This window comes from Lonchura striata, chromosome 4 (genome assembly GCF_050655825.1).
Source record: "Lonchura striata isolate lonStrDom1 chromosome 4, ASM5065582v1, whole genome shotgun sequence".
NCBI lineage: Eukaryota > Metazoa > Chordata > Aves > Passeriformes > Estrildidae > Lonchura > Lonchura striata.
The window spans coordinates 73,538,808-73,610,896 of record NC_140706.1 but is presented as its reverse complement, the minus strand read 5'-3'; the positions used below and the strand labels follow the sequence as shown (position 1 = coordinate 73,610,896).

At 36.2% G+C, this 72,089-nt stretch overlaps 1 long non-coding RNA gene across 1 annotated transcript; it reads left to right on the top strand.

The window, feature by feature from the left end:
• The first annotated feature begins 13,824 nt into the window (after positions 1–13,824).
• LOC144246142 (uncharacterized) lies at positions 13,825–62,814 on the top strand. Its single transcript, XR_013339827.2, has 3 exons — positions 13,825–22,671; positions 26,581–26,698; positions 59,495–62,814. It is a non-coding gene; the product is annotated as an uncharacterized LOC144246142 (long non-coding RNA).
• Positions 62,815–72,089: the final 9,275 nt, after the last annotated feature.

Here is a 72,089-nt window from a genome sequence, read left to right as displayed (position 1 = left end):
CATGGCTGCTTGATAATGATTTGGCTTTAAACATAAGTTCTTCATTTTAAATAAAACTTAGCAGGGGTAGACTCTGAAAATCAAAGTATGTTATAATTAAATAATGTGCTATGCTGCAGAAAAAAATTGTTTTCTAAAAAATAAAATACCTGAAACAAAATGGTCAGTTCTAAAAAAAAAAAAAAAAAACCCAAGCAACTGGTGTCAGCTACAGAATGAGTGAAGAGATAGAATCCAATTTCCTGAAAAATCATAATTTTTCCAGGATACAAAGTTGAACAGCCTAATAAGGAGATCATACAAAAAGAAATATTAAACATTTCACAGGAAGGCATTTTTCAGACCTTGGTTGGAAGACTTTCAACTCAACAGTTCCTTTAATCAGTTTAGTCAATTATATGCAGGGGAATCACTTCAAAAGCACAAGAAAATTTCATGTTATGCCTTGTAAGTGATGAATAACTTCTAGACTCTGTTCCCTTCTTAAACCCATACAAAAAAGATGAAAAGATTAGCACTTTTCATAGCACCCTTACTTTCCAAGATTGCTTTGAAAGCAGTAAGCAAAGCACAGTAGATTTGAAAACTAAAGAAGCTATTGTGCAGAAATTAATTGATGGCCTTGTTTTGACTGTGTTATAGCAGCAGAAGTAATGAGTATAGACCTTGCTTCAGCGTTTTGCTTTCCAGCACATGGCAGAAAAGCCAGTGAGCTGAATTCTAGCAGGTGAATTCTTTTTATGGAAGCAGTCAGGCTTTTTGAAGTAAGTGGGTAAGCTCCTCTCTCAGGCAATGGTTATTTTCTTTCTAATAGGCACTTTTACTTTCAGGCAATCAAATCTTTTCCTGCTCTGTACATAAGCTCCTTCCTTTCAGGCAGGTAAACTTTTTTCTCCCCCTTATTTCCCCCTAGTAACCAAACATAACCTAAAAGAAAAGGACAGATAAAGTTGTTTGCCCATAAAACTCTGCCACCTTCCTATCCTAGGAAGTTGTCTCATGACCTACTTCTTTACCACTGTTTGCTATTGAGCAAGGACAAAACCCAAATGTCATTTCACGACATAATCCACTGTCAAAATTGGCACTAGCCAGCAGGCCTGCTGGTGGTCACTCACAGATAACAACGGTGGAGCAGGCAGAGCAAATTAATTCTTTCCACAGAATATGGCAAGTCAGGCCTGAAGAGTATTGGGAAAGAAGGGTGGGAGAACTCATGCTGCCTCTGTCATGTCTCATATACTCTTGAGACTTAAGTTTCCAGTACTTGTCAATGACTTGTCAAGTTGACACTCTTCAAAAACACGCTGTTAATTGGTGCCACATAAACGTGGTATCTCTGTTTTTTACAGTACCATTAGTGGGTTGCTTACTCACCTACTTCTCTATTAATGGTATTAACATGCATATTCTAGATTTGTAATGTGATGATCTTAAATTCAGTTAAGGTTCTGAGTAGTAACTAATGCTTTGGAATCCTCATATTTAAAAGATTGTGATAGCTAAGCGTTACTTTTTGAAATCTTGAAAATACTACTTCTTTTATAGAATAATATCCATCTTTTGCTAAGATCAAAGTGTGCAAGATTATCCTTTGAAGAGTCCTAAATACATTCATCCCTGTGTTTATAAAATACATTGCACAGTAACAGTAAATCAAAGTCCCTCCAAATACTGAGCCAAGGAAGAAGTCCTTGCAATAACAAATGCTTTGCAAAACTTCATTTGCAAGACTTAATTCTAAATCAAGCCAGAGTAGTAAGGAAAGGTGACTGTGTGTTTAGGGACATTGGAAGTAGCTTGCTTTAGGATACTTCAGTTTACATCCACTGGAGGAGTTTAAAAATTAAATGCAGATCTCAATTTTGAAATTTCATATCATGCAGTAAAATGCTTGATTCATTAGATTTTTGTATTTCGAAGCCAGGGTCCTCATAAGGCAGGAAAGCTGGACAGGACAAACTCATGTCAAACCAATATGGTTAATTAAACCTTCTCCCTTTATTAGTGAGAACATAGCAGTTTATATACACTTCTATATAGTTTACAGTTTACAAAGGCAAGCTAACATTGTTTATCTTTGTCTTAATGTGGACTATAAACCTGTGCTACTTCACACCCAGACAGCCCAGTGCTTCACATCACACCTTAATACAATTTCTAACTGCGCCACAAACTCTTAATTTCTAATTGTGTCAGAGGCTGGAAGGCCTCACAAGACCCAGATCTGAGGCCCAAACTGGAGTAGCTCAAATCTCATTCGAAATATAAATCACGTCCTCTCTCTCTCAGAAATGCTGCAACAATATTTTAATGGAAGACAGAAGAAAACTTTTCTAATGAAAATCATCAACTTTATTTTTTCTGCATTTGAAGCACTCTTTAGGCCATTTACTAGCATTTGTTCCAGAAAGCTCCTCTTTCTACAGATTATATAAATGCTTTTGATTGTATAGGATCAGCCAGCAGAATCCTATTCTCTGACAGGAGACACATGCCCTATGTCATCTGCAGACTCTGATAGGTGTCACTTTAACATTTGCACAAAGACAGGACAAAACTTCATTGACTTCGTGGCTTTCTTGACTGGCATTTCCTTTGCAGCTCCACACCTCAACAAATGGATCTATATTAAAAATCAGGCAGCATCAAGGGGTCTGTCTGTGGGGTACGTGCCAGACCGATGGGCATGGCTGGCTGTGTGCAGGATGTCAGGATTACCATCACTGCAGAGCTCCAGAGGACAGCTGGGCGGCTCTGTAAAGGCCCTGGGTATCTTGTTGGTTGTCAGCAGCACAGCAGAATATGTTCACTGTACCTGTGAAGGCACAGGAGATGCAGCACACCTACTGAAGAACACCATGCTTGTTTAATTGACCTCCTCACCCACTGAGTCTGCTGTGTCATATTGGCTCTTATCCAGAGCCCTTAACACAAATCTCAGACATTAGTTCTGTTTTGTCCTTAACATTTCATTCATGTGAAGTAGCTGCCTATTGCTTTTAGTTGCTTGCTGCAATATTTCCTATGGATGCAACAGGTGAAAATTAACAATCTGCTGCCTTTTGCAGGTGTTAGATAATGTCTCATGTGGACCTGGTACCTGGAGATAATTATACTCTTTAGTAGATTTACATTGCCCATTTTACTTATGTCACCTGGGGAATAATTATATGCTACCTAGCTGCCTTTTCATACTGTTTTATCAACAATTTCATTTATTTATGTGTAATGGAACTGTGGGGACCAGGAACTTTTATTTCTTCCATTTATCAAAATATTTAACTAGCATACTCCAAGGTGAGTCATCATTAAATAATGGCTCAGGGCACTACTGAGGTTAAACCTAAATCATCATAGTTGTTTCTCTTGCTGCAAACACCCAAGATCTCCCTTCTGGCAGTGCAAAAACCTTGACAGCTATGGGCTTAGGTCACACCATTTAGTATGAAGGAACTGTCAGATCTTGTTTTCTTTTTGCTACTCTCCTCATTAGTTGAAGCAGATTCTTTCCTGCAACAGGTCTGCATGGTGCATCCTAGCCCAGCACATCCTCAGGAGTGTGATCCCAGGATGATCCAGCAGAGTGAAAATATCAGTGCTCTGTCACAGTAAGCCAACTGTAACATCTTCCTGCATCCACTTACACAGCCTGGCAGTTCTGCAAGGAGCCCTGTTAAAACAACAGCTCTCAAATTCTCTTTTAGACTCTCTTCTGTTGGTGGTGGACTTTGAGGAATTTGGACTTTTCCCCAGCCCAAATATGCATTTCTCTCAATGTAGGCAGGTATGTGACAGTACATTCTTTGTGGGTGACTTAAACAAATCAAAGACCCATCCTTAATTAACAGGTAAATAGAGAGAATTTCAGCTATAGGAAAAAAAATTTATACTGCCTTCATAATCTATTGTTAAAAAAAAAGTGGAATTGAACTGCAGTATTTTTAGAATATTTTACAATATTATCCATTAAAAATCCTTCCAGAAATGTGTAATTCTTCCACAGAGAAGAGTGCACATATTTATAATTTTGGGTTTGTTTTATTAAAAACCGAACAGATTTTTGGGGTGTAGCTAGGTAGATAGATTTTACATATAGAAATATGGTTAAAAGAACACTGCAGCACAAAGTAAAACACAGAGATGCTAGAAAATATCAGAACTAAAATCTACTATTCAAAGTATACCTAAGATGCGTCCTACTTGTAGGGGTGTGAATGCAACATGGTTTATTCTCTTGATCCTTGATTCATTCGGAATGCTGAGTAGACTGTAGAAAACTGTATAAAGTATTTATAAAGTATATAGCAATATATACAGCAGATGTCCATTAGTCTGCTGTGCAACCTTATGGTTTATCCCAACCCTGCTCTTCTGCATGTGCAAGCCTCTGAGTTGTCCTGGTGAGGCACTAAGACTCAGGACATGCTTATTTCAGCTTTCCATTTCCTTTTTTTCCTCTGGAACACTAGCTCCAGTGGAAAAAAAGGAAATTGAAGTGTGTTTTGGGCATGACTTAGGAGGACTTCCATGTGCTTGCCTAAAATGGTCATGGTAGTTACTTTCCTTTTTGACCCTCCTATCACAGTTTGGGTCAGAATGGCCCAAAGACATCACTCATTTTCCTTGCCATAATTCTCCTGTAATTAAGGGTTTCAGCATTTTATGAGTGAGGAAATAAGGCTAAAAACTTTATGGCAAACCAACTCATTTTAGCATTGCAAGTTGAAAGCCCATCTTCTAGTATTTTGTCATTGTTGTTGTTGTTGTTAGATAAGCTGCTATTTATACCTCCAAATGAACGTCCAGGATCAGATAAATATCCTGTTTGTGGTCATTATGAAAAGATTACTGAATATACTGAAAATTCATGGGAAAATGTAGAGATGTGCCTATAAACCTCCATTTCTCTTCTTGAAGTGCACTTAATTGTTAAACACGTTGGGGTACACATACACTGCTATGAACACTGCATTTCAGACACAGAGTTAACCTTGGCCACCCAAAAAGTGGAGGGAAATAATGCCTGAAAGTCTCACTGCCTATAAAGTTTCCCCAGGTGTATGAAGACCGACTTGGAGTGTGTCCAGAGAAGGGCAATGGAGCTGATGAAAATCTGGAATACAAGTCCTTATGAAAGCAGCTAAGGGAGTTGGGATTATTTAACCAGAAGAAAAGCAGGCTGAAGGGAAACCTTGTCTCCCTCTACAACCACTTGAAAAAGGTTGAAGCAACATGAGGGCTGAATATCAGACAAAAATTATTCACTGAAAGAGTGGTCAGACCTTGGAACAAGTTGTCCAGGGAAGTGGTACAGTCACCGTGCCAGGAAGTGCTCCAAAAACATGTAAATATGGTGCCTAGGGACACATTTTAGTAGAAATGTTATGCTAATGGTTGGACTTGATGAATGTGGATGTCTTTTCCAACTGCAGTGGTTCTGTGATTGCACATTCTGAATGCAGTGATACACTCTGGTTCCAGTCAATCTTTCCTCATTGTTTGCCAGGTGAGATTCACAGTACAATGCATTAGAGTAACCCTTAGGTTGCAGCTGAAGAACCAAAGTGTTATAACACTGTCTTGAACTGGCTCTGCTTTTTGCTGAGCAGAACTGATCTTCAGAGCAGGAAAATCTCAATCTGTGATTCTCATTGTAGTATGGAACAGGGATGCACTAGCACTATATCTTTAAATATATATTTCACATGGTTTTGTTTTTAAATCAACTGAAAATAATAGCCACATAGTTACATATAGGCTAAGTCTAATGGGGGAAAAAAGGGACTGGAAATGTATATTATAAAGAAAATCAATTTTACTGGAACACCTCAAAATTGAAACTTATTTTTTCAAAAAATAATAATCATGGAGTATTTTTTTTTTATGTTGATTTCTAATAATTTTATTAGAAAACAAATACAATGTTTTGGTTTTGCTCCATTAGCAACAAATTTGTATACTTGTTTCTCCTATTATTAAATATAATATACAAATAATGTTCTTGTTTCAATTTAAAATATCTGAGGTGGCATTCATCTCTTCAGGTTTTAGGCTGTCTGCAGAGATCCCCCAGAGCAGAAAGGCAGAGCTAAGCAGCCCCATAACATGATTTACTTTACACTGAGGAACTAAACCAGATTAAACACCTCCTCTAAGTGACTACAGCCTTAACTGCACAGGTGTCAACTTCAGCAAAGGTGTAGAGACATCCTCTCTATTGTCCTCTAAAGTCAATCAGGTAAACCCTACTCTCAGCATTGGAATTAATGTGTATTAGAATTTATTTCTTTTTTTAATTCAAATGGCATTAGCTCTGTCTGAATAATACGCAACTGGGAAGAGGAATTGCAGGGAGATGTTATGTAGGATATCAAAGTGGCCTCAAATGTCCTTTTGTACAAACAGCAGCACTACATTAAATTGCTTTGGATCACAGCATGACATATACATGAAGAAATGATATAATCCAAGCACTTACATGTTTGGGAAAAAAGGGAAGTAAGAAGGAAAAGTAGAAAAACTGCATAGCCAGGGCTTAATTTCAATGTTTTTCATGATCTGTACTAATCCATAGATGCAGGCAAACTACCTGGCCATGGAAAATTCCCATAAAAACCCACAGAACCACAAATTATCAAAGATCAGCATTAAAATGGGCTGGCAAACTGGCAATCCACTCAGCATTGGTCTACAGTCACCATATTTGATTTTTTTTTATATAAGGTAATGCCATCCCTAGCAAATACAACCTGCCTTGGCCACCTCTTCTCATAGGCTTCTGCTGAGAGACATCTATGCTTTGGAACATAATTTTCTACTGATGTCAATGAAAAAACAAATATGGAAAATAATATAGACTTGTGTGAATCAGATCTTCGACTTTAGCATGAAAATGTTGTGTATATTCTCATGTTCTCACCAGTTATTTGCCCCACATAAAACAATGATTAAATGGGATTTTTTTTCTTTTGTATTGTTTTAAGTATCTGAATTTTTATTTCTGTCACTGATAAACAAAATTGCAAAGTGTCAGTGAAATGAAAGTAGGATTAGAATCACAGCCTTCTACTGTGGTGGGTATTGTGGGTTGCTTCAGGCTAACCTATTTTGAAATGTTATTGTTGAAAGAACCACAACAACTTTTAAAATCCCTTTCTCACTAATAATCTGAAAGATCAGTGATTTTCAAAGTGACACACTCCAGATTTTATAATACAATTTTCAGGATTTCAAACAATACCAGTAGAGAAAAAACAAAACCAAACACAAATGGGGTACACATGCACTGCTACGATAAACAAAAATCAAGCCAAAACTCAAAAATATTTTCTCCCTCCCACCTGCCTCCCCCAAATCTTTCTAAGAAAAATGAGGATTTTTTTTTTTTTTTTACCTTACTATGGGCACACCAACACTTCCCATTCAAACCACCCTCTACTTTCAGCCATAAATTACATCTATGGCTTAGACAACTCTTCAGCAGCACATTTAGGATAAAACACATGGGTGTTTTAATTTAAAAAAATATTAGTATTTTCTTATGCTTTCTTTTATTGTCAAGTGTTCCTTGAAGAGTCATTTTTTGGAAATACATACTTGCATTATAGGTAACAAAAAGGACAGGTGGGTTGGTGAATGTTTTTCACCTTAACAGGTCATTCCTTCTCCTCCTAAACAAGGCAGCTCCATCACACACCTGGTGAACGTAACCTTTCTGAGATAGATGAACAATCTGCTCACTTCCAGTACTTATGACACGACTCCAAATTCACAGGGTTGTTCTTTGGAAGTTTAGTACTTTATGTAAGTTTGTAGAGGGACTACAGTGAAATCGATCATTTTTAATTACAAGAAAAGTGACTTTAAATATGAATTTTGCCTCTCTTATGCAATGTTAGACAATTCAAAATGTGTCTAGTAGGTAAATCCAGGAATTTCTTGTTAGCACAGTTGAAATAATGAGAATTTAATCATTCTTAGTCCAGACAAAGTATGATAATGCAGTTAGGAATTTGGATGCATGTTTCTTTGTGTTTAACCCTTTTGCTGGTGCTGTGATCCCTCTTCTTCCTCTCCCTGGGACAAAAAATCAGGGGATTACTGCTGGTGCTCTCAGTGAGGGTATCATGGTGAGTTTGCAGCATATGGAGTCCTTTTCAAGGAGGAATACTGAGTTCTTTATGTCATCAGCTTCTTCTTCTTCCCTCCAGGACCCATTCAGGGCCATCTTAATGTTTTTTAATGTACTTTTACAGCTTCTTCTTTCGTCATTGATTAGCAGCTCCATGCAACTTTTAAATTTGCTACACATACTGCCTTGTACTTTTGCTAGATACTAGTTCTTCATTATCTTTATTGCCCCTAAAACCAGATTTTTCCAGCTCAGGGCTGGCTACATTTCTTTAGGGAACCATGGGCAAGTTGTTTATGGATGAGAAGTGTCTATGCCTCTGCCCCATCTCCATCCTGCCTTATGGCCCATTGCTAGATACAGACATTATGTGCTGCTAGGCTGTGGTTACAGCAGCCAGGTACCTTATTTACTGCTAGCATTCTTTGTTGTGGTTTTGAAAATGGTATTTTTATTTAATTTTGCCACAGAGTAATGTCTGAGATGTTATGAAATTTATATACTGTAGGAAATAAGTAATGTGTCTCGGTGTTTTGATCATTTGATTTCAAAACAGACATGATCAAAGTAACCTCTAGATTGGAGGTGATTTTACATTTTAGTAAAGAATATGGGCATGTAAATTTAGATTTACAGTTAAACATCCTAATGAAAGTAGCATGATCTTCAGAGTCTGAATACAGGTTATTCCTGTGTTACCCTATCTCAGTGTCTTAGATTACTCTGGGATTATTTTGTGTCATGACCAATAACTCTGTTCTCAGCTGTGGGTCCTGACTTGCCCATTAATGATAGCATTCCTGTCCAGAGGTTATGCAAGCCTCAAAGTAATTGCTTTTGCAATTTGAAGGATTGAGGCTCATTTCCAAAGAGAAAAATCAAGTAATTTTGAAGTGGGCAGTGGATTCAGGGTTGAATGAGAGCAACTAATGAAAGTAATTAAGGACAATATTTTTTGTTTGCTGGTTTTAGGAGAATTTTGATATTAGAAAAACAGTGGGAAACTATGTAGAGATATTGGGAAGCAAAACTCCATTGTAGTTACCAATACAATGGAGCCAATACACTTTTTCAACCTCCTGTCATTTAAAATAGTGACACATATTTTACAAAATAATTTGCATTTTCCTGCTGAGTTACCTGTGTATCCATGGATCATTTAGCCTGCTTGCTGCAGATGGAAAAGCACTGTTTTTAACTTCAATAAGTTATCTTAAACATGGTGGTAACCTTACCTGTGCATCAGGAGGAGATGATGACCCAGCCATAGGAATTGTCTGTCTCTCCCTTTCTCTATCAAGAAACTTTTGACAGGAACATAATATTCCCTTCAAAATCAGTTTGTTCCTTTGCCTTTTTTTCAAGTATTCCATTTATTTGATTCTCCTTCTTCCAAACAGTCTTCAGCCCCACAGATTGATTAGATCCTAATTCTTTTGGCATGCTGTCAACTTGTCCTAGTCAGAATAACTATTAGGCCTTTGCTTTTGCTAGTCCTCTGCAATTTTATTTCCTTTTCTGTGCCCGCGTCTTTTCTTTGTGATTTTCACCTATTTTGCCTGAAGCTGTCTTCTGACAATATGCTACCACCTCTCTCTGTGAATTTGTTCTTTGCCTACCCAAGTAATTTATTTATGTGTTAGCTTCCTCTTCACCATTATCCAGGCTGTTTGACTTTCTGTGAATTGCTTTTCAGAGTGCCTCCAATCCCTAGTATGTTATTAACAATTTGAAACAGAAGGGCTTTTGAAGCTTCTAATGCCACAACTTAATCATGCTGATGGTGTGTTTTTTAATGACTGAAATGCCTCATGTGCTCACACTGACAGAGCACCTTGCACGTTCCTCCAGCAGCCACGGAAAAGAACACAGACTTCAGTAAGATTTAGGTTTTTTCCTTTGGCAGTTAAATGACATATTTAGATTACATGACAAATTGAATAAAAATCAACCCTTAGAATAATGTGTTCTAGTCCTGTATTTTCATTTTATGTACTGGGGCAAACGCACACAAAACAAATTAGAGGAAAAAAAAAAAGCCCCATAAGACACTGTTCAATTGAAACAACCCTTCAAAGCCTGGTATTTGGATGTGACAGAAATTTCATCCCATGGCTTGTTCCTAAAATCCAGAAACAAATGGAGAATCATCTACTATCCAGGATAGAGTTTCTGTTCTTTTTCATTAGTTCCTCTGTAGAAAGAAAGGCTGATGAAGGCAGACAGTAAAAATTCAACAGCAGCAAGATCCAAACAACCTTATATTTATTTCCCCTGCACCTCACAGAAAACTGAAATGCCAACATGTTGGATGGAATTGCTCACTCTGACATATGTAAAATGTTGATGGCATGCTAATTATGATTTCCTAGAAAACTGGTGATCCTGAATTTCTTAGGCTTTTTGTTACCAGAAATTCTAGTTACTAGGTGTCATCTGGATTTTGTTTTGCTTGAAAAGAAAAACAAACTGAGGGGAGTCTGGTTTCATCTGTGCTACCTTTCTAGTAGAAACCATCTAAGTACCCACACATGGGAACATAATTTTGAACAATATTGGTAAGTTTTGTATGGGCTTTTTCCAGCTCACCTAAAGTGATTCCTCTGGGCCAGATGCTCTCTTTGTAATCCTGGTAAAGAAAATGAACAAAAAGTAATTTTATCTCCTGTATTTTGTTTTTGCCCCTGTGGAATATGTCTGGAGAGACAGGAAAGGCTTGACCCTGTGGCAGGTGCTGGCCCAAAGCTGTAGATCATGAGACCAAACTCCTTAGAAGGCAACAGCCTGATGCAGACAAGAAATGCTTCCTTCCTGCAGCTCCTTCCTGCAGCTGCGCAAAAAAAAATTTTTTATGAATCCTGTGTGAAAATATTTCTGACACATTGATTTTACCAATCAGGTTTTGAAAGATTATGTCCATTATTGTTGCATAAAGGGATGAGAGCAATGTTTATCTCTCTCTATCTCTGTGTCTATCTGAAGAGCAGCAGTAGCAGCCAAGTGTCCAGACATTCACCGTGGAGTCTCCAGGGATCTTGGTCATTTGTCTTGAATATAGACTTCACTAAAATCAGCTGTATCTTTGTCACCTCCACACTGGGCCCTAAACTACTTTCTGCAGAGCTTATTGCATGGGGAACGTTAAATTAGAACTCTATAAACTTAATTTACTTCCAGTGCTTCATTTGCTTCCAAGTGTAATTCTTGATATTGATTTTAACTTATACTTAACTTTTATGGTGATAGTCACACGTACTTAAGAGGCTCCTACTTCTTCTCTGCTGTGAAACCTGACCTTACTATTAGATTTTAACCACTGGAAACAGGAAGATTCCTTTGCCTAGAAGACATGTAAAGTATTAATATAGTAAATAAAAGCTCCCAAGACATTCTGCATAGCCTGTCTTCTGAGGTCTGTATAGTGCAACTGAAAAACATCTGTAGAATGACACCCATTACTGGACTGATCTAACATTTATTTATTTATTCCTTTATCAAACTTAGATGTTATTATTGAGAAGTGCATTTTAATATGTATTCTTATTAATACACATGTATTTTGCAGCACACAGAAGACAGCAGGCAAAGATGCACCACTGTTTCCTATTCATGTTCAATCATTCCTCCTCCTGATTTCAGGGTCAAGAGAACAGTTGCAATGACCCTTTAATAATTTTCATCTTTGGGCTTTAAATTTTAAAGTATATTTTGGAAGTTTCTTCATGTTGGAAATGATAATGATCCTTTAATAACTTTAATCTATGGGCTATAACTCTTCAAGCATATTTTGGAAGTTTCTTCATGTTGGAAATGCTAATGCTTTGGTTTTCCTCCTATTTTTATTCCAAAATTTAGTGTTGACATGCTTCAGATATGTTTTCATTTTGATAAAAACTTTTAAAGTTACTTTATATGGATCTCACTCCATCCAATGATTATTTGTGTAATTGTCTTTCTTCAAAGTAAAATTTAATTTTCTATTTTTAGAATGCAGACCACTGTGTGACCTTTAGGTGCCATCTGCTGTTGAGCTGTAGCTCCAGAAGAGGAGTACAGTGTATAATGGGTGATTTTCTGGATCACAAAAAAGGAATTGGTGACCCTTGAGACAGGTAGAATTCATTAATGTGGTGTCCTCATGCACATATTTAAGTCAGTAAGAGAGGTCATTCTTTTTTCAGTCCCAGGTACATGCTATTCCTAAAGAAATTCTCTTTTTTCATTTGGAACATTGCTAGGGTTTTCTGAGACACATGACTCTTAGGAGAACAGTGAGACCTGCAAATTTCCCAGTAGCTGAATTTTTAAATGATATATGTACTTCAGATGAAGTTATTACCAAGTGGTAAATGTTTTACAGTTTTCCTATATTTTCATTATGAATGGTGTTAGACCTATTGTTGTCTAATACAGATTGGTTTAAAATGTCAAAAGGAATCTAAACATATAAAAAGACTGACATACAGTTGTGATTTATGATTTAAAGACAAATAAATAAATAATGAGTGAGATTTTAATGACAACATAAGTGAAAACTGTTTCTACTAGAGAAAGCAGATATTGAGTAAATGTGGGTAAATACAGAAATTATGATAATTTCTGTATGGTAATGCATGGTAAATATTATAATCTCCCAGTCTGGAGAATAATAATCAAAATATTAAAGTTAATATATTTTTCTGTAGAATGTTGTGCAATTGCTGTAGCCATAAATTATCAACAGAGAGAGTCCATGCTTTCTTCAGAGACAGCCCTTGAATCAGACAATCTTCAGGCTGCCAGGAAAAATGCAGAAAACTTCCCTCCTACACTGCCTAATATTATTAATGAAAATTAGATATTCCTCAGGCATTTTTTAAATTATTAAAAGACAGCTTTGCCTGTTTGCTTAAAAAAAAAATAAATTCTGCTGGTGTTTGCTTCTGTAGTAACAGTTGGTTTCTGGGAGGCAGGAAGATTTTCAGCTTCACAAAGCATTCTTCTTTTCCAGAAACTCATGGGGGCTGCAAAGGAGTGTCCCCATCCACTGCAGTGACCTTTCTCAATTTGTGCTAAAACTGATAAGATTTTTGGCATGTGGCTGAATGAAACATAGAAAGTAGACATGAAAAGCATATTCAATACTTAATAATGTTAAGACAGGCAATACTTCATTAGAAAAAAAATATGCAGCTCTTACAAGAAGAATCAAGCCACTATAGAAAAAGCAGCAGAGAGAAAATGTAATTAAAACTCTATAACAGCTTCTTTTCTGACATTGTTTTCAGTTTTCTGCAACTTTGACATTTTCTGTCTTTATTCTCTTCTCAGAATTACTTTTTTATTATTATGGTAAGCATTAAATACTGATAAGGAATTGAAATTTGCTAGTAATGGGAATGAATAGAGTAATGGTAAAAAAAAAAAAAAAGAAGTAATAAGAAAGCAAAAAAGTGCATAAAGTCCTGGAACATTGTTTTGCATAATGCTGAGGTGCTTTTCTTCTTGTTTCTAAAACTTTTCTGTTTAAAATGTTCTAGTGACCATTGGTTCACCCCTTTCCAAAAGACTGGACAGTCTTTCTATTGTTGCTAATCAGCCCAGTTCAGTGATGTAAATCCAGTTTATTACTGTTACAAGGGCTATCTTAAGAAGATATATCATGCATAGATTAGAAAGCCAAACTGCTAAATCTGTGCTGCAGTGGCAACATCTGTGTTGCCACCTACCCAGCAGACACAATTTTTTAAAATTGGGTTTTCTTTATAAAATGAAGTTCTGTGAGTCTTATCCAGGCAATAAAGTAAAGCAAGGAAATTTCACAAAAGCAGGAGTCCTGAAGCACACTGAGCAATTTTTTAAAAAATTTGTTTTAATTTGCCTCTCATTAACTAATTAAGAAATAGTGGGAGTACTGCAAACCCTTACATGGGCGATAAATATTTCATAAATCAAGATGACCCTTTGGGTTATTAACAGGCAAAATTTATTCAAATCTTGCCTGAAAAATTATGATTATGCTGTTTCAGAGACTGCACTTGCCAAAATATCAGCTGAAGTGAGAAGCTGCCCTTGGTGTAACTGGAGCTGCTGGATGCCTGAGAGACTCCCAAATTAAAGTGAGCTGTAAATGTTAATTTTGGTTGATGGGTGGATTTCCTCTGCTACAAGTGAGTCATGAATGGAGAGCCTCAAGCTAAGTGGAGCTTATTAGAAATCCACAAATACGAGAAAAATGTAGAAAAATTAACAGGTTTTGCTGAAAGAGGCAAGAATTCTCTGCATGTAATTGAAAATATATTTAAATTATGGTTTCTAATGAAAGAGCTTTTAAACAGGTCTGGTTAAACTCTTCCTACCAGGAGTGAGAGTATACCAAAAACTGTTCTGGGCTGAGGAGATTGTCATTTTGGGTTCTGCCTTGTTTCTACTTGCCATTACTCCTTTTACTTTTTGTGTTGTTGTTGTTGTATTCCTTAAACTGACAGTACTGTTCAAATGCCAAATGACTGAAAGGAAACATATAAATATTTCTTTTCACAAATTCCCTATTGAGGGGCAAAGTCATGCTTCAAAGCTTGAATTTCTGATTTGCTGTTTGCATTGTGGTGTGAGAGGATGGATGAAGGGCTAGCACCACTGATTTTCTTATATAACTCATCTTACCTACCTGACTTTTAATTTACATTTCTAAAAATCAGATACTGTATTATTCCTGTACCACCCAAAACTATCTTGCGTCTTGGTTAGTGCTTGCCAATAATTTATTTACCATTGGACATAAATGGTAATTTCAGAAGCACCTTCAATAAAGCAAAAGACAACATTACTTCATATTTATGGATAGCTATTATTACTTTATTTTTACTCTTAGAGCAAACAAAGTAGAAGTATGGCATAAAAATGTCTTTGTTATCATCAGTTGCATACATTAGAACTCCTTAGGTGACTTACATGACACAGACAGCTACAAATGGAAATCCTGGAAACCCCCACAGTTCCCACAGACTAATCCAAAAGATAAGCAGTAGAGGGAATGCAGAACTGCCAGGGAATGCAACACAAAGGACACAATAAGATTTCATTGTGGAAAAAAAATAACATAAGGTGCATGCAATAAGCAGAGGATTAGAAAGGGACATCGTGGACTAGACCTTAGCTATAGCAACACTTCAACAAAGGAGATATTCCACTAATATCTACTGAGAAGAGATGGTTTTAATCACCTTTTGACACCAGACCTAATTTTTAAGATCAATGCAATCTTAAGGTTTAATGCAGTCAGGTACAAGGTATGACATTATTGAAAATCAGGGAAAATGTGATTATGCTTGCTAAAATGAATCACTTTAGTTAAAGGAATTTTGGGTATTTTAAAAAGTGGTTTAAGACATTGTTTAAAGAAATGTTAAGTATTTAAAATTCTTGTTAAAGAGAATAAATTTGAGGAATGAAAATAATATTACTGATCTCCTGAAAATATCACTTCACTCATTCATAGCACTTGGTTTTAAACCAGAATCCAAACTCTATGTTCCTTAACATGATAACTTGGCTAAAAAGGTGGCTGCTAATAAAATATTAATTTGTAAGAAAATTCTTCTCCTCCTTTCCAAAATTGCATTTAAGTGGTTTTGCATGATTCATTTACTAATACTATTTGTTAGGGAAGGTGCTGAAAGCAAAGGTTGTATAAACAATTTGCTCTTGATATATTTGGATGTTCAAGTACCTCTCTAAGAGCCATTTAAATCTGCCAGCTCTGTGTGTTCCTCCATTTTCTCATTTTTCAGAAGTATGAGTGGATAATGAAACTACATAATGAAAAAAAAAAAAAATCCACGGTGTTAACAGCTAAAAATGCTTATTGAAAATACAAATAGGAAACATGTTGTCCATTTGATTTATTGTTGCAAATATATGCAATAGAAAGCATAAATGTTTCTAATACATAAATTACCTTCTTCCTTCTTCTGAGGCTTTTTTCTGTGGCACTACCCGTGATGGATCACCAAGCATTGAAGCCACCAGTTCTGTTGAAGTCCATTAGAAATTCCACTTCATATAATGCATTTCACTATTATAGCAAAAGTCTTTACTCCCAAGAGTGAGCACTGTAATACATTTTTGTTACGTGATTGTCCACAGCCTGGAGAACACCTGTTAGCTAAATCTGATTTACTACAATGTTGCTGTGACTGGTAAAACACAACGCTGTATAGTAAAGTACTTAGGAAGCAAAATTTATTTTAATTTGTGTACGTGGGTGTGAGATTTTGCAATAGTACGCTTTGATGATATTCTTTTCTCCTGTTGCAAATCTCACTCTATATGTAGCAAAGACACAAAGACTAATTTTTGGTTTGTATGCATTTTACAACACGTATTTTTCCATGGAAAGGAAATGTTAAAATAATGTCAGTTATTCTGTGAGATCCCACAGAACCCACTAACACTCTTGTGGTCATATTTTATCCAGCAATTGAATTGTTATTACATCTAGCACCTTTTATGAAACCTGCATTTTGAAAGTTTTACTGGTAAATGTTTCTCAAGATTACGATGTACAACTGGAATAATTGCATTTGCTACTTCATAACACATCCGCAGTGTAATTACTGGTGTAATTTCACAACACAGTCTAAAGGGGTTTTATATCATTCAAGATCCTTTTTGTTAAGTTCCTCTAAATTGTCATGCTTGAATGAAAAATTTAACGTCATTCATCCTGAGCTGTCACATATTTAAGACATATAAGCAGATGTCATTTGAGTGCAAAGATGTCAGAATAATTATTAGGAAGACTGGAATACCACATTTTTTTTTTTTTATAGGAAAATGTTTCTGCTGGGGAATCCTTCAAACAGCATGTTAGACAGAGGTCTTTCAGGACAGAATACAGGATTCCTGTTCATGTTTATACACAGGTAAAAAAGAGATACTCCATCTCACAGCTTGTGTTTATGGAAAAAAATGTTAACAAGCACCAAGCACCCCCTGATTTTGCAGCTAAAAAAAAATCACACCAAAAAAGGACACTTGTATGTCAGCATTTTGGAAAGCTCCTAAATGAAGAGAATTAAATTTATATATTTGAAAACTCAAATTACCATTTTTTATAAGTTTGTTGATCTTTATGACCCTGTTTGTGCTAAATATGGGACTATTTGCAAGGGATGGCATAATTTTATACTCTATGGGCTTAAATTAAATGCCAGAGAGCTTCAAAAGCCATTTTAATTGCTAAAATGAAAAGATGACACACATCAAAGCATCTTTATTTTTTTTTCACGTCAATGCCTACATAGCTTTTTTAGTATCCATTTGGAGCTGTTACTTAAGCTTCATCCTTATTATGGCATCCCTGTATTGTCTTATTTTTTAAAGGCTGCATCATCAGAGTTTCAGTAGGAAAGAGAAATTGAGAATGAAATTGGCTTTGAATCACTGCAATATCTGGGTTTACATGATGCCTTTTCCATTGCTGTTTTTCTCCTTTTGCTTCTCAGGCTGTGTATTCCTTGGACTGGAGACCCAGTGGTGTTTTCTCCTAAAGCCCTGGGTCTACCACAGGATGTGCCCCAAAAATAACGATGACACTCACCTCATGCACAGTGTCAGTGGATCCCAGCCATGCTACCACAAGTACCTTGTTTAGCAAGAGTATGTAAATGGGAATTTGTACAAAATTATTCAGATTAATAACCTCTACCTGAGCCTTTTAAAGCTCTCTTGTTAGCAGACAAAATAAAAACTATTGTCTCTGAATTCCCAGTGCACTACAGTTACAAGAGATCCTTCTGGATCAGATGGAACAATGCCCAAATTCTTAATAAATTTCAAAAATGCTGAAGATTCTTTGGAAAGCTTTTCAACATCCTTCCAAATTTAGGTTTATAATCTCTTTGTGTATGTGTGCATATGCATAAATAAAACCAAATTTTCAAAAGAGCTATATATTACTGCCAGTAATGTAATTATGAAGATTCAAATGTTATGGAAAAAGGGAAAGAGCAGACTTATTTTTATCCAGAGTTCCCACTAGTTATAAGAGGTGTGATAAGCTCTTCCTCAAAAAATTCTTTATTTTGTCAAAGTTTATTATTCCTTTAGTTTATTTGGCCCTTTTTGGCTTTTACTATGACCAAATCAGTGCTGGCAATAAGGATTTTTTAGCTGTTGCTGTACAGTATTTGCACAACATCGAGATATTTTGCTTTTTGATCTGCCTCGACAGCGAGTTCTTAGGGGTGCACAAGAAGCTGGGAGGGGACACAGCGAACACAGCTGACCCCAGAGATAAATTAAAAACTGCCAAAACCCAAAATTATCAAATTAGTATGTAATAAGAATGAGGAAAGAAACACTAAAGCCTTTGTATGACTGAGAAGGAAGTCAAAGATAATTTATGTACTGGCTGAAGCTGAAATGTTTCCAGTAGAAAATAATCCCTGTGAGTTGCTAAAGTAGTTAATAGAAACTGGTTAAATTAAAAACAGTAGGTCAACAGCATTCAGCACAATTCTAAATAATATTAAAACATCCAGACAACTATAACATAAAATTATACATGCTGTAACAGGATTTTTTTACAAAAATAACTAATTTCTTTATTTACAGGAAGGAGAAAGCATAGTCCAGTCAGAAGAAGACTTTTAAACTTAACCTCAAAAGTATGTAAAACTTTACAGCTCTTTATAGTAAAGTGAGAAAAATTCTCCAGCAGTTTATAAAAGTACACCTTTCTTTAATGGTGGCTGGTTTGCTAAGTAAGGGGCTATAGATGTCACTTATTCTGATCTTATTCTGACCTACTCTGACCTTAGCAAAGTTTCTAATTTGGTAACTATATGGTAAATTATTAGTTAACCTGGAGGAAAAGGTTGTTATGGCAATAGCTTTATTATAGGTAAAAAATTAGATACAGCATTAGCTTTTGTTGAAAGGGAAATTAGAGAAAATGGAGAGAATTAATATCATTAATTATATTCTTCCAGGAACAGCCTTAGGACTTATCTATAAAAAACCCAAAACTATCAATAATTATCCACACAGTCATTGCCATTCTCAAGTTACATGTATAATAAATACATTGTGAGACATATAATTAATCTACTCAAGGATAAGAAAGGATTTACTTTGTTGTTTATTTAGTTGGTGACCTTTACTATTTTTTCTTCTAAAGTTCAGAAAATTTGAGAGAAGAAACAAGAAAACTACAAGTAGCTGAAATGTGGAACAATCAATCCTTCCTTAGAGCCTCTCAGCTCACTAGCATGACAGTAGTTTGGTTCATGTTAAAAATATTTCTTTGCACATTTGGAAATGTATAATGAGGCAATTTCATGTGTCATGTGTCACTATCAATGATTTAATGTTCTATGTGGACTTGAAACTGAAATGTTTAAAACCTGAATGAGGTTAAGACACTTGAGATGGTATGAAGCTTTAATGTTTGGATGTTTGCACACAGCTGAGAACAGAGATAAAGAAAGAGTTGGATAATCCACATAAATGAATGCACAATATAACAGTACATCACCCTTTTCAGTTCAAGATCATTAAGAACATGGGGAAAATTTGTTTTCCATCTAAAACCAGTGGAGTGGATGAGTAGTTTGATTCTTTCCCATTTGCATTCACCATGTTTTCAGGGTCAGCTTGGCTTTTTCATTCTTCAAGCAGATGCTGCAAAGTAAATATTATGCAAGTTTTCATTGCACATGTTGCAAATTCCATTCTGATGGGAGAAGGGTGAGTTATGTGTTACAAAACAACAAGTATCAAAATTGTTTTAATTACATCTATTTCTATAATTGCCAGTGTTGCAGACACTTCCACAATCTCCACATACAAAATGGATGAAAACTGTATATGGTAAGTATATTAAGTATATTAAAACTGTATTCTGGTAAGTATATTAACTGATGAAAAAGAGAAGATATAACAATATCAAGGGAGGAGGCAGAGACATCTTCAGGTGTCAGGCTGGCTAAACACATGGTGAGCTGACTAATTGAAGGCTGATAGATTTTAGCATGTTATTGCTAATGAAGCATAAAGCGGCACTGTGGAATGCATCTTCTTTATCTCTCCCACCCTCAAAATATGAAAAGGGAAAAAAAAAAAAAAGTAACCATGACTGGAAAAAGAATCTGTAGAGGAGATTGAAATGATTAATGATATGAAGAAGGATATTAAATAGAATGAGTACAATAATAGTTGGGAATACAGGGCTGTCCCTGAGAAGGCAGGTGGAAGTTGAAGGAAACTGGCCCTAACAGCATTAAAACATATTGCCAGCAGCACTTGCATGTAACATCTGCATGAGATTTAATTCTGGGTGCAAATTTTTCACAAAAATCATGCTTTCCATTTCACCTCTAATTACAATTGCTAGACATTCACTTTCCAAAGTAATAACAAGTGAAGAGGATCCTTCTGCCAGGTGTCCTTTTGTAGTGACAAGGATTCAGATAATTAACTTAGCATTGCATTTTACTTTTTTATACACAAAGTTTCTCAATCCATTCTGCCAGTTCTTCAATACCAAGAACTTGCAGTCTTTATAAATGTATCTAATGTCCAGTGAGTCAAGAGGAAAATGCATAGGATGTTTAGCAGAGAAGTACTCACTGTCTGAGCTTTCCTGGCCAGGTGAATTGAGGAAAATAAAAACTTATGTACATTTTGTGTGGAGGAGGCAGACTGCCCCTTCCTGCAGATGTTCAGCTGGCTTCCTTTAGGATGAGGAGAGCTTTTGATGAAGAAAACACAGCACTTTTTCAATTGACTATTCTTCAAAGTTCAGCTGTGGCTTCATACGACAGCACTGTGCAGGATATAGTGCTGATTCACAAGAAAATGGTTTCTTGTGCATTCCCACAAGAAAAGCACTCAGAAATAAACTGATTCCTAAGTGCCCTTTGGGTGTACCTTGGGGTGGCAGTGACGTTGTGAGCACTCCCTGTCGCCCTGATTCTTAAGATTTTCTAAAGCCTTCTGAGTTTACATTCTGTTGGAGAACATTCCCACACAATTTCTGTCAACAACATATTGTTTACATTCTTTTATGGGGGTGGAGAAATTTGATGTACTAGTGGTTGGTCCAATGTCTTTGGAGAGGTGGCACCTTCACTCTCCAATCCACTGTCACCTTTGGGAAAGTATAAAAGTTGGAGTCAGAGAATAAACTTCCTTCTTTACCTTGCAAATAGCAGGTGGCTCGCGTCGTGCTTTCACGTGTCTTATAGCGACAACGCCCCACACAAACCATGGCCTTTCTCCTTCTTCACTGACTTGCTCCTGGGAAAAGCTGTTAGGAAACGCCTTTGTGAGGGTGTATAAAGAAGTCTATTTCTTGTTCTCACTTCAGCTGTTTGAGCACCAATACCTTGAAAGCTAAGCTAAAACACACAGAGAAAGATGCTACTTGCTTTTGCTCTCTGATGCCGAAGTTAAGTGATTTACTGACATTGAGGAAAAGGAATCACAATCTTTTAAAAGGAAAGGATAGATAACCTGTCCAGCCCCACACTGCTGGCTGGCAGGCCTGACCCCACTGTGCTGTCTGATAACACTTATTGTTATCTTACATACCTTGAAACAGACTTACATATCTTAAAATCCCCCCAAAAGTATGAGCCTATGTGGTATGTGAGCACTGTTTGAAGCAATTCTTGAGCACAGGCTGTGTTTGCATGAACGATAAAAGATTTTCATCATCAGGATGGTGACACTTTATTGTCAATTATGAATATTTCTGCTTAGATGCATTCCTGCTGAATTTTGTTTTAAACAGAAATGAGCTATAATCAATAACTTGTCAAATTATTTATTACTAATGGACTAGGAAAATCCTAGCCAAAGGATTTTGACATTACTCTCTGAATAAATTATCTGTAATACATATTTCTATTATTTGACCGGCTCTCTAGATTATTAAATAATGTTCAGTGAATAATTTATTCAACATTTTTCCTGTCAATCTCTGAATAATTTACTCATGAATACATTATTTTTATTATTTAGCCAAGTATATTTTCAGCATCTGTGGCAATGTCTTTGTTGTGTGAAAGCATGTCGATCTCTGGAAAGGGAGAAAACTTTTAACTAGCATAACTTAACTTCTTTGTAATAAGCATTTTTATATACCCTAGTGCATATTAAATGAATCCATTTTTATCTCTCTCTCTTAGTTTAATGAGCAGTTTTCTGCAAGTCTTTAACTCAATGATCCCTACTATTTTTATTGAAAACCTTACACTGCTGCTATCTTGCCCCTGTTTGTTTTATTCAAGTCCCCAGCACCATTCAGAAAACTTTGGTTACTTTAATTTGTGTGCTGAATACATATAATGAGGTAAATATTTACATTGCTTGCCTTTTTCTGTTAACCCAGGTATTTTGAACATAATATTTACATAAATACACAGTGAATAAATGCAGGTCTGTGACATACAAACACAAGTGAAAAGGAATGAGCTGTTAAAAATTCAGTCCTGACAGAGGAAGAGAAGAGAGACGATTGCAAGACTGAAGAGGCAGGCCAACTAAAGGTGTGTTTGTGGAATATCTTTATCTATTTACCAGATAGAAAAATGTTCCAATCATCCACACTGGAGCAATGATGAAATGAAACAGTTTGAAGATGAACAATCCTCCTCCTCCAGCATCCATTCTGCAGTTCCCATGCTGGGGATGGGAACACGAGGTGAATTTGGGGACTTCAGTGCAGTGACACCTATTCCTCTGCCCTCCTGAGTCACAGTGGGAAAGTAAGACCTTCTTTGATTACTCTGCAGCTCGAGCAGCATTTTATTATTTCATTACATAGCCATTTGAGGCATTTGGGACGGAAAGTAATTTTGAATATGTGACTTGTGGCTCTCAAGAATGTGTAGCATGGATAGCTATACCTAGTAAAGGCAAACTGGAGGGTAGGGGTAGTACCTAAAACCAAAATCTAGATGTTGCTTCAGTTCCAGATTAACAATTGCTTTTAATAGAATATGGTCCTGAGACCAGAGCCAGCACAGACTGTGATATCCTGGACATGAATGAGATGAGTAATAAATCTTAATTTCTAGCAGTAAATTCTAGTGAATTTGAAACTATGTCTACTGGTCAATACACAATGCATACAGAGGCATAGCAAGAATTTAAGCCTCTCCTAATTACACTTCCTTTCCTCATTTAGGAAGGCAGATCTCAGTTTTTACTTACACATTACCAAGGACCAGGAGTTTGACTAATTGCCAAAGGTACTTCTTGGAATTACCTAACCTAGTTGGTAGTTTCACTTCTGACAGCATAATTCCTTGACTTTCAGGCATGCTAAGAAGCAGCCTGGTTTTGATGTATGAGTACCTAAACTCAGAAATTTAATGGCATCTGTGGGCTGTCAGGGTGGTCACATTTGCAGCTCTGAACAGTACTGCATACTACCCTGCCACTAAAAGAGGAATATTGCCTTTGTGTCTCTTGTAAACAAAAGCTAAGGACTTAAACAAAATGTACGATTCATACCTGGACTTTAGGACCTAAATTAGGTGACTGGTGGGAAACCTGGAGATGCTGCTGTGCATTTGAAACCTGGGGGTAGGTCTGTATTTTCTTTTAACATGGAAGGGAGGTGCTGTCACCATTGCTTGGCTTAGATTGAGGGATATGTTAAAGTAAAAGCCTGGGGATCTAGGCCTGTATTACCAAGTTTGAATTGAGAATCCAGAGCTTCCCTCTGGCTGCCCTGGCAGGTCTGGGACCCTGGCAGGGGTCAGGAACCCCCTGGACAGAGCCCCCAGAGACACTGTCTGTGATCTCTGTCCATGGAAAAGTTTTCAATCTTACAGGATGAATTACCAGCTCTGAGTGTTTGATATCAGTAATAATTAAGTGTGGCACGGGTGCAAAAGTAAAATTTTAGGATTCTAGATTAGGGTCCAAAGGGGCAAGAAGGAAGAAATTGGGTGTGCCTTGTCCTTTTTCCCCTTCTTCATGCCCTCCATGTCTCACTGTGGTGTTGGCATTTTTCTGTTGGTTCAGGCTGGGGACACACTGTCCAACGTAGGTGACAGATATTGGCACGTTATTGTAAATGCAGCCCAGGGAGTTTCTGGTATTTAATGTTTGTCACATCCCACTGAGGGCAGAGCCCCACACGCTGCCCTGCAGGACAGAGCTGGGCAGGGCAGCAGAACATGTGAGAGATCAACAGAATAAACAACCTGGAAACCAGCACAGACCAATTATGGCTTCTGCTTTGGCAGCGGGGCTGACAGAGACTTTCTGCAATTTTGGAATCATCAGTACCTCAGATTCCCACATTTGAACCTTTCTACCTGCTGTTAGAGAGGCTGACATAACCATGGTGTACAGGCTGCTCTCTCCAAGGAAAGAAACACACAGGAAGTGTGTTTTAGAGAAATGGGGGAGGCTCTCACCATTATTTCCATTTTAATCCTTTGGCAGGCTAATGGCAACTGTGTAAAAATTCAGGAATCAAGACTTGCTGCAGAACAGGCTAGGACTTCAACAGGATTTTGGGAGAGGATAGCCATAGGCTCCATGAACAGGCAGAGCACCCTTATCTGTGCTATGGGGGCAACAAAAAATATGGGAAAAAAGGCCAAGGATGGATGACAGAGTGCAGCAAACAATCTCCTTATGGCCTGTGCTGGAACTAGCCACAGAAAAGCAGAGCAGAAACCAAGGACAAGCCCTGTTGTGATTTGTCTGCAAAGATGGTTCGTGGAATCATTATTAGCCTGTGGGGTGTACTGAAAAGAGCTAATTTCCATTTTTGTTCCCAGAATATGTATGTGATTCTGTAGAATGTGTCTTTCTTTCACCCACTCTCTATTCTATTGTTTGGGGTGTTTTTCACTCTTTCTTTAACTACACCCTAACTTTTGTCTGTAATACTGTAATACTTCTTATTTCTGCCTTGATTTGTTTTAATTCTTATGCCCAAAGGTCATAAGATTGATTATTTGATTATTCATGGAACCACTGGATAGGGAAGCTGCAATTTAACAATGAAGAACTGCTGTAAAGTCCAGTGAAATCAGTACCTCCCGTTTCTGTAAGACTACCTACAATATCAGCTATGGGAAAGGAGTAAAGGAGTTTTACCTAGTGGGAAAAAAGGAACTGTTCCAGAATTAAGTGTTATTTTTTTGTATTTTATTTTATTTCATTTTCCCTAGTAGTCAGTTTCTCAGAGTAGCCTCTCCGAATAATGGTAAAAACATATTAAATCAACATTCTATTTCCTACCACGTTGTTTGGCTTTAGCTACTGTGACTTTGTTCATCTTTCTTATAAGGAAAACTATAAAAGCTAATCTTAATACTAGATTTTACAATGTTTACTGAGTTCCTTTTTAAAAATTTTCTGAGCTTGTAAAAGTATAATTATCGTATCCTAATAATTATAACAGACGACATTTCTCTTCCTCTTCACAGTGTTTGATCTAAACTGAAAATTTCTGATCTTCTTGTCAAAGACAGAGCTGTTTTCTTGGGAATATTTTGAACTTTGATGAAAGTTTTATGACACTTCCAACAAAACATGCTGCTCGTTAAAGTTTTATAGTGAGAGAGCTCTATCTGCATTGTTTTGAAATTGTAAATATCACATAATTGTCATCGATGAGTAGCTGATGAAATACCTGTTCCCAGAAGCTTGTATCTGCAGATGGGAGTTTGGTCACGGACAGATAGATGCTTTTGCAGTCCCAGGGTTCCAAGATAAGGCTCTTTTCATTCTGTCATTGTGATGCTCCCAAAAGTCAAACCATGAAGAAACTGATGATTTATTTATAACATTTTGCAAGGCGTTTGCGGAGGAAACAAATTTTGTAGCCTTTAAAAATCTTATTCACTTTCTCTTTGTCCCAAGAGATAACAGGAGATTAGTGTCCCATTAGCTTCCTTCATCCAGTTTTTATGAGCCAAAACTTGCACATCTGTCTTTGGATAGTAATGGATAGCTATGGTTCCTCAGTGATAGGAACATTAGCTGCAGAACTGTTTTATTGTAGGACATATAGCTCAAAAAACTGCAGTTGACACAAACGCTAATTCCCCTTAATACTTAAACTTTGGAGAGTCTCTCAAATAAACAGACAAGATGACTTAAAATGTGTATATATATTCCTTAATATTGAAAAAACTTATTTGACACATTAGTTTCAAATCTCTTGGCATGCATTATAGTTTTTCTGATGATTGTGGAGAAAAAATACCCCATTCAATGAAAGTTTGATCCTTTTCAGAAGCACTAGAGTAATTTGACTCCCAGACAACACAAGGTTTTGTCTCATCATTATGAAAACTACATGAAAATATAAAGATGTTACTCAGACAAATTGTTTTTTTTTTTTTTTGAGACAGCCTAATTAAAATTAGAACATTATTATTTAATGTCATCTAATTAGAACAGATAACATTTTTCTTCCCTCCTAGCTGCGTGAGGAATGCCTGTTTCCCTACTAGCTCCACGGAATGTGAACACACTCAGAAGAAGGAGATCATCACTCCCGAGGGCTACGTACTCCATGCAAAGCCCAAAGCAGCCAGCCAGGTGAGTTAAATGGAAGCCAGAATATTTTACTTCACATGGGATGTACACTTCAGCTTCTGACAATTGTTATTTTTCCTGAATCACCTCCTGCAGGTGTGCTTTTTGTCTTTATTGACAACACAGGGGAGCTGGGGAAATCGTGTCTGAGCTGAGCTAAGTTGAGTGTCTAGAGCTAAGTGGTGTGAATGCCTCTTGCACTCATAAAAGTGGAACATAGATGCTCATTTAAACTGCAGTGCTGGCAGCGCTGCAAAACGATAATCACAATGTTATTGCAATCCATACAGTGTGAAAGCTGTGTGCACAAAAACATCGGAGTGATGATAAACTTGAGAAAGATAGGTTTAAGGAAATGAGAGAGCTCATAGGAAAGCCCTAAGGAAAAGTAAACTCCTTTCTTCTACTTAAGGAAACAGTAATAGTGTCTCCGGAGGTGTTGTGCTGCCAAACAAAATGAGAATAAGAAAAACTTACATAGCTAAATAGCAAATTTCAAGCAATTGAACTGAGAAGAGATCTTTCAAAAATCTAACTCACTGTAGCCAACAGATAGGAAAATAAAATAAACAACAGTAAGAGCTGTGAGAAATACAAGAAAAACATATTTTCAAAGTAACAAATGAATAGAAATAAAGCCTATCTATAAATACAGATATTAAAACAGGTAGATACATTAGAATTGATGGATAACATGGTATTTTCCTTGTAAAGGTAAACAGTTATCAGACATTGCCAGAAAAAAGGCAAAAACCAAAGAGAAGGCTGATGGTAGGCCTAGAGTTACTCTGACTGAACTCCGTTATGAAATATCTGAAGACCTAGAACTTTAAATGATAATGAAAATTTTGAGAAATCCTCAGAAGCAAGCCTACCAGAAGATATTTCCTACAAATACATATACATATATATACATATATATATATACACACATATACATATATATATATATATATACAAACACATATACACATCTATATTTATATGCATACCCTTCTGCAGTAGTAATTGACTTCAGATGTAAACAACAGAAAAAAAACCAAGGTGTGTGAGTGTTCAAGAAGAACACAGAGCACAAGACGTGAAGGGCTGGCCAGTGAAGGTACCAAGGTGAACCTTGATGTCCAGGGATGACAACTGTAATTTAATAACACAAAGGAAAAGAGGGTGTGAATGTAAAGTAATATACATAAGGTAGGAAAACTAGAGAGCAACTTCTGGGTTTGCACACTGACTCAGCTCAGTTAGCTTGCTGTTGTTGTAGAAACTTAAGAAAAAAATCCTTTGCTGAAAGCAGTTTCAGGAAGGAAACCCAAACAGTATTAGAATGCACAAAGGCAGAATGGAAGCAAATATTGAGGAAAATGGTATAATGTATGTTTGTAAATGAGTAGTGAAGGTTTATTTGAGTTATAGTGCTCGTCTCTCTAAATATTGAAAATTATTTGACTCACTGAAGCATTCTCTTTTATGACAGGATTTTGAAAAAACTGATAATACTATTTTAGAGAAGAAATAAACAGTTTCAGCAGCTGGCAGAAAGCTGGCTTTTAATTCTCTTGCTTATTTAAGTATTTAAATACTGAATTAGAATTGAAATATCTATACTACAAATATTTTGCAATAAATACTGTAAAACTCATTTTAGAAACACAAATGTGATTCCAAAATAACAAACACCTCTAGGAGTTGATAGCTTTCCTTGTAATAGCTGTAACTTAAATAAGGAAATTTTCCCCTGCTCTTTTCCTTTAATTTGGTGCACCAGAAGCCTCCACTTACTAACAAAAATGCTGAAACCTCTAAGCATTGAAAAAATCTTGCAATTACAATACCATAGCCCCTGATTGGACCATTTTGTATTTGGTAAAATTGGGCCTGGAGAAATGTGAGAGGCAGATTTTTGTTTTAACCTGGGGTTATAAGACATAAAACTATTCATGAACATCTGAATCTGCTTGAATCATGTTTAAGTTCTGGTTAGGGGATCTGGACATTGCTATTGGTAATTATGAGAGATGCCTAGTGAAGCACAAGGTTAAAAAAAGATGAGTAAATTAAAATCTAAGGATGCAGTGCACCATCATTCAAGGACAGTAATACCTAACTATTAATATATTTTCAAGTGAGCTTTCTCTTGAGTGTAGCACTGTTATGATAGAGGCACTACCACTGTTCTTGATGGACCTGACCCTTTCCAGGGCTTGGAAAAGGTTCCATCAGACACGGGGAAGGCTTCTGGCAGCAATTCACAGAAGCCACCCCTATAGCACCCTTCCAGCTAGAAAAGCCTAACCATGCAAACCCAATACAGCATTGTGTATTTTACATCATGTTTTATAATACAAGTGAAAATTGTTGACATTACTATTGTCAAATAAGAAAAAAAAAATAAATCCTGAGTTGTCTTGATAAATTTAAATGTTTTACTTTTGTGTCCTTTTTTTTATTTCATTATCTTTTTCTCTAAGACACACTAGGAGCAGCCTTCTATTCTCTCCATGCCAAGTCCCATTAATGAGAGTTAGGGCTGGTTTGCTAATTCAGGTACAGCCTTGCTGCAAGCAGTGTTGTGCTTCAGGCTTAGGAAGGCTTTTCCTCTCAGTCTGAAGGACTTGTAGAAAAAATAAATGAGGTCCTACTTAACTCTTCCACCTCACTGCTGTAATTAAAAAAATATGATGTTTCAAAAAGCCAAGTTGAAGTTTTATGAACTATGTTTGCTTGCCACATGAAGGTGAAGGTAAACACTACCTGCTTTCTTTCCGAGGCCTGACACAGCCTTTGCATTCACTCTTGGTGCCCTTTTCCAAATTCCTAATGATCATAGGTAAATGGCTCTCTTATGTGTTATTGTTCTGTATCTGCTGCTTTTGATGTGAGTGACTAAAGCACAAGGATACAAAAATACTGCTATAAAGACTCTAAATACCACACAAGGGGTGTGTCACGAATGAGAAATAATGTCATCTTCATGAAAATGCAAAATTAAAAGAGGATGAAGTGCCATGTTACTACCTCTTAGCCTAGAACATGAAGTTTTTAGAGATCTGCTCTGTAGCCCACGAGAGTGAGCTGCCAACACATGCAGGAATTAGTTGTGGATGAAGTCATACATTGACTCAGTGAAACTTGGGCATTAATGCTGCAATGCTTCCAAAGCATTCTCTGTAGGAAATCCACATAGAGATGTGGGAGTATGAAATGAAATTTGCCACTCAAAAGCTGCTCTAGTCTACATTGAGGCATCAAAATATTGATTTTATTTTCAGAAATGCTGAGCATCAGCTTGACTAAATAGAAACAACATTGTGAAACGCCACTGAAATTAAAACAGCTGGTTAAATTTGCAAGTTTAAATACAGGCAAGCAAGTACAGATATACAATTAACTCAGTTTTCTGAGGCATAAAAAGAGAAAAAAAGTAAGGATAGATGTTCAGCCTATGTTTAAAAACTTGGCATCCCCCAGTGTATTTTCCTACCTATGTCTAATGCATAATGTCTTGTGAGATACCCATTTGTAGCCATGTGATCCTCCTGTTATCCTGCCTACTTTTACACACGAAGTGTGTACATTGTACACACTTGCATGGTATATGTAAGACTTTTAACATTCTACTTCAACATAGAAATGAAGTCTATTATCATTTCAACATAATGAAATTGAAACTAGCACATGGACATTGGAATTTTTAACTCAATTCAAAGTTAAGAACTTGTGGTTATTTACTTAGGACTAAGTTCTACAGAAATCAGCTTGCGGGGTTGCTATTAAAATTTCCTTAAAGTGAACTTCTGAGGGAAACTTGAGTTAGAATTTGATTTGAAACAATTAAGTCTCTTAATTCTTGTGAGGGTTACAATGGCTGAATAATTTCATTCCTCTTCTGCTCCCTTCCTTTTTGCCCCCAGAAAAGTGATTTGTATAAAAGACAAGTGGGCACACAGTAGAATCACTCACTTCTATGCTGAGAGTCAAGAACTGCTGGATTCCTACCAAACTGCAAATGCAGAGACCATGCTGAGGGGTGTATCATGAAGAATTCAAGTAAAGTAGATATGTTTTTGTTTTTACCTCTGGAAATTAATTTATTTTTAATATCAGAACCTCTTGTCGCTGCCATGTACTTAATGTGTCGAAAAGACGAGTATTGGTGAGTTTAAAACTAGCTGACTTGTGACAGATCCATGGATGTTAGAATTGCAGTTGTAACTAATAACATTTTTTAAAAAATTTACTTGAATGTGCATGTATATATAATATAGAATTTTGATTTTGGACATAGGTCAGACCACTTAGTGTAGTATAGACATCTGATGGTAATGAAATAACCCAAACTGTCTATGCTAGAACATGCACAGTTCCCACTTGAAACACATGCCTAATTTCCCTTTCAGCTGCAGACAAAAAATGAGAGTTGGGCATTATACATGCCCCAAACCTATCTCATTATAAAGTCAGAGTAGGATCAGAAGATGGGACCAGCCTTTGGGAGAAATGAATTGTCCAGTAACATAGGTTTTGTCTCTGTGTACCTTCTGTTTGTAAAATTTACTTCTGGGGATAGCTGCTACTGTTGGTAGATATCTAGGGTGTTTTTTTGTTTGTTTGTTTGTTTGTTTGTTTGTTTTTTCAAAAGATAGCATAATTTCATACAAAACCAGCACCTTGTGCTGGGAAAATCATGAGCCAGTGAATATTTGAAATTAATACCACCACAATGTTATCTGGTTATGCACAGGGGTGCTTTTTGTTGAAAATTCCAAACCTTTTTGTTGTTGGGAAGGAGACTACTGAGCTAGAAGTTCATTCAGAGGAGCCCAGGAGAGTAGTTTTAAATGTCATGATCTTACAGCAAAGAGGTTTTGATCAGAGCATGATATCCAAGACTGAAAATTTAGACATGTGTTTCTTCACTTTTGATGTTCTGAGTTTTCCTATGGAACTGGATACCTAAGCCCTTCAGGAGTCATGGTCAAATTAGTTTTTGAACAGTTATCTCTGTGAATGTTACCTAAAAAATAATCAGAAGGTTAAAAGGATATAACTTATTTTCTTCATTATAATGTTACTTCAAGCAAAAGCATACATATTCCACAATATAGAATGCTTTGCAATTTCCAAGGATCTCTTATTCTGCTTGTCATCATCTTAACCTTAAATTTCAAGAGACCATCAGTCTCTTAATCATGTTAGTCTTTCTTCCTGATTTTAAAATTTGGATAGTCTAATGGCAGAACAAGAGTACACTGGAAACTGTATAGGCAATCTTTTAACTAACTGAGACACTTGTGATCTTAAAATCTGAGCACTAAACATTCCATCATTTTTTCACTGACCATTAAAAAGGATTTTTGAGAGGCTTCAAGCAAAATGCTGTTCTAGAAATTAGTTCATATTCAGAAAAAAAAGAGTAGTCAATGTGCTGTATAATAATGTGTTCCAGACATTCCTAAATTTAGCCTTTGGTTCTTTGAGTGCTTTCTGGTATATTGTGGATGTACAAATACATCTATCTATCTATCTATCTATCTATCTATCTATCTATCTATCTATCTATCTATATGTCTTATGCTTCAGCGATGAGGATGATTAGCACAATACAATAATGGCTGCTCTTGCACAAGTAGTAAATGTCTTTCCTCTCACAGAATAATCTTGTAATTTAGTGTTTGGCCATGTCACAGTAGCTTAAAAGCAGTATAGATGCACTCAGGATGACAGTACCATCTGTATTCTTGGAAGAGTATCACTATGATGCATTTATTATTATTTCTGTAATCAGAGTAATCTATGTACTTCAGCAAATTTGCATCCTGACAAATTTGAACTTAATTATCAGTTTGCCTCCATGACTTATAATATGGATCATATTTGCTGCATAATAAAGCTTTAGTGAGTGAAGATAATAAATCAGAAAATGTATGGGTTTTGCAATTTTGTGTTTTGTCTTATGCATTCTCCTGATTACTGTTGGTCAATTTTTTACTATTTCTGTATATACTGTATGTTCAGTGCCACTCAACTATCAATGCACTCAATGGAAAGACATTTACACTTAGCTGTAAAAGGAAACTAAAATGTGTTTCATAGAGTTGTGGGGGGCAGAGAGCAAGGTTAAAGTTTGTTGCTCTGCCAATTGTAGTGATTTTGAACAGCAGAAAGACACAGCTTTGGGAAAAAAAATGTGCAGGAAGGCATGAGACTTCATAGAAAGAAATTGTTTCTGCCATTTCCCTGAAAAAGAACATGGATTAAAGATGCTCTGCTGCAGGATCAGGTAGAAGACAGAGAACAGTACAAAATATTGTGGAAGGTGGAAAAACTTCTTGTGGTGTCTGAAAAGATACATGATATATTAATTGGTTTAATTGCAGTGGAATTAAATGAGATTTCTATTTTGAGTTATTATCTTTCATGAGACAGTATCTGAGAGTGATTTATAGATCTCAATGAGTTAAGCATGAAGCTGAGAAAGATCATTAGCACATCATTTACAAAGGCACATTTCTTTTAAGCCAGGGAAACTATGGCTTGCTTCTCAGTGAACTATCCAGTTCAAAAAAAAAAAAAAAAAAAAAAAGATAAAACAAGCTAAAATAAAATCATGGACTCCAAGACCTGATGTTACTGAGAAGAGCAATAACCCTTGAAGAAGGATTTAGGAGAACTGGAATTTTAGAGACTTGTTTGGCAGCAGTTTCCATTTTGTTGCTACTTTGTTCTGCATCTCAGACCTACAAAATATGGGGAACACTTAGAGAGTGTGTGAATGTTTCTTAGTTGCCCTTCTCCTTCCCAACTACAGCATAATAACTCCTCCTGGAAGTAGGTAACACACATTTAATCTCTACAGAAGGGTATAATTGGATCTGAAAGGATTGTTTGATGACTTATATAATAAGTTTCATAGGTGGGAATTATATTAATTATTTTTCATTCTGTTTCATTGTATTTTCTTTGCCTGACTGGATATTGAGAGTACTAAAGGTGTGACCTGATGTGCTGCTACTCTTCAGCTTATGTCTGAAGAGCTCAGCACTGGACTCTTCTGTCTAGACTGCTGTGAAACCAAGCCAAAGGGAACAGAAAACCCTGCTTTAGCTTGAGAGTTTCCAATTTTGTTTCTAAATGGTAAAAACTAACTGTGTTCCCAAGCCTTTATATCCCCTTTACGCTGACTGGAGGGACTCAGCTTCATTTTATTAGTTAATCCATGCTGGTTGATGGAATTTGGGCTTGTCTGTTTTTTTGGTTTTTTTTTTTTCGTTTGTTTGGTTTGGTTTTGTTGTTTTGGTTTTTTTTGGTGTTTTAGTTTTTGTTGCTTTGGTTTTTTGGTTTTGGTTTTGGTTTTGGTTTTGGTTTGGTTTTGTTTGGGTTTTTTTGCTACTCTGTGTGTAGGAAGCACAACCCGTATGTTTTTCTTAGATTCAACAAGAACCTCACAAAATATGTTCTACCAAACCTAACCATAGATAATTTGTTGGGAGCTCTAACTCCTGCTGCCTATGTGCAACAATAACCTACAGCACTGGAGCCTTGCCTTAATTTGAAGTGGTTATAAAGTGTGACAAAATTAAAGAGAAAACAAAGGAACACTTAGCTGAACTAGAAGAGAGGAAATTGCTGATAGATGAAGTACTGAAATGAAATCATTGACAGCAGAATATGGGAAACTGAGTAGATGTTTATTAAAATGATCATGTTGCAGACATACCTGGAACATGAAGTGTACTTTTGAGTCAGGTAAAGGCAGTCATTGTCAGCAAAGCATGTAAAATTTGAAATATAGGTGTGCAGTAAATCTTAATCTTCTATCTGGAAGGATTATCTTGGAAAGAGAAGGTTGGTTTGTCTCTGAAACTATTTAAGTAGCACACACTAATTTGGCTTTCCTTTTCATACAGTTTCTAGTCCATAAACTCTATAATTCACAGAATAAAATGTCAGGAATCCCTTTTAAGTTTTTTTCCATTGAGTTTGTTTATACTAATGAATTTCAGATGCTGACTGCTTTTTAAAAATTATTCAAACAAGCTCTGTTAAGTGCAACTTGCCAGTGAGGGAGGCACAGAGAACAATTTTCTAATGGCTCTGGTGATTGCATTATCTTGTATCTGGAATGTACCTCTGGAGCATACCTGAACTGGTCAGGCAGGAAGCCTTGCAGCTTTTTTTGTAATCCAAGGAATTAGATAGAGCTTTTACTATTCTGAGATCCTGGCACAATATTTCTGAACAAAAGAGGTGTTCTGATTTATTTTGGGATAAAACATAAAGTGCCAATTTTATATAAAGTTATGAAAGCTGATGTTAAAATTCCCTGAGCTGTACTATTTCAGTTTGCCTCTATTTGCTGAAAGTGAGCAGTTGTGATTATATACTGAAGATTAAAAATCCACACCTTGAAATCTTCAGTACAGCATGCCTTTTTCTCATGTACTTATAATATACAAAGGAATTTTGTGTCCTTATAACCAGGAAGTACTTTGAGGACAGTCTCTAGGATTTGGAATATAATAGTAAATTCAGTTTTACTTTGATATTTCATTTCATGACAGCCACAAGATGTAGCCTAAAGTAGCTCTCCTCTTTGAGGAGGAGAGTGGATCCCCAACACAGTTTTGCAGTGTTCCTGCCAGGTATGATTTGGATAACACTGTCATTAGCCTTTTTTTCTGCCAGTTTATGAATTGTCTCTGGCATTGTGTTCTATAATCTTATTGTAGCTCAGCATGGCTTTGGCTAAAACTTATGCTGGAGTCTCTTCTTCTTGATTAGAGTTGCTATTATTATTTTAATGTCTAATTACTGACAGAGGAACTTAGTTCCCTTGTTATTCCCTCCTATGGTTAAGTCTTTTTTGATGAAATTCAGACTCCCATCTGGCATGGACTAGAGTAACTCCATAAAAGTCAGTGTTGATTTACACCAGGGAGAGGAACCTTGCTCACAAAAATATTGGGAATTCTTATAATCTTGAGTCAGTTTTCTATATTTTCATGGGGCCCACTCAGTTTTGTTGCTGTTGTTTTTTGATGGAACAGAAATAATACAAAAAATTAATGTGAACCTCATTGTCCTTGTGTCCTCGTGGGATAAGTGCCAGTGTGACATTCTGTGCATGCACATGGGAGTTTTAGCAGAACACAATTGTGGTGGTTTCATGGCTAAATCATGGAATTATTTTGTGCAACAGGCACAACTTGCAGTTGCTTATCTTCATGATTTAGAGTCACATTCCTATGTTCCATTTTACCCGTCTGAAACTGGTGCCCCCCCTTGTCACCACCAGGGCAAGAGAGGAATTTTATAAGCTCAGGGGTTTTCTACAGATAAAAGATGTTCAAAATGTCATTTCATGGAAAGTCTCTAAATTTCAGTGGTTCAACTATCTTGACAAAATGTGAATGATTACCCTAGAAGTAAGTACCATTTTAAAGCAATTTGAATAAATGCTAACTAGTACAGTCAATCATTTTTTATTCAAGAGGACTCATATTTGCTTAGAAACCTTCACATTTGAGTCTGGCTGTTAGTAAAAAGATGGGTGGTTCTGTTCTTTTTCCATTTTCACTTTTCATGTATTTTGAAAGCGGAACACTATTCAAGCTTTCATTTTTTTTCAATATTTTCCAAGCTTTGCCTGATATTATAGAATCAGATTTTTTTAAGACAGATAAGCATTTATTTATTAAAATTTGATTTTATGTTTTTTACACATTGCAAAATGTGCGTTTGTTCTATTCATTGCCCTTTTCCTTCTTTGTCTACTCCACAATTCAGTATTTTCTATGTGTACTGTACCAACATGTTGAAAGACTTAGCTAATGCAATATGAAATGTAACAGTATTATTGTGAGAGAGAAAATAGGACTTCAATACAACATTAACTCTGTTAATATTTTACTTGCTAAAGCATATGTCAGCAGAAGTGAGTTTACCTTCTAGAAATTCTATCAGAACGGCAGGGTTTGCATGGATATGTGAGTAAATTTTTGTAATTAACTGGCACATCATTAAAACTAAATTGTATTAATATCTAGACACACTTAACACTAACCATTACAGAAATTCAGCAATTATCACTGGAAAAATCAGTCACATTTTGATGATAAATAGTAAATAGAAATATCATTTCTCCCTTTGATTAAAACTCAATGAAGCATCTTAATGTAGCCTCTTGCACTTTATTTTACACTTCAGCAAATGACTTTAAGAAGTGTAATCAAAGTTTATGTGCTTGCAGTAATGGCAGCATCCTTCTTATCTAAGCAATGGAACACTGGAGCATCAAATACTTATTCATGATCTTGCTTTCTCTGCAGGGCTTCTATGATATCATTAGAAGCATTCAACCTAGACTGAAAGTAAGATTTGCAAAAAAAAGATTTTCAGCTTGTAAATTTTTTGGTTTTTTTTCTTCTCTTTAAGTGGCTTAACCTTCAGGTAACCCAGTAATTCATAGATGTCACTTTTGAATTGGCTTTATTTCAAAGGGGAAAAGAAAATATGACTGTTGGGCAGTGCCTATCAATCAGACACAGATGCTTCTAACGTATTGCAGATTAGACCACAATCCCTTTCTTTAGGCAATTCATTTGTGTGCAAGTTGAGATGTAATTCAGCTTTAAAAAGCTTTTAAGAATAGAAGTCATTAGCATTAATGCAGAATAGTTTTCTTTATATTCAGGTACTGTTTGGAAAACATCCCCTCATTCTAATTGTTTCCATTTTTGTGAAGTATTTTGATGATGAAACTGAGTACAGCTAGTTACAGTGAGGAAAATCAATAAATTGAAGTCTGATTTCAGTATGATTTATGTTAGAAATCTGTGTTAGAAATGCAATACAATACTGCTTGGCTTGGAAATCTTATAAATTCAGAATTCTGAAGTTCAGTGAGAGAAAATAAAAAAAGTAAAATCTCTATTGGCCAGCACAAAAATGTGCAGAGTGCAATCTCTGCAGATTCTATGGCTGCCAAAAGTTTCATTCCCCAGCTGACTTGATTTCACCTGAAGATATTTATTGGCACAAAAACAGTATATCCGGCATATATCTTTGAAAATACCAAGGCAGATAAGAAGAAATGAGAGACAAAATGGCTTATTGATGTTTTGGGATATTTTAGGAAATGGTTGCAGAGAAGGAAGGGCCTCCTTTGTGATCTATTAATTTTTTTCCAAAAGTTCACTGCTCGAGGCATAATTAAAATATTCCATTTACATTAGACCTGGGCTGGAATTTATTCCCCCACCTCCAGCAGAGATATGTGGCTGTAATTAGACTGGTGATGCAGTAATGGTTGGCAGCAGTTTGCAAAGCCTCTGCAAGGTCTTTTAGTGATGCTCTATCACAATTGAAATATTCTTTCTATTATCACTTTGCTTAGAAAAGTAGAAAACAAGAGGAATGGACTTCAATGCACACTAAGTTAACAATTTTATGTCCTCTATCTGCTCCTCTTATCTGTTCTGACATGGTGCTATTTCCACTAGGCTGAGTAAGAAAATATGAACCTAAAAATCACATCTGAGTGGTAAGTACTGAGGAGGAAGAGGAACTACTTATAGTAAGGGATAAAGCATGCTGAAAGGTTTCTGTTAGTTATCTAGTGATGAAAATGAAAGGGAAAAATAAATATGTACCTACCACATGCTGATTTATAATTTGCTCACAACGTTTTATGTGTTTATTTCATTGTTCCTTGTTAGAATTTGACTGTAGAGGCATTCAGTCTGTTGCCATGTCACCTTGCACAGACCCAGCATATTGACCTAAATCTGAGCCAGGAATGTTTGCCTGCACTCTTAGGTAATCACAGTGATTTCAGTGATTCTGCCTCTCTTTGGGTGTTTGTCATGTTTTGCAATTAGAGATATATTTTGTTTTCTAGAGACAGTGGAGAAGTTAAATATGGGAGATTGTTTTGGTTGTTTTTTCCCCAGTACTACAGGACCCTCAGACAACACTGTTACCCTTGATATTTACTGCTTAACTGCTTGTTGCATATTATCTGCAAATTCTAGATCTTGGGCTTTCCTTCTGTGCTCCTTGTGTAAGTAGTTTGATAAGCCACAATGAACAGAGACTGCAGTAAACTTCCTTCTTGGAAATTCAATAGCTAGAAAATAATATTATATTTAGAAAATAAAGACAGAAATTACTTCCTATTAAAATAATATCAGTATTAAAGAATTTCCAAAGATTTTTGTTTTATTTCCTGCACGTGACTAAACCACAATGTAAATTAAGTCATCTACACTGTAGTCAAAACAGTATCTGCATTAATTCAGAGGCAAAAACCAAACCTTTAAGCTCTCTGAAAAAAAAAACCAACAATTTTGTGTAAGAGATGCACCTGTTGCAAATAGATTATTAGCAGAAAAGGTGTTGAAAACAGGAAAGGCCACAGACCTCTTTAAAAGGTGGGAAAACTATTGGATGATGGAAGCTGGCTCTTGAACCAAGGTTGGAGAGAAACCTGCACAGAAAAGCACCAACCTACAAAGAACAATTAAAATGAGAATCTGAACAAAAGGTACTCTAAAAATCCCCTTAAAATCAAGGGCAGCTACATGTGAAGCAATGAATGTGATGAACATTATAATTTTTGGCTTGCTCACAGTTTGCTCTACATCCTAGGATTGCAATTTTGGAGCTGTAGGCTGCAGTACCAGAACAGGACTGCCCCTGATACCTCTCTGCAGGTGACTTTTATAATTTGTGCAATATCTGAACTTTGCAAGCTCTCCTGATTGAGCTTTGGGAAAACACAAACTTCCAGGGGTGGAGTTTGCCTTGCATTTTTAGCATTTTATTTGAACCAGTGCCAACTGATTTTTAAATCACATCCTCAGGGTGGTTTAGAATTCTTTCAGTTTTTGTGAACACAAGTGACCATTTCACTAAGGCTCTTCAAGAATCTTCTGTGCTTTTTTTTTCATACCATGTCACAAGTACACTGTATTTTGACTTGGCTTTGTAATAGCATCAGCAGGAATTCTTTTGCCAGCTTCTAGAAAGTTATGTAGGAGCAGTGAAAATTTTTATTTAAACATTTTAATTTTGTGGATAAATATTCTTTGAAACAAGCTTTCTTTGACATGTCAGTTTTGAGTGATAAGAGTTTTATGATACATTTTCATGTTAAATGGAAAGATTTTGACAACTCCCCTTTTCTAAGAAAAACAAACAGGGTGGACTTGGCATGAAGCTAGACTGGCAGAGACTCAAGTCCAATTATCCATGTCTGACTATCTGCCTAAGGTCTTCCAACTACCACACAAACATTTTAGCCATTTTTCTGCTCTGGTATAGTGTTGTTTTGCTCTCCTTTGCTTTGTTTCCATTTTCTTCTAGAAATATGTCCTTTCCCTGATGCATTGAGAAAAATAAATAAAGGGAAACAACAGTAACTGGTGTGAGATGGAAATCATGCTTATCTGTACATCTAAGTGTGGCAGTATATATATACACCTGTAGTAAGTGGAAAAACATCTCCTCTCATTTTCACATAGCTTTTAGTTCTTTATTGGGGAATGAAGTGAAAAAGGGAGAATGGAGAAGGAGCAATAAAAATAACACCAAGCTAAAACCTGATAGAGTTCTTCTTGTATAAGCCTTGAAGAACTTCATACAATTCATTTGGTAGCGTTAGTGCACTTTTAAATTATAAAATGGAAAAAAAAATTTCCAAAATGCACTTTGCTTTCTTATGAACATATCAGGCCGGTGTGGTCTGTTGTACCATGTCACATTATGAATTTTCCTCTAGTTTATTTAATGTTGCAGGGTGCTCTCTGCTGTCACCTCACTGCAAGAAATACTTTGAGATACTGAAAAATGTGTGGGGAAATAAAGCTGGTAAAGGATCTGGAGCACAAGATTTGTGTGGAATGGCTGAAGTGGTGAGGGTGCTCATCCTGCAGAAAAAGAAGCTGACAGGGGGACCTTATTGCTCCCTAGAACTATCTGAAAAGAGGTTGTAGCCATATGGGGGCTGGCCTGTTATCTCAGGTAACTAGTGACAAGACCAGAGGAAATGGGCTCAAGTTGCACCAAGGGAATTTTAGATTGGACATCAGAAAGACTTTCCTCCCCAAAAGGATTGTCAGGTATTGGAAGAGGCTGGTTGAGTCACTTTCCATGGAGATATTTAAATGACATGTAGATGTGGCACTTAGAGATATGGTTTAGTGGTGGGTTTGGTAGTGTTGGATTAATGGCTGGACTCAATCTTAGAAGTCTTTTTCAACCAAGCCCAATGTGGAATTCTATATTAATTCTTACAGTATAAATTAATGCACCTGAATCCTGTTTGAATTTTCTTTTTTAAAGACTGACTCGACTGCTATAGGCAATATGTAGATAAAGCTAAAGGTACTTCTCATTCAATAGCAAAATGCTTTCAAAGAGAATTAAATTATTGTTCTCTGTGGTAGTGTACAGGCACCATGAGTCTAAGCAGGCACAGTGTCAGTTTTGATTTCACTGTTCTTCATTATTTTTCAGCATTAAAGTCAAGATCTTATTGCTGATGAAAGTGAGCATCAAGCAGTGAAATGTCAGGTTTCTAAACTGCTACCTCCCGATGAAGTTTCCTTCCTTTTTGTCTGTCTTGAAGAAAAGAGAGTAAGTGGGTAGAAAGCTGTTGTGCTGTCAGATACAAGAGGAGGCTGAGCTCCATGCAGGGTTTCCAGTAGTGTTGCTGCTGTTAGGAAGTTTTGCTAGTCAGGAAGGAAGGTAGACTTGACATCAAGAAAAGACTTGATGGCTTTAAAAAATGGAAGATTATTAAAACTTTGAAAGCTACTTGGATGTGCTGTTCTTTAGGGGCAGGAAATGTGTCCAGCATCCGATAGAAAATATTTAAAAAAGTTTAGGACAAAAAATGTGCTAAAGAAAAGAATACTCCTGCTTGTTAATTTACTGTGAGGCCTCTGTGGAATATCTTGCTTCCTAATTGCCATCAGATTTGTTATTCTTCCTACCCACGTGCTGAAGTAAAGAACCTCACAGTAAATTTGTTGGACCCTTGTTAATATGTTTTCTACACCATAGAATATACTTGGCTGAAATAAAGATGCTTTCTAGATAGTAAAATTCTGCCTTCTATTGTGATTATCTTTGTGTTTCTTGGGAAGAAGAGTAAGGATTTTTTCCTCTAGTCGAAAAGCTTCTAAATAATCAGAATTATATACTTTAAATGTTAACCACCCTGTGTTGATAATGACTGTGTGGCATTGGAACCATTTCATGCTGACTCTGTGTCCTGCTGGTCAACCTACCCTGCCTGGTAGGTGAAGATGTCTGACTTAGGTTTCCAGTATTTGAAGAGGAAACCCTAGCTATATATACGTAATACATCAAAGGTTAATAATGAAAGACATTTAGAAATGAATGGTATTTCATAGATTTATCAATGTCAGACAGATAAGTCAGAAACAAATGTCTTTCAGAGACTGAAAAAATTTTCATTTGCCTTGCATGATGGTGGGTTTTGGAAACAAAGTGCAATATTTAGATAGAAGTTTAAGCTTAAAAAATGAACCTGAGGTCTCCAGTATGCTGTTGAATGTTTATGCTATTTTTTAATATTACTTAATTTTTGTGGCCTACGGTGGGTCATCTATGCCTACTTAAAAATCTTGCTTAAAAATGCTTAAAGATCTCCACAAATGCCCACCCCTGTTCCAAGTTCCCATCTATGCAGTTGTTTAAATATAAATGGTAGAGAGTGAGGGGAGGGGAAAATAAGGGAATAATAGCTCATTTTTCCATGTGAATCCAAATAAAAGGGCAACCACATATGCAGTCTCTTCTTAACAAGTTTTGTTTACTTAGAAAATTTGGGCCTCAGTTTCTCTTGCACAGTTAACTGGTTCATTTTCCTTTTTTGTTCCTTTCCTAAACATATGCACTTTCTGTACTTTAGCAACTGTTGTTGAATCTTTGATAATCTTCTTCTGTCTGTTATGACCAGAGCCCGAATAATCAATGAATGAATTTGATAAATTCTTCTATACACATTGAAGCAGTAGATATGAATCAAAATATAATTTCTGATTCTAGTATATATATATTTCTGATATTCTAATATAATATAATCAGAATAAATAATATTAATATTCTGTCAGTCATTTAATGTTCCATGCATTTAGAATTTCATATCAAAAGAGAAAATAGCCATCTTAAAAGCAGGATAATTCTTGTTAAAAATCACAAAAGAAGGGATTTAAAGGTTGAAGTTATTGTGAATCTTTTTCATTAAATCTAATAATATGATTATATGTAATGAATAGATAACTTTCTATAACCTTCCAGCAATTTTGTTTAAATGTTAAAGAAAAACTGCACATTTGGTCAGGTTAGTTTCTCCACTGTTAATTTGTATTAAAACATAATTCCTTTTAGGAATTCCTTCTAGTTCTTGTTTGCTTATAAGCTTTATTTTGTTTTCCATTCAAAATTCTGCATTTGAATCTGAAATTGTGCAAGACAGACAGATTGAGCTCTTTTGGAAATACTCGATGGTGCTGATTTTTGATCTCAGTGACACATTGTCTTTTCACTAAGCTATGAATGCAATAATCACATTATTCTTAAGTGAGGCACATATTTTAAGTGCAGATGTTCTCATGAAACGTATCAGCATAATAGACAGAAATTACCTATGGAATTCTGTTTCTAAGAAAGTAAATTATAAATGTCAAGTACGCACTGTTTCAAGAAACTGATAATACATTAAAAAAAGTTTCTTATATAAATGTTAATTAAGTGCCTCTTTTAATATCTTTAAAATGTAATACAGATGTGTGCTATAAGCATATATATTTATATATATGGCATATGAGCATACATATATATGTGATACTTTGTTAAACTAAGAACATTATGAAATTGCAGTACACAGGTGTTGGTATTGACAGAGCTCTGGTACTGTATTTGAAAGCTGAATTTACTGAAATAAATATGAAAGGGAAAGCTGGTTAACAAATAAACATATTCAGAAAGAATTTTTTTTCAGAAAAGTATGCTTTGTTGGTCCAGCAGGATATGGATTGAATAGAATATGATCAAGAGGGGATGAAATGACCTATCCACAGCAGGATTAAATCTTTTTGCTACAGATAAGTCAATTCCACTAGCACAGGGAAATAGTAAGTAGACTGAGCTGGACATTAGACTCTAACATTAGAAAAACTGATTTGTAGCAATCATTTGATAGATATTGTCTGTTTGACAGACAATGATTTTTGTAACCTCAAGATGTTTGTGAATATTAGGTAGACTTCATGCAATACCATGTAATTGAGAGTCCAACTTCTCTTCTGCAGAGGTGGAGTATGAAATTATTAAGATAGAAATATTCTTTCTTGTATTTTGTTCCTAGCATAGTGTGTTGCTTGGCTGCTTGAGCAAATTGTAGATAATGATTGGAAGATAATCTAAAAAAAGGAGAGGCTTAAATATTTTGGCTAGATCTTTCTTGCAATAGATGCTGCCTTGTAGTGTGTTTTTTGTAAGAGTTTATGCATCCTAACTAATTGTCAAAGATTTATCAAAGATTTATTTGTGTTGGTGGTAAATATATTCTGTGGAGCATGAATGAATATTGTCACCCTTTACCAGGCAAGGAAGACAGCTTAGAAGATAACTACTTGCAGTTGTATTCCACTAAGACAAAAATGTTCAAAAAAATCTATGTTGTTTCTAAACTATACACACATGCCCAACCTGTTTCACTTTTTTCCCAGTACTGATTCCATTGTTTTATGTGTATTTTCCCATCCTGAAAATTTTATATATATTTGTCTATACTTGAACTCTGTTAAACAGTGTATGTTTCAAGGGGTGCTAAGAGAGTTCTGACCTTTTCCAGCTCTTCCATATGCTGAAATTTGAGCAGTGGAAATGTCATTTGTGATATAGACTTATGTGGATTAAAGTTATCTATAATGAAATTCAGTTCTTGTAGAAAAGTACTCTTACCTAAAAATCCTTGCCTCTGTCTTTGTGAGGAAATCTGATATTATATTATTACTTATATGAAAACATGTAGTTAGGTCAACTGATATGGCATAGCTGAGTTCTGAGGCCCTAACACCAGGGAGTCTTCAGCTTTTCTTGCCAAGATATAGATGTAATTTTGTGATTACTCTCATCTGATTCTGGAAATATTCAGTACACAACAGTACTGATGGGCTGCAAACTCAAATGTACCTTAGTCTAGAGGTATTGTAGAAGAGGCAAAAACAAACAAAAGGGTGAAAGTGGAGTATAGGAGAGGAAAATAATGGTTGATCTCACAACTCAGAAATGGTTATAATTATCTTTACTGTGAGAGCAAGCAAAAAGCAACACACAGAATCCTAGAGATTCACAAGAGCTCCCAAAGAAGACTTCATACAGGTTTTTCCTCACTTCTGCATTCAATAGATGCAGCAGATTAGTAGAGCACGTTCCCAAATCACAGCTGCAATTGCCATGAAGATTTTGTCAATGAGATTCCATGAACTGCCGAGCTGCACAGCGTCTCAGAAGAAAGGGAGATAAACCCGTGTCAGAAGTTGCAGCAGGAATTGGCACAGATTTTCCTCCCTTTAGTCATGGATCCACATGTGCCAAAATGACAATTTGGCTTTTGGTAAATGGCATTTTCTCAGTATGTCTCCAAAGTGCTTTAATTTGGAACTCTGCCCTTTAACCACTTGGATGACAAAGCCTTTGTTATCTTTTCAGGGAGAGTTATATATGTCACTACCTTGCTCTTTTTAAAGCCCTGCTGGGCATTTTTTCAAAAACACAGAGGCAAAAAAAAAAAAAAAACAACTGTGTTATAACACAGTAATCATAATAACTATTAACATAACTATTATTCATTGCAGCAAATATTTTACAACAGCAGAGGTATGTTTTAATATCAGGTTGCCAGCAAGTTCCTAATCCCAGACCAATACTAAATACAGAGCAAAGTGCTGAACATGCTTGTAGGGATTATCCAAAATAACTAAAGAGTATCTAATTCCATTTTTCCTGCTAACTGATGGAAGAAACTATTGTGTCTGAAAACATTTCAAAAGTAGATGGTCTGCAGTAACAGCCTTATTTTCAAGAATACATCCATTATAAACCTCTTTTGCTGAAGAGCTCTGACTTAAGCCCATTAAACTGCCTTCAGATTGCCTAGGTATCTTAGTTTTGTGGATTTGTTTCTTAAAGGCTTTGTCCTGTATTTTAAGCACTTCAAGATGTAGCATAGGTGAAGACTGTGGTCCAGCACTCAAAGCCAGACTTTAATTTTAAAGGAGCCTGCCAACTTGAATTGATGTGTTTTTATTTGCATTCCACATAAAAAGAAGATATCTGGTAGGAATATACCAATGCACGATAAAGATGCTTGTTCATTTAATTATTTTGTTGTGCTCTTTCTTTCCAAATAGCAGCTTGACTGACTGAGGAAAGCTCTGCAGTAAGATTTTTTTCTGTTTATGTAATTGCATCTCAAGATTTAGCAGGTGTAATGCAGGTGACATTCCCCCAGATTGTGTTTAAGATTTAGAAAAACATTCACTACTTTTTTAGGATAGAATATCAGTGATGCCTTCCAGGAATCAGTCCTTTGCTGTTACCACTGCTCAGACTTATTTCCTCTCTATCACAAATAGTTTTTCCAAGCAATGAAATGCATGAGGTGGGAGATAGTTTGCAGTAAAAGCATCTTTGTTCCCTTTCTTTGTGATCCTTGTCTCCATGAGCAGTGAATTGCAGTGTTATCGCTTTTTGTTTTACACAGGGACTCCGTGGATTTCTTAAGCATATGGATGAATCCCATTTTTTTTTTTTTTTTTTACAGTAAGGATAAGTAAGGAATGAACATTAGCAGAGGAATCATCCTTATCCTGCCTCATTACAGAGTCTCTGTTCTGTGCTGGAGAGATCACCTCTTCAGAACCTCTCAGGCTCAAAAGGTACTTCATTAGTCTCTGCTCTGAGATTGACAACGAGTGCCAATTAGTTCCAGGAGGCATTTGTTGCTGGAACAGAGAGAAATTCCTTCTCAGATAGAAAGAGTAATGGTAGCAGATGAGTGCTGGGCTCTCGGGTGTTGTGTATAATAATGGCTTTACCTTGGCTGAATGTTTAGATCTGCTTTAAGCTGTGCTAAATTGCACTGTTTGGGCTCCATGTATGATGTGTCTGAGTCAGTTTTTTGTAATTGATATGTACTTCTAGATCAAGGTTAGTATCTTGATTTCTGTCAATGTTTGACTGTTATGTCATTGTAAATGTACTGAACATACTTTGGCTTTAGCTAGTCTTGGATTTATGCAATTTATTGCTCTGCTTCTATTAAGGAAAAGAGGCTACTTATTAAATATGTCCTTATTTGCTTTATATTTAATCTTGCTGCATTTTATATATACCTGTTTAGTGGTCCTTAGTTTTCATTTCTTATTTCTAACAGATAAATATTCCTCTAGAATTTATTCAAGTTAGCAAAGTTGTTTTGCAACTTTGCCTTCTTTTTAGAAAAGGTATTTCTCAAATTTGGGCCCATTCCAATCATTGTTGCCATTAGTCCGTTAGAAGAAGTAGTTTATTCCTTTTTTAAAGGGGATTTTTTTTCCTAATGCTCTAAAACTTCTACCAGTTCGAAGTGTGCTCTGTTTCTTTTCGAGTTTTTTTCTGGTAAGGAGTATTTATTACACTCTGCTAAAGTCATGGGAATATGTGAATTATCATGGGGTAAACTTGCTCCTGTCTCTTACTAGTATATTTATTTATACTTATAAGACTTATAAGAAGAAGAAGCTAATTCTTCAGTCACAGAGCTAGAACAGAGAGTTGAGGCATATTATCCAAGCAATTTCACATGTCAATTCTCATCCTTAGCAGGGACACTTATGCAAGAAGCACCACTGGAGGTGTCCTGTACCCTGCTGTTTCACAGGATGGGGCCAGTTTTCTTATGCTTCAGGCTTGTTTTACTATTTTGATAAAGCTCATCTTGCTGCAAACAGCTATCTTATGAAGCCAAAGTCTGATAATTCAAAATAATTCAGTGAGCTCTGAACAAGCCAGTTAGTGTAAACAGAAAATATAGTTGAACTTGAAAGTTTGTGTAGGGGGGAGTTGGGTTGCTGCAGGAGAACAATGTTGACTAACAGTGCCTTACCATGTTGGCTTCTGGAAAGGTCTTAATGTATGTTTTTAATCTGTCCAGACTGTGAAGGAAAGTATCCTGTGCACAAATTTTAAGGAGCATATTTTATCCTCCAAAAATCTGCCTGGGAGCACATGGTGGATGCATATTTGGGATTTATCATAGTTGTGATTTATTATGTTGCCGGAGCTAACCCTAGGTCAGGGGTGGCTCCGTGTGGTGGAAAAGTCTCTCCTCCAACCCGAGCTTCCCAAAAAAGGCTCAGCAGCCTCTGTTGTTGGGTCTCAAGGCAGTTTATTGCAAGTTATCTAAAAGATTTTCTCCTGGGGCTGCTGTGGTTTTCTCAGAGCTCAGGCAGAGGCACACACACACCCTGACATCCTCTCTGACCCCGACTGCTTCTTCTCTCCCCACCAGGGCTGCTGCTCTCTTTTATATGGGACATTACGTGTGACATGGTTACAGTTTTCCCCAATGCCTATTACCTATATTAAATGGTGATTTTCTATCTTTTATATGGTACATTACATGTTACATGTTTACAGTTTTTCCCCAATGCCTATTGCCTATATTAAATGGTGCTTTTCTACTCTAAACCAATCTGTGAGTGCCAACATCACCAAGAACATGGAGGTGAGGAAGAAGAAAGAGGGAGGACAGGGCAGGCCCAAATCCCAAATCCATCTTAAAACTTCTGACCCCCATGTACAAAACCAAAACCCCCCTGTACACCACTCAAAAATTCTTCCCTTTACTTTGTGACTACTTCTACTATAATATCTAAAATTTGTGATTTCTTGTTCTTCCTTCAAGGTTGGTAAATCATTCCATGGCTCAAACACAAAATCACAGTTGTTTCCAGCTGCCTGCCAGGGTCTCAAATGCTTCTGACCGGGGCCTGGAACCTCCAAAATTGTCTGAGGGACATTTTGAGTTCCGACATTACAGAATCATAGAATGGCTAGAGTGATCTTAAAGGTCACCTAGTTCCAATCCCCCCACCATGGCCAGTGACACCTTCCACTTGACCAGTTTACTCAGGCCCCCTTTATCCTACAGAATCTTTGTCACCTTTTGCTCCACACTGTGACCACACCTGAACTCTCTTCATCTGTGCTCAGGCACAAGATTTGATTTACTGCCACTGGCAGGTGACATTGAAGTCTTCTCATTTTGCTGATGAAACCTATCATAGCACCTGCTTAACAAAGGACCAGAATTTGGGAGCACAAATGTTGTGAGGAAAGAAATGAAAGGCAGCCATGAGCTGCTCTCCAGAATTGTAACAACAAAGGAAACAGATCAAAGGTGTGGAAATGTCATCTTTGTCCTGCAAGATGCTCAGAAATCTGCTGGGCAGACTATCTGTGCAGTCAGACCCATGGCATGGGGAAAGGTTGGATGGGATGTCCTCCTGGAGTGCCATCCAACCTGTATTCAGACAGTTCTGCCAGATGGATTAATTCTCCTTTAGTAAAATGTGTTTTCAATGTGCATTGTCTTCTAAAAAAGAGAAGAAAACGAAAAATACTCTCTTAAATTTCAACTGCCAACCCAAAAATCATCCCTTTGATCATCTGAATACACTATTTGGACCTAGAATTTCTCTTAGTGAGTTCTTAAAACACTATTCTGGAAAGATTATTTTTCTTCTCTCCTTTGTATCTCTTGGTTCTACCTTTTTATTCCTCAGGTTTTTAAGTACAAATATTCTTCCTCTATTATTCTTTTCATACTTGGAGTCTGGTTCCACTAGTACTACAGAATAATATATGGTTATTTTAAAATTTTATTTGGTCTAGACTCATATCTTTCTTACAATTATATGTAGGTGGGAGGGGACTAGAAAATAAGAAGTGGTGAAGTCACAATCATGAACAAGCCAGTGTACTGTTGATAAAATTAGTATAGACACCTTATATAGGTGTGGCATAAGAAATTATAGAAACTAGTATTTCACAGACACTACTTTTGATTTACTTGGGAACAGAGAAACTCTGCTAGGAGCCAGAGTGTGGGGAAAAAAAGAACTTCCAGGTTTGAGGCAAAGATTTGATGCTTTTCAAAGTTTCAGATTTGAGAATAAATCACACTTTAAAGAGAACTGCTGCCTGTAAAAAAAGAAAAAAAACAGATGGTGCTCAGGGGAAAGGCTTATAGCTCTGTAAATTAGGAATTACCTAAGACAGTTTTGTTAGGCTAGTTAAAAAGCAAACATCTGCAGAAATGGTGACAAAATAAAGGAAAAAAATATTCTGAACACTTAAAACCTTTTTCCTTAACTTTGAGAAATAACAGCTTGGGAACTGCAAGTGGATTTTTTTTTTTTTTTTTTTTTTATTCAATGGGGTTAAAATGTACACTTCATTAAATATCTGTTTTTTTTAATAACATCTCTACACTAGTTCATTGTAGGTGACTACAAAAAATTTAATCTTCCTTTTATTCCAGTTTCTTTCTTAGCTTATGTTTCAGGCAAAAGTTGCCCTTCCTCTTTGGTGGTGCTTTGAAATTTAAGTTGATTTCAAGTAGATTTAGTTCAAATGAGGTGTATTATCAACCTTTATTGGATTGGTTTCAAGACCAAACCAAGGCAAACACTGTGCAAGTTTTCAGTGCAACATTGCAACTCATCCAGGGTGGCATAAAATGCTCTTCGGTGATAAAAATAATGACATTTAGAAACAAAGCAATGAAAGGAACAATGCTTGGATAACACCCTAGTAAATGGAGAGCCACAGGTGTTAATCTAATTTTCAAAAGGATGCACACATACCAGGCAGTGTGTCTCTCTGGATAGAGAAGTCAGTGTGTTCTGTAAAGGAGAAAAATTTTTGGGGCTCTCAAGCTGCTACTTGAATAATTTCCCACAGCTTTCTTGGGTGTTCTCTGTCCATAGCAAACCCCAAATACTAAAAAAAATAAATTATATTTATATTCCAATGGTGGAGGTAGAATATTTCTGTTCTAAAGAGGTATACTTATAGATTGCAGGATCTTAGAAATTTTTTTAAGGTTTTCAGTAAAAATAAAACAAAAAGTCCTCATCATTACAATTTTAAGGAACAAAAAAAAAATTGTCCTCTTTTCAACTTCAATGTGCCCATTAAATATTGAAAACTGTCAACACTAAGAAACAGTTTAGGAATTCATTTAATTTTTCTCCCTCAGAGTTTTGCTGAACTTCCTCCCGACAGAGAGATGCTTTTATGTATCAATTTCTGGGAATACTTTGCTCTCCAGCACCCAGAGAAGATTTCCCTAACCAGAAGATAGACCTAAATACATAGACATTTTTCATCACTAATGCATTTCATCACTAATGAATTAATTAGTGCTGTTCCCCAGAGGGGAAACATTCTCCAAGTTTTAATGCATATTTCTTTGAAATCCCACAACCCAGCCATGGAGCCATTTAAGTTGGAAAAGACCCACAGGATGATCAAATCCAAACATTAACCCAGAAATGACGAATGTCTTCTTAGTGAAAGAAGACCTCAAGTGTGGGAATCCAGGGCTTCCCTCTGGCTGCCCTGGAAGGTCTGGGACCCTGGCAGGGGTCAGGAACCCCCCTGGACAGAGCCCCCAGAGACACTGGCTGTGATCTCTGGCCATGGAAAAGAGTTTTCAATCTTACAGGATGAATTAGCAGCTCTGAGTGTTTGATATAAGTAATAATTAAGTGTGGCACGGGTGCAAAAGTAAAATTTTAGGATTCTAGATTAGGGCCCAAAGGGGACAAGCTGGAGGAAATTGGGTGTGCCTTGTCCTTTTTCTCCTTCTCCATGCCCTCCATGTGTCACTGTGGTGTTGGCATTTTTCTGTTGGTTCAGGCTGGGGACACACTGTCCAACGTAGGTGACAGATATTGGCACGTTCTTGTAAATCCAGCCCAGGGAGTTTCTGGTATTTAATGTTTGTCACATCCCACTGAGGGCAGAGCCCCACACGCTGCCCTGCAGGACAGAGCTGGGCAGGGCAGCAGAACATGTGAGAGATCAACAGAATAAACAACCTGGAAACCAGCACAGACCAATTATGGCTTCTGCTTTGGCAGCGGGGCTGACAGACAGAGACTTTCTACAATTTTGGAATCATCAATAGCACAGATTCCAACACTCCAGAAGATCAGAATCCTCACCCAGTGGATGCAGCACCTTTCACCACCCTGCTCTGGTGCCAATGGCCAACCAGGCAGATTTTTATCCAGCAAAAAGTACACCTGCCCACATGCTGGAAATCCAGTTTCTCCAGGAGAAAGCTGCAGAAATCAATGCCAAAGTCTTTGCTCAAGTCCAGACAGAGCCACCCATGGCCTTTCCCTCATCCACTAAACATCATAGAATGAGGTCAAGTCAGTCAAGCAGCACACTATCACAAGAAAAATGAAGGGTAGGGAGAAAGGTGAGAGGTTTTTGGTGGCTTTGTGGGGTTTGGGTTTTTTTATATGGGTTTTTTTGTTCATTTGTTTTAGTTTTTCTTTTGTTTTTATTTGCTGTTGTTTTCTCTTGTTTTACTTCCTATCTTAAGAAGTGCACATCACATAAAATCTCAAAGAGCCTCTTGGGAAAAACTCACCATGTTCAGTGTCACATGGGGTTAAATGACTGAAAGTTAAGAGCTCATTTTCTTACAAGGGTTTTGCTGCTTGCTAAAGGAAGGGAGTATTTCTGTTTAACCAACACGTCTATTTCAGATATCAAAGCAGATTTTTTTTGTCCCGGATTTTTTTATATTAAGTAAGAGCTTTCCTACTGAAAAGTACATTAAGCATAAGTTATTGTTATATATAGGAGCACAATATAAGAGTTTAGCAGGTTTAGTTGATTTTACTTGTACCTGATTAGGAAAAACAAAGAAAGCTGAATATTTTAAAACATACTGAAGATTAAGTTCATGGAATTTATGTTCATCTGCCAGAATTTAGTTTATGTATGCATTTGGTCCAGTGAACAAAAATCTTGTATCAGACATTTGGAAGAGACATCAAAAACTGCTGAATTTTTTAGTTCTTTCTCATTGGTACAGTTTAGCTGAACACTGCCTTACCACTAAAAAGGCACAGATAAAGACTGTTTGCTTTTGCTATTTTTAAAGAGAATAAAAAAATGAAAAAAGGTGTAACAGATGGCTTAGCTGCTATGGGCAAGTGAAAATGCAAATAATTTGAAATTATATTAAGTTATGGTTAGTGGTTACTCATCAGATGAGGTAGTTTATGTTGGTACAAAAGCAAATCATTTATTTCCCTTAGCAGACAAATTTTCCCAACACAGTCCTTGTAAAAAAAAAAAAAAAAAAAAATCCTCATAGTGAAATAATTCCAACAGTTAAATAAACAACAAAGCTTCTTTCCAAAGGAAGAGTAATTAGGATTTCAATCTATTTACTAGACTAGGCAGCTAATACAGCTTCTACAAAGTATTCATTGAGTGCATTTTTAGGATGAGATAATGGATTTTCAAATTATGTACACTGACAATATCAACAAAGCTGCTTTATTAGTCCTGTTTGGGCCCTGTGGTATCATTAAACTCAACATTTGTCTACAGCTTGATTCTGTTAATGGAAATGGTGATCTAATTTTTAGTTGTTATAAGTTATCTATGACTCTCAGATGATATCTAAGTCTCCTGCAAGATTTATTGAAAATTCACACCTGCAATTTACACTAGAAAACAATGTGTTTCTTTAGATACCTCAAAATCTGTTTGTTTTTTTTTTTTTTTTCTGGTTTGTTACGTTTTTAGCCAAAAGAAAATAAACTTATTTTAATTCTAGCTGCTAAATCTTGCTTTCCCACTTGATTTCAATAAGTTATTCATATGTTAAGCTGGAAGCACATGGCCCCATGAGGACTGTATATGAGGGGAAGACAGTAACAAATTCTCTGATGAAGACACAAAGCTTTATAGCCAAACTGCACACTGCAGTGGATTTTCTTTTTAGAGCCCTTATGAAGCACAGAGAGAGGGTCTGAAATGGCAAAGATGACATGAAGTGGGATGATGTGGAGGGAGCTTTGTTTTGTGGCTGTGAATTAAATTAAAATGTAGGCTACACATCTGGTCAGAGGCACGTGTCACTGACAGACTATGAACCTTGGTGACTTCTTAAATGACATTAAAATTAATGCTATACTTCATCACTTTGCTTCTGCTACCCTGCCACATGGTTTTCCATATTTTAAAGTGCACACATCATTTGAGTTCTGAAGGAAATTTGCTTAGTCAAAAAGTCAGCTGTATTCAAATTATTCATAAGGGAAATTGCATCTTAGGCAATTAAAATGTGTGCTGGGTAAAAGAAAATGTTTCTTCCTGAAAGGAAAGAGCGGATGCTTCATCTGTGAGAAATGTTATTACAAATTCTTTTCTGTTACTAAGCACCTAATATTAAAAAGAAGCTTGTTCTAATCAGAGAGGAACCTTATGAGGGCATAGTGGAAATTTTTATTTTAAGTTAGATTGATGCTTTTTTTTCCCCCACACATAATATTTGCTTTTCCACATCTAATCCCCTTACCCTCCCGGGAGCATTGTTACCTGTATAAAGGATTGTACATTTGTTCTATTTTCTCTGAATTTTATATATTAAGTGTGGTCTCTTCTGCACAAATAAATGTTCCTTTGAGCTGCAGATATATGGATGGTAGGGGAGCCAGAGTGATGTGATCAGGTTTGGACAATTTGTTAGGAAGAGAAATTAGTCTGGCCATGTTTGAAGCTGGTCAGAGAGATTAAGGTAGTACACTATGTATCTTTTGCTCCCTTAAATATAAATTACCCTTCTTGATCCATTAAAAAAATTAGATTCTGTTAGCTTCATGTCTAGTCACTGATGTGCAATTTATGACCATTACAGAGAATTTGTATTATTTGTGTTGCCTTTTCCTTATATATGACCAAAGCCTGTAAGAATTTTTTTCAAACTTTCTTTTACTGAAATTTGCAAACCTGCATTGTAAATGTGGATAAACTGATAGTATCCCTTGCCATTCATGATCTGTGTGTGTAGTGGCTCAAAGCTGATTTTTTCCTGATAATTCTGTACCAACCATTGCCACATTTTTAAAGATTTCTGAAGTTTCCAGGTCCTAGCTATTTCTCAGTTGCGTGCAAGATTCTGGCTTGGCACAAATGCCAAGCACAAAAGATATAAATACATGCATGCACTCACATATACGAAATGTCTATTTATTTTCACAGAAACTACAGAGAGGCATGTCTTGTCCTAATGAGGGGGCAGCCGTGGGGTATATTAATGGGTTTTATTATCCCATTTTTTATTCTTTTTTTCAGCAGGTTGTGCCAGGGGGAGAGGGACACAGCAGTGTCTTTGGACCATGGGGATGTGGTTGTAGTTTCTCCTTACTTGAATTTCACCTTTACTGGCAGAAATCGTTGGTAGAAAGGAGTTTTTTTTTTTTTTTTGTCTTTTTGAAGACTACCTGCTGAGGTTTTCACCCTTTTTAACATGTTCAGTCCATCTCTGCAGCCAAATAATGGAATACTTAAGGCCATATGATACCATCGATTTCCAGGCAGAGTCCTGTTGGCTTCTGTGGGGAGTTCTCCTTTAAAAATCAATGGCATAATAGGATTTAAAGTAATAAAAAGAGAGCAAAGGGACATGAAATTTGGTTCATGTGTGCCCCTTGACATTGGAAAAACACTTTAGCTGCAGTACACAGAGCATGAACTGGGGAGTGCTGTGCATCCTTCTCTCAAATACCAAAATTTTAAAACACCTTATTTACTTATTTACAAAATTTTAAAACACCTTATTTCTCTCAAATTCCAAAATTTTAAAACACCTTATTTACTTATTGACTTACATTGGAGCTACAGTTTACCAAGATTTTGAACTAACTATAAATTATAAGTGTTTTTCACTGAAATGTAGTATTTTATTTTTCTATTATAGATGCTAATATTTAACATTATCGAATATTTGCATTTTTTCATACAGAAGTATCAAAAGAATATACCCATAATCATGAATCTTAAAATAGCTGCTCTTAGGGAAATATGTTTCTGTGCTTGGAAGCTTGGAAGCATAATCTTCTCTAGTGTCAATTTGAAATACCTCATCTAATTGAAACCATAAAAGCAAAGTCAGAGCTATTGTGGATTTTGAAAAGTTTGTATGGGTATGAAGTAGTAAGCATGGTTTTATTAATTTTATAATTTCTTTGTATGCTTTGTTGTTCCTGAAGGACATAGATATAGCAAGAACAAAATGTTGTAAGAGATACCACTCTCCTACTTTATATTCCTCAAAATTTAAGGCCTCAGTGTGTCTCTTTCTGATATTCCAACTTAACAATTCTCCTTCCAGTAAACAAATCTCACTCTTTGTTTTTGATTATTAACATTTTTTTCTCTTTTGTAGCCATTCCTGGGCCCATTCAATTCTGTTTTGAATAATCCTAACAGCAAATCTGTTTCTCAGTCTGGATTTTTGTAACTTTTTTTTTTTGTACAGACCATCTGAAGAAAGAATACTTCATATACATGATTAGAGAGAAAAGGGTACAGGTAAATGTTATAGCTGAGGTAAATAGTTATAAGTAGGAATTTAATTGGGTTATAAGTATTGGGTTATAAGTAGGAATTTAATCTTTTGTTCAAAGCACACGTTATTCTGGGCTACCAGAACATGAACATGTATTATATAAGACAGCTTCTTAAATAAATACCATATGCAGCCACTGAGTGAATATTAAAATGTTTGCAACCTACTTTGTACATACAGCTGGCCTTCCAACAAAGCAGGAGTTAATTAGGCTTGTGGGGGTAAATTCAAAAATAAAACAAAATAATAATGAAGACACTTCAAATCAATGACCTTATTTTATTGTTCAAACGGGACAGTAAATAATACAAGCTGAAGGAAAACATGATAAATACAGAGAGGGGGAAAGAAGAAAAACAAATAGTTCAAGATCAAACCACCTTTTGGGACTTGATTTCTCTTTCTAGATTCTTTATGAAAGAGCATTTTTAATGTAACTGTATGGCAACTCTAGATTCTTTCCTTAATTTGTTGAGGTTTTCCTTTTAGTTGTAATGTTGTAGGGCTGTTTAGGAGAAAATTCTTGGGTTTGGGTACTGTCACACTTGGAAATAGTAAACATGGTCAATATTGTGTTGTTCTAGAGATGGGAAAACTGTTCTTTCTACCATTCCATCATCCTCCTCCTCACCCCAAATCACACACACAGACACAGAGTCTTTCTCCTCCATGAAAGACCTTTATATGGGATTTGTTGTATGCTGCTGTGACCTTGGAAGGGGAGGTCACCTGGGGAGCCAAAGACTGTCAGGACAGTGCTGTGAGCAACCTGTTTCCTTGAGTCTGTGGTATGTGTGGAAATATTCCCTAGGAGACTTCAAAAAGATTTTTTGAAAGGGCCATTTCATCGCATTTATTTTCATATTTCTTTGACTGGAAGTGATGCCGTGTGAAGGCTGACCTAGAACAGAGGCTAGATGGAGTTAAAGAATAAAGCAGGGATTTATTAAAAAGCCTCAACAGATCCACCTTAGACAGCACAAGAGCCCAGCCAGGGGCACAGCCAAGATGAGCCCAAAATGGTCACAAAATGGGCCACAGGTCATGGGGTCTCTCACTTTTATAAGTTCTGGTCCACTAGCATATTGGAGTTAATTGTTCAGTTACAGCTGTAGGTTATGAAGTTCCATCCTTCTTGTTTTTCTCTCTTCAGTCCACATTACTTATGCTCCTGAGATTTGGATCATTTGTCCTTGGTGCCCAGCTAGAGAAGGAATTGTTTAGCCTAGACTTACACATTAAAATATAAAATCTAAAACCTGAGGCATCATAAGAAGCAGAGTTCTGATGATCTTATCCTTCCTATTGTTTTTACACAACACAGAAACTTTAAGATACATTTTGGGATCTGAGGCTCAGAGTATTTTACCTTAGGAAGGAAGATACATATAAGAGAGGCAGTGGATATATTAGAAGAGTTGCATGAAACATCCCTTCAGGATATTAGAAAGCTTTTTTGGGAGAGGAGCGAAAAGGGGGACAAGAAATGGCTGCAAACAGAATGAAAGAAAATAAAACATGAGACTGTAGATACTGTTCTCTAAACTGGAAACTTCAGCTGTGAGATCTTATATAACAGCTTACACATGTTCAGGTGACCAAAAATGCTGAGAAAATCTTCACGTCTTTCCTTCTTCTTCTGTAAACACTGCCTTGCCTAAATGTATCTGGAATCTGTAGATCAGTGTGGGAGTCCAGCTGTGCTTGCTGCTGTCTGTAGATAAACAAATATCAAATAAAAATCTCATCTTGGGGATGTAAACCATAAAAAAAAAAATATCTACCTACCTAGTTTTGAGAAGAGATGAGGCTGGTTTAAGGCATCTAAATCAGTATGCAGGGACACACTGGTGATGATTAGAGAAGACAGACCATCAAAGTGTCTAATCTGGGGAGTCCTAGTGGGTGTTCTGGCATTTTCCTGATGATTTGTAGAGGAAATGCTGGGACATTTTGCCCCCACACAGTGAAAGGTCAGGGCCACCTGCTTTGGTACATGATTGATATGAATCATTGAGGAGATGGACAGCAAATACACCTGCAACCATGACATATTTTGGTATTTACAGTTTAAAAATCACTGAATTAAAAACAGTATTTTCTTACTGTACTTAAGTAGAACTTTAAAGCAGGCAGGAAAGACAGCTTTAGTTTGTGGGATGTAAAATAAATATATAAAAACAAGGAAGGGGAATTGGTTGAGTTTATTTTATTTTTGATGGCTTCCTGTGTAAAGCTGGAAAATGATCAAAGGCAGATGATGCATGTATGTGTTTCAATCTCTTCTACTCCATCTCTTATTTGGGGTTTTTTTTCAATTTAGAATGGAAAGTTTAAATGTTCCATCTTGAAAACATTCATAAAATATTGTGCATCTTTTGCAAACCACCAAAATAAAACACACCCAAATAAAACAGACTGTTGAATTTAACCACATTAAAAATAGGCAATGCAAAAAATAATTTTCCCAAAATTAGATGTTTCTTAAAATGCATAAAATAAGAATAGAGTTTACTATTTAGCCATACATTGATATTGGGCCCTTTCTACATCTTTCTAACCCAAATACACTTCTGTGTATTTTTTGTGAATTCTTTGAGATTAAATTCCAAGTACTCTTAAAGATCTTCAAATGTTCTATCATGAAATGTATGTTTATCAGAATATGCAATTATAGGGCAACGTTTCACTATTCAGTGAGTGTTTGGTAATTTATTTTCATCTGCATGCTGTAAAAATGCCTTCAGAGTGCTGAATCTCTTTAATACCTGCTGATATTGGATACCACAAAGCAAGAAAGACCCTGACATTGCAATTTGCAGGTTTGTTCCAGCTCCTACTGAATCAAGCAATAGCCTGTATCTTTACTTAAGTGGAGGATGGATCTGGCACCAAATAAAAAGAATATGCCAGACTTCTTGCTGGAGAAGTGTATAGTGAGACCATAAACATGTATTTTTAAATTTTTGAGTTTTTTTGTTCTTCTTCTTATTTTCCCTTTGAACATTTTGTCTTACCTACTCGTTTTTTGTTTTTGTTTTCCATAGGTGCTGCAAAATGGAAGAGAGATAGAACTGCAGCATATCACCTTTTAAATGGCCTCTCCACAAAGGTATGACAGAAGAAATTGATTTTCACTTTTCATCAATATTTCTAAATTGTAACACATATTTTACAGTAAAAGAAGATGCATCACCCTGGATTTTTTTTTGTCAGCATTCCTGAAACAAAGTGCATTGAAAGCTACTAACATGGAAGTCTCAGCTTAGTAATTTACAGCCTACAAATGGATTTCTTTCTGAGAATAAGTCAGTCAGTGAACCATGTATTGTACATAGATGATGAGCAATTCACTCACTGGATGCAGGGTTTTAACATTTCTCCTCAAAGTCTGAGACCTCGAATGAACTTTGACTAAGACTTTCTGGACCTTTCCAAGTTTGCATGCATTATTTAACTGTTACCAAATGGGATCTGGTAAACAGTAAATATGCATATCCTCTTCATAAGCTCTTTTTTGTTAGCAGCAGAATTTAAAGTATTGGTTGGGTCAGTTTTGTCCATCTAATGAAAGCTCATCTCCAAAATTCAGAAGACAGAAAAGATTAATTATTGTTTTTTTTCTTGGGTTCTCATTCATAATTTTTAGCTGGCTGGCAGCAGGTCTTCTCAGCTGATCCATGATGCTTCACACATGCACTTACAGGGTGAGGCAGCAGGAAGGAACTTTTGGATCTCTTAGGAGACTGTTTACTAGCAAGCTCTAACCCTGTTCAACATCTTTTCTGGATGAAGTTTTCTTGGCTATATTTGTCAATTTTTTTTTTTTGCTTTGATGTTTACATCCACGTAATTGTTACTGTATATCAGATTTTTCTGCCTGGAATTAGAAATGAAAATTAGCTTCTGAGAGAGGAAAGACTAAAGCAGCTCACAGCAGCTTAACAAGAAAGGCATACAAGACACATTTCCTATTTCATTTATCTACTAAAGTAATTTCCTAGGAACTTGTGAATCAGAAGAGCTGTGTTAATGCTCCTAGAAGACTTAAGTTGTGTTCTTATACTGAAATATAAAGTGTAATCACTCATGCTTATAATACCTCTTCTTTTCATGAGGAGCAATGTGTATGATAGCTAAAGATGTATAGATATCATACACAAAAATATTAACTCAAATAATTGGAGTCAAAGGGAAGATGACAGAATATACAATGTGTTCCCAAAAAGATGTTTCTCTAATTGTTTTTAAGGAGATATAATGACAGAGAACTACCACTTATATTTTTCATTTTGTTTTCAAGAGTACTCACTCTTGAGGTACATAATTTTTCTTTTATTTTCATACACTAGGTAAAATATGTTTAAACTGCTAAGCTTACTTAGAGGAATGATACTTTCTATACTGCAAACTGTGCAATCTTAAAATTAAATTTTAAATTACTTGCCTCTGTGTTTCAAGGCACAGTTTCCTTATAATCTCTCTCTTTTTGTTAGAATGCATCCCTGTTCTAAGTATTTACTTATTAATAATAAATTTACTCATTATGGGACCTAGGTATTGAGTAAGTGTGGTCTGAAATAATTGGGTCATACAGGCCTAGAAAGGAAACTCAGGTTCTAAAAGGAGAAACTGAAGGACTTCATTCAGGGACATAATGACTGCAGCTCAAGCCCTTCTCTGGTTTCTGCATCAGGAGGTTGCAAAGCCTGCACATGGGCTAGAGTCATCCTCTGCCTGAGTAAGGGTCTGGGGACTGCACAAATTAATTTATTTTGCAGTTAGATTTAAGTTATCCTGATGGGTAACAGCAATGGAAAAACACCACAAATAATCCCCTCACAATCTCCAAATATAACACTTGATAGATAGTTAACAACTAGTTAACATCTGAGCACCATAGATCTGGCAGCCAAGTCAAATCAGAAATATTTGGTTTTGCTACTTTTTAAAGTAAAGCATTGCAAAAAATTGATACCATTTTAGTCATTTATCAATGTTAAAATAAATTAAATTCTCTGGGCTAGGCTGCACCTGGAAGCACAGGAGCCCTGGCAGGAAAGTGTCTGGAGGAGAGGGGAGGTACCAGAGGTGGGTAGTGGTGAGTTCTAGTGCAGACCTGTGGGGCTGGAATCAGCCTGCACTGAGATGGGAATAAAATGCTTAGGAGCAAGCTTTAAGCAAGACAATACCCAGCTCTCATTATTATTTCTACAAATAAAAAGTGTGTGCACATCTCTTGTGGGCTGTATAAAGGAGGGTTGCCTTTCCCCAAAGTAGCTGGGGACAGCCACTTTCAAGTACATAATACATTTAGTCATCCGACCCAGCATTTCCACTCATTTATTTATTTATTTTTATTTATCTTCTCCTTCCTTTCTCCAGCAGATGGATTTTGGAAAGGAAATACAAGCTGTCCATTTTCTTTCTTAAATCAGAGTGAAAATCAGATTTTTAGCTTCCTTGAGAAAAGAAATTCTGCCTTTCATCCAACTTTATTAAAGATGTGGGAGTAAATTCCCACATGTTCTATTAATCTCAAAAATACTGTGAACTTAAAATCAGCTAAGGCACAGCTTCCAGAATGCTTGCCCACAGTAGTCATCCTGATGCTGGCTGGTAATAACTTGCCAAATGATTGAACAGTAATTTTGGAGCCAAAATTGCTCTTGCCTTGCCTCATCTCCTTTTTTTTTTTTTCACTCAACATCTTCTCCCTTTTTCTTTTTGCTGCTTCTCTATGATCCAGTATGGGTATTTTTAAACTGTTAAGCTGATGGTGCTTTATTAACTTCTTGAGAAAAACAAGACAGTAAACATTTGTGTGTTCCTAGTTATGCTGAAGGTTCAGTAGTATGACATAGTACACAAATATTTCCAGACCACACATGCACCTACATGGAATCTCTTCAGAGTATTAATATGGTTTTTGTTGTGGAGGATGGGGTGAGAAAGCTCAAAGCCTCTTTTTTTAACCGTAAAAAGCAGTTTCAGTTTTGTATTCTTCAAACATTCCATTCCACATTCATAAAATCTGTGAAAACAAATGCATGCATTTCCATTGCTGAAACATGTTAAACTGCAGGTACATTAAAAATATAAGAAAGAAATAAATGTTCTGATATGTTAAAATGGAAATAATAGTAACTTCTTTATTTAAATAAAATATAGTTTTTGCTTAAGCAATAATCAGGGAGAATAGGTTCAATAATTTGTTGTATACCATTGTATTAGCTTTAAATCAGAAAAGAAGTCCCCATGATATGTGATAAAATACTTGTAGGTATGTAAAAGGTGGCTTTACCTTTAAAATAATTATCTTTAAAATAATTTATCTTTAAAATAATTTGAATTTTGAAGATGTGAATCAACAAGGTGAAATCTATTATACAATTATATATATATATATATATATATATATATATATATATATATGTCAGGTCCTTTATTTACTTCCTTGTTTGCTGATAATCATATTGTATTTTATTTGGAGAAGAATGGTTGAGGTCTTCAGTATCTAATTTAATTCCTGTTAATACTTATGGATTCAAATGGAGGAAAACATTTTCGTAAATGAACTTGCTCCTTAAAATCAAAATGCTTTTAATTTCTTTTTTGAGCATACACTGCACCAAGTTCTTATTTTTATTTCTCTTAATTTGTTCTAACTAGTACAGTTGTGAATTAATTCTTACTAATTTTTTGAGTAGAAAGAGAAAGTAAATATACCTGAGCTTTAATGTAATTGTAGCAAATGGAGAGTAAAACAGCAAAAGAATGATGTAGACATGAAATAGCAATGATTATAAAAACAGTGTTAACTGTAATAAAAAAAAAATGTTCTCTTTCCCTGATTTGCTCTTTATTTGTAATTTGTGTGTGGGGGCACACAGACATGTCTTAAACCTGCTACACTCATTTTAATATTCCATTTCTCCCTTAGTGCAATCAAACTTCAAAACAATATTATGTTCTTGTCCTCATTTAAATTCTAAATACTAGTATACCCAAAAGTGATGGGGGTTTATTGTTGTTGTTGTTTTGTGTCAATATTTTATTCATGCAAATTGGTAAGTAGGTTAGTAGGTATAACAAGCAACTCCAAGTATCCACTGCCTTCTCTGTTACAAAATTCCCTTTTTATTGAAGGTTTAGGAGCCCTGGTATAAATGAAATACCAGCTTCTGTCTGTGGCAAAACAAAAAATCCCACAACAACAACAAAAATTGAAATAACTTTTAACTGATTTTTTTTTCCCCTGGAATTTTAAATTGTGAGGCAAAAGCCTGCTCTTGAACTCCCTATCCCTTCCAAGCACTGCAGAGTCTTGTCAGAGAAACTGCATACTGCATAATTACCAGAGAATAAATCCACTTCCTCTTTCTTCTCTGCTTTTAACCATAATTTTTAAGTATTACAAAGAAAAAAAAGCAGACAGGAGGGTATTTTCAAATCCTGTATCTCCCACCCAGTGCCCTAGAAATTTTTGTGAAGCTTATAACCATGTCAGTATATTTCTTATTGAATTCTTGTTGCTGAGTGAAAGCATTATGAATATAAATGTGAAAATTCTCCATGCAAATCACAGACTATTTTGGCTACAGAGAAACAGTAAATTAATCATTAAATAAAAGTGCTATCAAAGAAATTAACCTATAATATATTGTTATGTAAAAACTAACATTAATCCTTCACACCACTGGGTCAGTTTTTGGTTTCTTGCTTTTTTTTTTTTTTTTTGATTGTTACTAAGGTGTGAATTTCATGGTCAGATTTCAAGATGTGCCCAAATAACTATCATAAATATTGTCGTAGATCTCATTTAATCACTAGTGCTTCTTTCCTACATAAATATATATAGTCACAAGAAAAAGAAAATAATTTATTTCAAAATATGTAGTGAAATGTCAAACCATTTACTTCACTGAAGTTTTATCAGTTTTCTGTGAAATAACTGCATATGGAACACTGAAGTTAATGTTTTTTTGGAGTTGCAAGGCTTGAGTGTAGAACAAAATGTGTGAACCATAATGTATGAATAAGGTTTCTTAATTCTTTTTTAAAGACCTTTAGATCTTGTTTATGCCTACACTATTTAGGGGAATAAATTAGGTTTAGGTTTGGTTTTTATTTATTTTATTGTGGTACACAGAAAATCTAAGCATGCCAACTTACTCTAGTAGTACTAATTCTTCAACTCCTGCAACCTATCCCATATTTCACCTTATTTGGTGAAGCTGGAAAATCAATTCTGTTTTACAAATACTAATGCTGTGATCATTATCTTTGCTCTAAGGGCTTACATTTGAACACAACGTAATTCAGATTAATAATGCATATTTAATAAATGCTAACATAAGTACCAAGGAAGCACTTTGGTTTCCAAGTGAGTCTCAGCATATGGCTTTAATATCTAATCAATAATTAATTATAAACTAGTTGACCCAATAGGCTCTTGCTACTTGCACATGTTAAAAAAAGAAGGATTTGGTAAGCAGATTGGAAAACTAGAAAATGTAATTTATAATCTAATTTTGCCCTTTCTCTTCAGTCAGGCACAAGATTTATCTAATGTTCAAGAGCCCTTTCACCTAAATGCATAAAATTAAAAAGAGAGGAGAAATCTGAATTGTGGGATGAAGCACAAAAACACAGAGCAGTGTGTGTGTGACCCATGGTCCAATCGCATGAGTGGGCGACCTGGTGTGCCTTCAGTGGAGCCAGTTTGTAAACAGCCTCTAGGAGTATTTTGGTGGCCAAAGATGCACAGGGCACCTTGGGCCAGTGCATTATCAGGAACAGGGTGGCCAGCAGGAGCAGGGAGGTCATTCTTCCCCATACTCAGCATTGGTGAGGCCACACCTCGAGTGCTGTGTCCAGGTCTGGCCCCTCAGTTTGGGAAGGAATTTGAGATGCTTGGGCACATCCAGAGGAGGCAACGAGGCTGGAGAGGGGCTGGGAACACAAGTCCTGTGAGGAACGACTGAGGGAGCTGGGGTTGTTTAGCCTGGAGAAAAGGAGACCCAAGAGTGACCTCATCACTCTCCACAACTTCCTGAAGGGAGGTTGTAGCCCGGTGGGATTGGGCTCTTTCTCCAAACAACTGACAGAACAAGAGGACACGGTCTCAAGCTGCACCAGTGGAAATACAGGTTGATATTAGGAAAAGTTTTTCACACAAAAGGTAATAAAGTATTGGAACGGCCTGCCCAGGGACATGGTTGAGTGACCACCCCTGGATGTGTTTAAGAAAAGGCTGGATGTGGCACTGGGTGCCAGGGTTTAGTTGAGGTGTTGGGGCTGGGTTGGATTCAATGATCTTGAAGATCTCTTCCCACCTTGTGATCCTGTGATTCTGTGATTCCGTGTTTGCTGGTGGTGCCACACTTTGCATATAAAGTTGATTCAAGGACAACCCTTCCAAATTTGCTACAGTCCTTTCTATATAAAATAACTGAGGGATGTTGATCTGCAAAAAGCCAGTGCTGAACTACTCCAAGTAGCTTGCACAAGCTATGCAAAACACCAGGAATGGCAATGAGCCATTAGTTAGCTAACATTAACATTAACAAGCCACTAACCATATAAACTAAAAGACTGAAGATTACCAACCATATCACAGCTGCAGAGCACCTCTGCAGGTGCCTTTCCTTGGCAGCTGCAAAGGGCTGACTGGTGACCTGAGTGCAAGTTGAACTGCAGATCCAGAGCTATGCCCATAGCTGGGACAGAGTTTGACTTTGACTGTGATCAGGACTGGGGAAGAGGAGGCACAGAAACAAGCTGAATTAATATTTTAAGAAACTGCCTGAAATTGAAACACTGAAGGTGCCACTGTACACTTTCAGTACAGTGTAGGACTAACTAAATATTTGTCACTTGGGCTGCAAGTTCCAGGTCAAGGCTGTGAATTACTGCTTTTCCTGACTTTGATGCTCTTCATACTTACTAATCATGTTACTATTTGCATACTACTTTTATTGTGTTTGTTATGTCTCCCTCTTTGGGAGGCAGAAACTACCCTGCCTTCTCTTATCTCTTGAGCTGCATCTTCAATAGCTTATGAAAGAAACAGAGCTACAGAGACAGGTTATGGCTTAGCTGACCTTAGTTCTGTGTAGAAGCTTTTGTACATGAAGCATTTCTGTAACTATGCAGGGTCTTTTAATGATAGAGGTTCACTGCCTAATGGAAAAGTTGCTAAGGAAAAAAATATCAATTTTCTCCTCCCTGTTTCTGCACTCTCAACAGTTCATACCCAAGATATATATCTAGCCAAATTCTCTGATGCAGAAAAAAATTGTGTTAATTACTATTGCTTCCAGATTATACATGTATTGTGTACATATATATATATAAGAAAATTTATTGTAAAAGAGTATTGAAAACAGGGAGGCAAAGAAAAATTTTTCCAAGAGGATTGAATTTCAATGGGTTTGACAGTCCCGCTGATGTTTAGATCCCTCTTGAAGGAACCTGTAAACCTTTTCTCTCTGAATTATGATCAGGCATAGGTAAACCACTGCAAGGTGTCTCTTCCTCTTGGCAAGGATGAGAAACTTCTCAGAGCTTGACCACTCCTGACTATGAAGATTTCTCTCAAGCTGAGGTTAATGCTCATGCATTTCATTTCTAGCAAATACATCAATAATCATGATGGAAAAGTATATCCCCTTTCCCAAAGAACCTGCCCTCATTTCCAGCATGTGAAGTTTGGAAGCCTGTTCCTCCAAGAAGCTACAAGTTCATGGTCCTTGGGCTCACACTGAAATTTGGATACTTCTTCCCACTTTTGCCTAAGCCTGGACTACCTGCTGCAGTGAAGATCTTGAGGTTTGAATGTTTCAGGTGTGACCACTGTTTCTTATAAAGGCAAGTGACATTTTTTTAAGTAGTTCACTGTCACTAAATGCAGCTCCAATTTTAATACAGTTAGCTCCCATTGACTCTTTCATTAGCAGCAATAATCCACTCAGAAGAGCTCAAAAAATTGCTTGTGATCTTAAGAACCTTAAAGAACATTAAAGAAGACTTCTTACAGAGAAAAAAAGAGATGCCTGCTGATATGGTTGATTGGAATCAGATACATGAGCAGTATTAGCAATTGCCTTGAGTTTTACCTAATAGCTTAGTTAGAAAGCACAATAATGTCTCTAATATTTATCTCAGGTGGTGTTTTTTCAATGAATCCTCAGTGAAGATTTCAGCTTTGAATACTAGCCCAAGGTGGATTCCACCATGAAGGAAACCCTTATTCTCATGCTGAGGTTGTCAGGTCTGCCTTTCAGACATGCAGAGCAAGTTTACATCCTTTGGTTTTCTGGTTGGAAAGCTTGACACTGCTTATATCAATTGATAGGCTCTTTAGGACAGAGAGCTGAGCTTTGAAAATTAGTTTTCAGGCTTATGGTCAAGATTTAGATTACGGCTAAGACTTTTGTGTTCCTAGGGATCTTTGTTTCAATGTTCTAGTTTGGCAGGTAGGAGCAGACCTGGCTCCTAGCATTCATAAGAGAGATGGTTTAAAGGTCTTGGAAGGAAGCTGGATCTCATGTTCTAATTTTGGATTCTCCTTTTCTTGATTGTTGTAAAGCATGTACATTAAAACAAACAAATAAACAAAAACTACCACCTGATCTACACTGGTATATTTAGAAAATTATGATCATTTCAAAATACATCTGACAGCTGTATCTCAGTGCAGTATCTCATGATACTCCCTTGGTTTTTTATGCCTGTTATGGGGTTATGCTTGTATATTCCTGAAACTATGGATGGTTATCGTTTATTTAGTAACTAGACAGTAATCACATGTCAGTAGATATACTCTGGTATGTGGATGGTGTCTTTTTCACTTGTCAGCCATGTTGTGGCAAATTTTTACTCATATAATAAGAACAGTACTGTCAAAGAGTTTACTTATTCATTGCATTAAGGATGTAGTAAAATAATTAATGTGCGATTTAACAGTTTGTTATTCTTCATTAAAAATGTATTAGAACATTTACAGAGTTTTGTTCTCTACGGTATTACATGTAGAGAAAAGAGAGGCTAGAAGAGAAAATAAAGCTGAACAGGTTTGTGTACTTTTAAAGTTGCATGAAAAACCGTATTCGCTAACCCCAAGGCATCATTATGCACTAAAACAGAATGAATGAGACAATAACCCCACTGCTCTGATATATTAAATTTTGTCAAATCTCTCCTCACCATCAGTTTGGAGGTATGGAAATCTGGTGTTTGGTCTCTTCCTCTTTAGTTTCTACAAAAGTCTACTCTACACAGCTTTCTAATTAATCATTCCAAAATAGCAAGCAAGTGCATCATTCTCAGTAGCATTTCTGGCTCTGTAGAAGAGCTTTACTCAAAAACTTTGGATTGCTTTTTTTTTTCCTGGTTCTTATATCTTTGGATGAAGTATGCATCTCAAATAAAATAATTAATAGAATAAAGTAGCCATGCTATTTTTCTTTTAGAACACTAAGTGAAATAATTTTTAACAGCTTGCTATTCAATTAGGATTCTAATAATTTTTTTGATGTCTGGATAGAATTATGTTTCTGTTAGGTGCATGAACAATCCTCATTTACATAAGAAGGCTGAAACAGCTTTTTTTTCTTTTTTTCTTTTTTTTTTTGTTATAATTTGGTGAGCTATGAGAGAAGAAAAATCTGAGTTCTGGCTGGAAGCACAAAATTTCTATGATTTTTTTTTTTTTTCTGTGATAAGATTTTAATTTACAGGTATTTCCTTGAGATATTTCCTGTTAAAATAAAACACACCTCAGAAATATGTGAAATAATGAACTTTTCAAACTCTGGTTGTAGTAATAAGATAGTGGAAGAAAAGACAACCATCTCCTTTTGAAGTATTTCTCACACAGTTATACAACATGCTTTCTGCAGGAAGGAAAGCATATTCTGACCCCAGATATTTCTGTCTTCCCCAGTGGATTAATTTCAGTCTCCCCTGAGAGACTATAAAGCAGTTTTGCAAAGGTCAGCAAAGAAAAGATTGCATGACCCTGTGCATATGGTGCATTTGACAATGGTCATATTTGATGTGAGAGCAGGAAGGAAAAAAGGTCCCTGGCAGGTAGGACATTATTATGGAACCCTTTTGCATATTTAGCACAAGTAGTTTGTCTCTAATCTTCCTATTTAGGAATACTCACCCCACTACATTAGAGCAATCACCATAGCTGAGATGTAAGTTCTGTACAAGGTTAAAAAGGAGTTAGTTTTCTTGAGGTCATGATACCTTATAAACATACATTAAAACTCAGTCAGCTCTGTGATAGGAATAACTCTGAGAAACACAAGCCTGGATGCATCACTTCATGCAAACATGCATTTCTTTCACTCAGGTTAAAAACCAAGAAACCCTCTTCACTGTTTTTTTTCCATTGTCCTGGAAGTGTTGCTGTGCATGGCAGGGCCTTTGTTAAGACTGCAAGAGACAAAAAAGCAGAAACATGATTTAGAGTCATTAACAGCAAATGAGTTTCTTATTGGTGTTGTCTTTTTTCCTCCGTTCATCAAATTTCACTCATTTGAGTGATACATTTATAAGTATTTTCACTGCCTTTTATCTTTGTCAACTAAATGCAAAAGAGAGGAATCTATAATTTTGCTCCCTGTTATCCCTAATTTGAAAATATAAGATGTTCAGGAAGTTCTGTTGGGTTTGCAACAATGTGTTGAAAATTAGCTCATTTGTATGAGCTGACTGAAGCACCAAAATGTCAGGTGTGTTCCTTTTCCCAGCATCATTGCTAATCCATACTTTTGGTAACTGGAGAGAAGTGATGTATAATGAAAAATGTCTACTCTGCTGTGTATCATTAGCTATTCCTTATTACAGTCAGTCATCTATTCATCCTTTCTGGATGTACTCATGAATAAGATGCATAACAAACTGATGTTCTGGTTTTTCCTCATTAGGAATCTGATATCTTGTTCAGCAACATTGAAGAGGAAACGATTGGCATTTAGTTCTAAGTGTGCATTTTATAACCCATAGAAAATTAAAAATAAACAACAATATCTACAGTGATTTCATATACTTTCTTCATATGAATTAGAAGCATTTACAAAAATTATGTCAGAGCTGGTGAATGTTTGATAGAAAATATCCTAGCAGCAATGTGAAGGTTTCTTTTGTACGTGACTCACAGCATATCTGATGAGCTAACATATATCAGATAGATATATTTTGAACTTTATTCTTCACTGTGATATAGTTATTCAGGTTCTCCTCAAATTCCTCTCTATTAAATGTTGATTTTCAGCAGGCTCCCCAGTTGACAGACTTAAAATGCATATAAATAAATATATTTTCAGTTCATTCAATGAAAGGTGGGAATGATCAGTGACTCTGGCTGAGTCATAAGATTTAACTTCCTTTCTAGCTGATCAGGAAATTTGTTCACAATAGTCACAATAGTTTAACTGCAGGGTTTTTTGTTTTTTGTTACTTTTCTTGCTCTATTTGGAACATAAATTCCTTAGAATAATGGATTTTTTTTTTTATTTTTTTTTTTTTAGTTTTGGAGGTTTTTCTTGGCTTGGTTTTCTTGCTTATTTGTTTTGGGGGTTTTTTTATAGCACTAACTCCAAGGAGCTCTACAGGTACTCTGGAGTACCACTAACAAACATGAGGTTCATAGAGCCATAAGATTTAGATCTGAGGTTTGCTTGGTAACCACATTACTATTCAAATAAATGCCAAAAACATAAAAGGACCTGTTATCCTATTTTTTGATGCAGACTTATCGCTAGGCATAATATTTAAATTCACTTGCCCACGCCAGAAGGATTTCCTACTTGAAGGAAGTAGGGGAAAAAAGTGACAATGGAAATGATGAACACGGTTTCTTTAGGACTTTCTGACTGGTAGCTTCTGGTGTGTTGTGCAGAAATGTAGCTGCTGTTCATAGCACTCATTTAATCACTTCCAGGGCCAGATTCTCATTCACTCCATGCTGGATCAGTAAAATGAAGAGAGCTCCTAGCTCATCCTTAATGTCTTCTGCTTCCACTGTGAATGTGGTAGCAAACATATCCAGTGAAAATATTAAGATAAATATAATATTTTTTACTTTTATTGATACTCCATCATCTGATTCTTGTTCGTATATACGCTGCAATGCATAGCTGACAAAACCATGAATTATTGTGAATAATCACAGTGCAAATACATCACTTGAGAATTCTTGGTGCAACATAAATTCCTTATACTTGAAGGGTGCTCCTCAGTTAAAAGTAATATGAAAAGATCCGTTATCTCATTTTACACATAAAAACCTGACTGATAAGTGTTCTTAAAAATAACTCTGTCAATCGGTGTTATTTGTCCAGATGGAATTATGTTTTCCTTTCAACGTTGTCTGCGTGTGCCTGTATCACTGTTGGAGAAAAACCCAGCAATGTTGTGTGTAGATGACTAACACAAGGACATGGTTTTTTAATAACTGCTCAAGAAGGATCAAAGAATGCACAGTAAGTTACATAGAATTGATATTGATCAACAGGGTTTTCTTGAGGCACAACACGACTTTCAGCTGTACCACATACACCAGGCATCAGATTCACCCTGTACATGTGTTGGGGAAGAATTAAAAATAAAACCAAAAGGAATATA